The sequence below is a fragment of the Vitis riparia genome, chromosome 12 (assembly GCF_004353265.1).
Source record: "Vitis riparia cultivar Riparia Gloire de Montpellier isolate 1030 chromosome 12, EGFV_Vit.rip_1.0, whole genome shotgun sequence".
Taxonomy (NCBI): domain Eukaryota; kingdom Viridiplantae; phylum Streptophyta; class Magnoliopsida; order Vitales; family Vitaceae; genus Vitis; species Vitis riparia.
In genome coordinates this window covers 4,896,433-4,968,521 of record NC_048442.1, presented here as the reverse complement: position 1 = coordinate 4,968,521, position 72,089 = coordinate 4,896,433, and the positions used below count along the sequence as shown (strand labels likewise).

Below are 72,089 nucleotides of genomic sequence, written 5' to 3'. Positions count from 1 at the left end.
ATATCTTCCTCGCCCCGATTCTACCACAATTCACTTCTAGCTCCTGTTCCAACTCATTCCTGTGTTTTCCCTCCCAAACAACTCCATCTCCATAGCAATAAATGGTGACAATGACTTCAGCACAATTGGGACCTTCTCATCCACACCCACATCCACTATTGTTTCTTCCCTACAAAGTACGCCCTCTATACTTGATTCTTCCCATTCACCCTCTCTCTTGCCTTCCAATCCACCCCAACCTTCACCTAGTCCTCTCTCCCTCTACTCTAATCCTATGCAAAGCCATGCACCTGTTCCATCACCTTTGGCACTTATAACCCACCCCATGAAAACAAGGTTTAAAAACAATATTTTCAAACCCAGTCCCAAATATGCTCTCCTCAATACACCTTCACCAAACCTACCCATTGAACCCACTAGTGTTACCCAAGCCCTAAAATCACCTAAATGGCACAAAGCAATGTCTGAAGAGTTCACTACTCTTATCAAGAATGGTACTTGGGAACTTGTTCCTCGACATACGTTACAAAACCTTAGTGGCTGCAAATGGATATTTTGAATCAAGTGCTACCTTGATGGCTCAATTGATCGCTACAAAGCTCGCTTTGTGGCAAAAGATTTTCATCTACAGGCGAGCATTGATTACCACAAGACTTTTAGCCTGGTGATTAAACCCACTACAGTAGTTTACTTCTTAGTTTTTCCGTTCAACATGGTTAGTCACTTCGCCAACTTGACGTCAACAACACCTTTGTTCATGGACACCTCAATGAGGATGTTTTTATGAGTCAACCGCCTGGGTTGATTGATCCCAACCAACCATCACATGTATGTCATCTTAAAAAGGCGTTTTACGAACTCAAACAAGCACCTTGTGCTTGGTACCATGAATTGGGACAATTCCTTCTCTTTAATGGATTTGTCAATTCTAGCTCCAACACTTCTTTATTTCTTTTACAACAAAAACATCCCATTATTTTTGTGTTGGTCTATGTAGACGATCTTATCATTATAGGTTGCAACCCTACCATTGTTCAACGAGTTGTTACTCAATTAAGGTCTAAGTTCTCCATTAAAGATCTTGGTACTCTTTCTTACTTTCTTGGCATTGAGGTTCTTCCAACACTTATAGGAGCCTTTTTCTCTCAACACAAGTATATCCAATATCTTCTTACTATAGCCAAAATAGACAATACCGATGATATGTCAACACCAATGTCTCCAAGTGCTTAACAACACTTCTCTAATTGATGCTACTAAGTATTGGTCCATTGTCGGTGCCTTTCAGTATCTCACTTTTACTCAACCAAATATCTCTTTCACTGTCAATAAGTTGTCTCAATTTATGTATTGTACAACAATTAGTCATTGGTTTGTGGTCAAATGACTTCTACGTTATTTTTGGGGCACAATCACTCATGATCTTCATCTTCACAAGAACTCTCCAATGTCGATTGGGTTGGTAACACAGATGACTGAACATCCACCAGTGCATATCTCATCTTCCTTGGGTCCAATGCTATTTCCTAGAGCTCCAAGAAGCAACTTCTGTTGCTAGGTCCTCATTAGAGGCTGAATATAGGGCGATTGCATCTACAACAATTGAACCTACCTAGATCTAATCACTTCTCATTGAACTTGGCATCACTATCAATGCTCCACCAACCATATATTGCGACAATGTTGGCACCACCTATCTTTGTGCAAATCTGGTCTTCATTCTCGCATGAAACATATTGAAATCAATTTCCACTTTTTTCACGATAAAGCTCAACAAGGTCAACTCCACATCTCCTATATCGACTCTAATGATCAACTAGTAGATGCTCTGACCAAACCTTTATCTTGACAACTATGGTAAGATTTACGCATCAAGATTGGTGTTATCTATGGAAACTCCATCTTGAGTGGAGAGAATGAGGAAAGTCAATTTCAATCAAATACAAAAATTATAGGATTATAATTAGTGTATATATCCTTTATTTTAGTTAGGCTCCTTTTCTTATTTTTGATAGTATATATATCATTTACTTTAACTAGTTTCTTTCTCTTAATGTTGGTATTATATATATCCTTTATTTTAGTTAGTTTCCCATTTTTATTTTAGGTAGTTTTAATTTGACCATATACTAGGACAGGTATATATTGTGCAGAAACTTCATCAACGAAAGTAAGGACTATTTCATAATTTCTTCCACTTCCTGTATTTGAAATATGAACAAATAATTAAACCACAAAGAATATAAATTCTCCTAGTCTAAATATCCTTAATTTTTTGAAAAACTATACACGATATTAATGCTTAAAGAAGGGGATGGGCTATCAAAGTTTTTCTTTTTTAATCTTTTAAGTAAATTTCAAAATGAGAAATTATATACACAATCCTTGGAAAAATAATTGCTCATATGATAAAATAAATAAATAATTTAATATATTTAATTATTAAAATCTAATTATTAATAAATAAATAATTTAATAATGGTTCCAAAGTACCCTTTCAAGCGATACCTTGCTCTTGAGCTGTCTAAGTGATTCCATACTAGTTAATCCTCATAAGATCTACAATTGAAAGAAGATTAATATTTGTGTACTATTTTGACTCGAATAAATACAAAAGAAACTAGGATTGAAGTGCATCATAATGAATAAGTAAGATTATGAATCAAGGTGCACTCCAAAACACTCGACGACTGATGGATGATAATCAATATTAGGTTCTTGGAGAGTCAACATTATGCTTTTATGAAGATATTAATATCTATATTTTTATAGTATGTATTAACATAGCATATTTTTTGTATAAAAAAACATATAGTTTATGATTTTATTATAATACTAGCATTCATATTTTACTAAAAAAATGATTTATTTTTTAATTTATTTGTGATTCTAAATTCTATTTATAAAAAATTCAAGTGTCAACAAATTTTTACTATTTCAAGTTTTTAAATGTTTAAAAGTGATATTTAGATACATAATATAAATCTATATTTTCCGTACAAGAGGTTCTAGCTTTTATATAGAATTTATTACTTATTTCTATTTTTAAAAGCAAAAAAAATTCTTAAAGAATATTTTTAACTTAAGCACTATTAATAAAAGTGGTACGAACCAAAATACTTTAATTTGAATTACTCTCAACTTCTTAATTTATGTAAATTATAAGGGAAAAAACCAAAGTACTAAATAGATACATACCATACTTCAAATCTAAGAAGTTAACAATATAATGTGTTGAAAAAGTACATGTGCGTGTTGGAGTGCTTATGCATAAAATTGTAATTCTCATGGTAAAAAAATGATTCAAACTTTATGCACTTTATATTGTGTGTCCATGGGGCCCAAGCCCCTATATCTAAATGAAAATTCGGGTTTTTTTTTAACTTCTAAAGCTACTTTGAGAAAAAAAAATTTTAAAGATGGTAGTTACAAAACTATTGACAAATCGTTGACACTTTTTGCCACATCGAAGGTGTCTTTTCAATAGACATTTTCTATAATTTTCATATGAATGACACACGATAAAAAAATTAAATTTACATTGAAAATGTCTCTTTAAGAGACACTTTCCATAATTTTATAAAATTAAATTTATATTTAAGAGACACCTTTTTACAATTTTTTTAATCAGTCATATATATTAAAAAAATTGAATATATATTAAAAGTGTAGTTTAAAGAGACATCTTTCATAATTTCATAAAATCGAATTCATACTAAAAATGTCTCTTCAAAAAACACTTTTTCACATTTTTTTTTTTTTTGTTTATCAATCATACATATTAAAAAAAAATTGAATTTTTACTCCCATAATTCCACAAAATCAAATTTATATTAAAGGTGTCTCTTCCAAAATTTCATATTAGTCACATAGTGAAGAAAATGAATTTATACTAAATGACTTTTTAGGTGACACATTCCACAATTCGACAAAACTGAATTTATAATTAAGATGTCTTTTGAAAAGACATCTTCCATGATTTTCACACCGGCCGGTCACACAATAAAGAAAATTGGATTTATACTAAAGGTGTTTCTTCAAGAGATTAAAATTTGAAATTTTTGGATCTGCGAAGAAAATTTTAGGAATAGGGATCCAAAGGGACCAAAGAAATGGAACTTGGTTTCTATGCCAACAAAGTTATAATCAAAAGGTTTTGGAGAGATTAATTGATGTCAAATAAGTTATACACCTTTGATATCACATTTTAAGCTCACAGTAGCTCAATCTCCATCTACATATATATATATATATATATATATATATATATATATATATATACACCACTGGGGAGCACTTTATATGAACAGTGGAAGGTAGCATTAAGGGGCATTGAAGAAGGTTTTGAAATTGATAAGCTTTGATCTAATTAAGGTGATCAAATTGTGAAGGCTAGCTCTCTGTCCCTGGAAGACAGCAGCAAAGACATATACTTCGGCTAATCTACTTCATGGAACATTTTAATTACTCCACTTCTTTTTCATGACCTTTCATTGACTTGGACTAGTTCATCTCTTGCAGCCAATGCCTATCTCCTTATATTTGTCAAAATCAGCTTCTCTCGTCTAGCCGGCATTGTTGAAGATAAGCAACTTGGACTAATTCATCTGTTGCAGCCAATGCCTATCTCCTTATATTTGTCAAAATCAGCTTCTCTCGTCTAGCCGACATTGTTGAAGATAAGCAACTTGGACTAATTCATCTCTTGCTGCCAATGCCTTTCTCCTTATATTTGTCAAAATCAGCTTCTCTCGTCTAGCCGACATTGTTGAAGATAAGCAACTTGGACTAATTCATCTCTTGCTGCCAATGCCTTTCTCCACTTGCATGCACATTAAATTAGACATGACTTAATTACCAGGTCTGTTGAAGATAAGCAACTTGCCTTCGCTTAACAATTATTATATGCCTTTGCTTTCATATTCTTACCCCATAAGATTAAGATTAAGAGCATGTGGGCTGGTAAACAATGGTGACGTACAGGGTCTACCATGAAAATTTGGAATTCAAAGTTCCTTTTTGCTGCATCCAGAAGGAAAGGGAGGGAGAATTATCCTTTAGGAGTCTATTTGTTGATAATGGGTTAAAAGTCCTTAACAACTTGTATAATTGATAAGAAGGATGTAAAATATGGAAAGACCAAAATACCCATTAAAGTAGTCATCTTGGTTAACATATAAAATGGAAAGTGATTGTTGGAAAAATTTGTGGTCTGCTGTACCAAAATTAGATTTTTGACCATTGCATTTACATATTTAATCATGACCATTGATTTGAATTGGAAAACACTTGCTACTGGTTTTTTATTAGAGGATCGAATTTTAGAGGATACAAATTTAGTAATAATTAAGTAATGGGATTTTATATTATTAAAATATATAATTTATAACAAATAAAAATAATGTATTATCTAATTTTATCTTCCTTTTTATTTTTATATCAATATTATTTAAAAATATATAATAATAAGGGAGAATTGTGTTTTGAGGTAAGTTGAGACTGATAATTGACCATGATCCTCATATCACCTGTATATGAACTCAAAACCTAATGATGGAATAGAAATTGAGGAGAAGGATGTTACTTTCCAAAAATCCTCAAAATACCCTTGATTGTCAAATTAAAAAATTAACGTACTACTCTCACCTCCCTCTCATTCTCTCTCACTTTCTTTCTCTCTCTTTATTTAGCTCCCCTATTTTAAAAAAAATTTAGAACTTTTTTATTTCATATTTAACCAATTTATAAAACAAAAGATTCTTGTTGTTAAATAATTTTATTGCAAAATTTATCTTTTAAACAAATATTTTAAATAAAAAAAATCTACTTCAATTTATTTATGAGAATTACATTAAATCAAAATGCATTTTTAATTCATGGATATTGAAATTGATTTTTCTTAAATTTTATTTATTTAATATAATAAATTTAGAATTCAAAATAAAACCAACTTCCTTAATTCATAAGAAATAATTTTTTATTAAATGGTTGATAAAAAATTAAAAACCATTATTATATATTTTTATAACCATTGGTTTCGATCATCCTTTGCCTTGGAAAATTAGTTATTTGTAAAAAAAAGATAAAATAATAACTTATTTTATTAGAAAGAAATTTTATAATTCATTTTTATAATGGTAAAAAAGATTTTCTTAATTATTTCTGAACCCAACCAACAACTCTGCTGAGATTCTCTAGATTTTAAGAATTTTGATACATTCAACTATTAGAAAAAGAATTTCAAAATTTTTATAAAAATATATTTTTTAAATTTAGGTAAATAAATTATAAATTAAGAAAGATATAATTAATAATTTAAATTCTTTAATGATTTAAAAAGATATTAATAATAGTTTTGAATTCAAAAAATGGATATAATTAATTTTTATTAAATCAAAATATTTTAGAATATTATATTAGTAATTCATTACTAAATGCATATAGCAAATGAAAGCCTTTACTTATTTACATGTTAAAAAAGTTGAACTTTATCCATTATTCATTCTAAATAAAATATTATTAAAAATTATTATTATTTATTTTTAAGCAAGACAATTAAGAAGATGTTAATATTCTTAAATTTCTAAAATAGACTAAAATAATAATTTTTTTTATAAAAAATATAATTTATGATTTTATTATAATTTATTTGTAATTATAAAACTATTTTCATTTTAAGATTTGAATTAAATTAAATTTAATCTATATTATATAAATTGAATTTGTAATGTTTTTACAAAACCAAAACAAAAAACATATTTTTAAAAATAACTTATTCAAACAAGTTTTTCATTTTTCATTTTTAAAAACTTGTCAAGCATAGTTGTTTTATAAAACATTAGGGGTTTGATTGACAACTATTTTTAAGAATAGTATTCTGTTTTCCAAAACAAAACAAAAAAATCAAAAAAATATATTTTGACTACCAAAAAACTATTTTTTGCTTTTAGAGAATGTCTTTTAGTTGTTTTCACTTGTTTTATAAAATATGTCGCATGATTAAAAATAAATCACTAAATATAAAAATGATTTTTAAAACACATTTAAAACATGTCAAGTTCCTAAAAAGACTTTTGTTCTACAAAACATTATAGAACAATTTGCAAAAACTGTTCTTAAAAATTATTTTTCAGAACTATTTTAAAAAATTACTAAATATGACTAAAAAACAATGTTTTTTTTCTTTATCTTCAAAATAATTTTTAGAAACCAATTTAAGACCAAACAAATATGGGTGAAGTAATGAAATGAGAAATTTGATCTTTCAGCATTTTTCTTTTTCCATAAGATCAAGTAGAAACTTTTATCAGAACTTGGATACACAAGTTGAAAATGACCTTGACTTTATAAAATTATTACTGAAATAATTAAAACCTTTATAAAAATTACAATATACATTTTTCTAGTTGTATGCCAAATAGATTTAACATTCTTAATTTTTTTTTTTTTGAAATATTTATGAATTTTCCTTTTGTTTTTTTTTTTCTTTGATAAAATTTAAACTATGTTTCTAGGAGAGAAAAAAAAATGTTAAAGTTACATAAAATATAAGTTGAGACACTTGTAAAACACTTTCATCGGATTAAAATATCATCTTCTTTGACCTCCAAAACGTACCTGTCTCAAGCCTTAATCCAATTCTTCATTTTTTTTCCTTTATTTTTAAAAATGGGACAAACCAATCAGGGTGAATGATAGGTTGCTCACCATTGCATCAGCAGGCGTCGTACCAGTCACCATTGCCAGCCTGGCCCTGACAATGGTGATAAGGGTTTGGAGAAGTGGATGGATGGGTAGAAAAGGAGGGTATTATGGGTATTAGACTTATAAATTTTATTTATTTATTTATTTAAAAAAAAATAGGTGGATGGTTACAGAATTTGTGTGGTCGCAATTAAAACTAGGACCCACCATCATTTCATTTTCTCCATACCTTGGAGAAGGGTGCTGCCCTTAATCTTGGAAAATAATTGCTCATATGATAAAATTTTTATTTTGACTAATTAATTTAATAATAAAAAAAATATTTCAAGTTTTATAAAATTATTTTTCCTACTAAACAAAGTTGATGAATGTATAGAAATGAGTATGATGTTTATAATCAATTTTCATAGATTATTCAGGGGGCCAATTGCCAACTAATTCTTCTAAATGTAAGTAAATTATATGTTTATTTTCTACCCTTTTTTTCTCCCTCTATTACTTTGTGGGTGGGTGGGTGGGTGGGTGGTCACTGGTTTGTAAACAAAGTCTGCACCTGGGGTCAACCATCTTCTCCAATAATTCATTCTAGCATTGGAATCCATACTTGCTTTTGGCCAAACCAGAACTGAGCCAGCTTCGCTACCAAGAAATTATTGCATTTTCTCAATACAAACCAATCTTTTCCACTTTGGTGGTTTGATTTTGGATCGCTTACCTTCATTTTTCCTTGATTCATCGCTCACTTTTCTCTACAAACCAACAGACATGGCTGGGGCTTTAGTTGGGGGAGCTTTCCTCTCGGCTTCTCTTCAAGTTCTATTTGACAGGTTGGCTTCTCGCGAGGTCGTGAGCTTCCTTCGGGGGCAGAAGCTCAGTGATGCGCTCCTGAAGAAGTTGGAAAGGAAGTTGCTGGTCGTCCATGCAGTGCTCAACGATGCTGAGGTCAAACAATTTACAGATCCATATGTGAAGAAGTGGCTGGTCTTGCTTAAAGAGGCTGTGTATGATGCGGAGGACATATTGGATGAGATCGCCACAGAGGCTTTGCGACACAAGATGGAAGCTGCGGAGTCCCAAACCAGCACAAGTCAGGTGGGTAACATCATGGACATGTCTACCTGGGTTCATGCCCCATTTGACAGTCAGAGCATAGAGTCGAGGGTGGAGGAGATCATTGATAGACTTGAAGATATGGCACGAGACAGAGCCGTCCTTGGGTTGAAAGAAGGTGTTGGCGAGAAACTGTCAAAAAGGTGGCCTTCTACTTCTGTGATGGATGAATCTCTTGTCTATGGCAGGGATGATGAAAAACAGAAGATGATTGAACAGGTGTTGTCTGATAATGCAAGGAGGGATGAGATAGGTGTGATTTCCATAGTGGGCATGGGCGGCCTTGGCAAGACCACACTTGCTCAGCTTCTATATAATGACCCAAGGGTGATGGAACACTTCGATTTGAAGGCATGGGTTTGTGTTTCCGAAGAATTTGATCCTATTAGAGTTACAAAAGCAATTTGGAGGAGATTACTTCATCCACTTTCGAGACAAATAACCTAAATCAGCTTCAAGTTAAACTGAAAGAGAGAATTAATAAGAAGAAATTTCTACTTGTCTTGGATGATGTTTGGAACGAGGACTCTAGTAACTGGGCTATGCTACAAACTCCACTCAAAGGCGGGGCAAAGGGAAGCAAGATTGTTGTAACGACCCGCAGCACCGATGTTGCAGCAGTTATGCGCGCTGTTTATTCTCATCGTCTTGGTGAACTATCCTCTGAAGATTCCTGGTCTGTGTTTAGAAAACACGCATTTGAAAATGGAGACTCGAGTGCATATCCACAACTAGAAGCAATTGGTAAGAAGATTGTGGACAAGTGCCAAGGTTTGCCACTAGCTGTAATAGCAGTGGGGGGCCTTTTACATTCTCAGGTTGAAGCGAGGAAATGGGATGATATACTAAACAGCCAAATATGGGATTTGTCCACTGATACAGTTCTTCCTGCATTGAGATTGAGTTACAATTATCTGCCTTCACATCTAAAGCAATGTTTTGCCTATTGCTCAATTTTTCCCAAGGACTACGTATTGGAGAAAGAGAAGCTAATTTTGTTATGGATGGCTGAGGGTCTTTTACAAGAATCAAAAGGCAAGAGAAGAATGGAAGAGGTAGGTGACTTGTACTTTCACGAGCTTTTATCGAAGTCATTTTTTCAAAATTCAGTTAGGAAAAAGGAGACACACTTTATAATGCATGACCTTATTCATGATTTGGCTCAACTGGTGTCTGGAGAATTTTCTGTCAGTTTGGAGGATGGTCGGGTATGCCAAATCTCAGAAAAGACTCGTCATTTATCATATTTTCCGATAGCATATAATACCTTTGATAGATATGGAACACTTTCTGAATTTAAGTGTTTGCGAACATTTTTACCATTGGAGGTTTACAGGTTTGGCTACTTAAGTAATAGAGTTCTACACAATCTATTGTCGGAAATTAGGTGCTTGCGGGTGTTGTGTTTGCGTAACTATATGATTGTTAATTTGCCCCATTCAATTGGCAAGTTACAACATTTGCGCTACTTGGATCTCTCTAATACTTCGATTGAAAAATTGCCTACATCAATATGTACTTTGTACAATTTACAAACATTGATATTGTCAAGGTGTCAGAGACTGAAGGAATTGCCTTCAAGAATCGAAAATTTGATTAATTTGCGTTATCTTGACATTGATGATACCCTACTATTAGAGATGCCAAGTCATATTGGCCATTTAAAATGTTTGCAAAACTTGAGTTATTTCATTGTGGGGCAAAAGAGCGGGTCGGGGATTGGAGAATTGAAGGAACTTTCAGATATAAAGGGAACACTTAAAATTTTCGAGTTGCCAAATGTGAAATGTGGCAGGGATGCAAGAGAAGCCAATTTGAAGGACAAGATGTACATGGAGGAGTTAGTGTTAAATTGGGATTGGGAAGGAGGTGATATCATACAAGATGGAGACATAATTGATAATCTTCGGCCACATACAAACCTGAAGAGACTCTCTATTAATTGTTTTGGTGGTTCGAGATTTCCGACATGGGTAGCAAATCCTTTATTCTCTAATCTCCAGACCCTAGTGCTTTCGCAATGTAAAAATTGCTTATCATTGCCACCACTTGGGCAGCTGCCCTCTCTTGAACACTTACGGATCTCAGAAATGAATGGAATAGAGAGGGTGGGCAGTGAGTTTTATCATTATGGGAATGCTTCTTCCTCCATTGCAGTTATGCCTTCCTTCCCATCCTTACAAACTCTAACATTTGAGGCATGCACAATTGGGAGAAATGGTTGTGTTGTGGATGCAGACGTGGAGAATTCCCTCGTCTCCAGGAGCTTCATATGCTGCACTGTTCCAAACTCACTGGGAAATTACCACTAAACAGCTTCGATCCTTGAAGAAACTTGAAATTGATGAATGTCCGCAGCTGCTTGTGGCTTCACTCAGAGTTCCTGCAATCAGTGAATTGTGATGGGCGATCGGGGAAATTGCAGTTGAAAAGGCCAGCTAGTGGCTTCACTGCTCTTCAACCTCACTGTTAAAATTTCAAACATCTCTCAGTGGAAGCAACTACCAGTGGGAGTGCATAGCTCTCAATTACAGAATGTGATTCTGTGGAGACTCTAATAGAAGAGGAACCGCTCCAGAGCAAAACTTGTGTTCTCAAAGATTTGAAATCAGATATTGTTGTTTTCTAGATCCTTGCGCGAGTTGGTTTACCCACTAATGCATTGGAATCACTAGAAATCTCTCACTGTTCCAAGCTAGAGTTTCTCCTACCTGTGTTGTTGAGATGCCACCACCCTTTCCTCGAAAATATATACATCAGAGATAACACCTGTGATTCTCTTTCATTATCCTTCTCCTTAAGCATCTTCCCAAGATTGCGTTGTTTTGAAATCAGTAAGCTTCAGGGGCTTGAATTCCTCTATATCTCCATTTCAGAGGGGGATCCCACATCTCTTAATTATTTGAACATCTATGAGTGCCCTGATCTTGTATATATTGAATTGCCGGCTCTCGACTCAGCAAGGTATGAGATCTCCAGATGCTTGAAGCTCAAGTTATTGAAGCACACCCTCTCAACTTTGGAGAGTTTGAATTTAAGAGGTTGCCCAGAATTGTTGTTCCAGAGAGATGGTTTGCCCTCCAACCTACGTGAACTTTCATTTCATCCTGCACCTACTCACATCTCAGGTGGACTGGGGTTTGCAAAGACTGGCCTCTCTTACAGATTCAAATCATGGTGGATGCCAGACATGGTCATTCCCCTGGAGTGCTTATTGCCCTCCACAATTACCACTCTCAGAATTGAACGACTTCCAAACCTCAAGTCTCTGGACAGTAAGGGGCTTCAACAACTTACCTCTCTCTCAAACTTAGACATTGGCGACTGCCCTGAGTTCCAATCCTTTGGAGAAGAGGGGCTTCAACATCTCACCTCCCTCACAACATTATCCATTAGAAATTGTTCTGAGTTCCAATCCTTTGGAGAAGAGGGCTTCAACATCTCACCTCCCTCGTAACATTATCCATTAGCAATTGTTCTGAGTTCCAATCCTTTGGAGAAGAGGGGCTTCAACATCTCACCTCACTCAAAACATTATCCATTAGCTGCTGCCCTGGCTCAAATCTTTAACAGAAGCAGGTCTTCAACACCTTAGCTCACTTGAAAAATTGCAGATCTCCGACTGCCCGAAGCTCCAATACCTGACGAAAGAGAGACTGCCAAACTCCCTCTCTCTTCTGGCTGTTGACAAATGCTCTTTGCTGGAAGGTCGCTGCCAATTTGGGAAAGGCCAAGATTGGCAGTATGTAGCTCACATTCCACACATAATCATCAACCATGTGTTATACTGAAGATGGAAATATATCAATGTCAATCAGGTACTTGTTCCATACTCAAAATAACTTCCTTCAGAATAAAAAACGTTGTGGCAATTATTAAGTTTATGCTTCAAAATTTCTTATCATCTCTATTGTGCTTCCTTGCTCTCTATAAGGTTTGGTTGATTTGGCTATGGTCATAAAGGCATGGTGCCAAGCAGCTCTCAGGGTGTTCTAAGTGACTTGGTCTTCTTGAGCCTCAATCATGATTTATGGTTAGTGAAATATTTTAATTGCTTTGATCCTTTGTCATGATCTATTATGGATTTGTACTTGTAGAGACTTCATTTTCTACTTCCCGATGGTCCAACAGTGGAGACCTCACAAGTTTTTCTTAATCTTGACTGCATCATTTTGTAGGTTCTCGTTTGGCTAATACTTTCCAATAGTTAAAGCATTTGTGCAGTGATGTATAGTATGCTCTATGTCAATTTACAATAAAATTGTTATAAGGGATCTTCCAGATGGAAGGTGGGGTGAGGATGCCATTGTTTTAGTGCCTCGTTCATTGTTCTTATTGAATGCAGATTACCTTAATGGTACTGCCTGCTCAAATTTTACTGAGATTGCTCTGTTTTGGTTGGGCAGTCTGCACTTACTGGAGACAGTATTCACTATGGTTCTACTTGCAAGCAGGGAGAGATCACCTGAATGATAGTTGATACCACACCACCAATTGGCCACTGTCAAAAGGCAAGGATATGGGAATGCATCTTCTTTATTATGGCCACTGTCACAGTTCTTGTTTGGTGTTTCTTAGGTCTTGGCTATGATCAGAAATTTCCATGTACACTATGTACCACACCCCACTTTTCAGGACCAGGAGGTCCATTCAGGCTCTCATTGTTCATCTCAGCAGAGTCAGATGTTTGTTTGAAAAGAAAAATACCAAAGTTCAGGTGAAGGTCTATACATTTGAGATTCCCATGAAGAATGTTGTAATTCGATTTATTCGATTTTGAGAGCTTTTGTAGTTCTGTTTGCCATTTTGATGCTGGTACTATTTGAAGAGGGTGGTAGAATATAACTCCCTCATTCAACCTTCCAAATTTTGTACAGGAAAGATGATGTTGTATTGACCTTATTCACTTCTTCATGCAATGAAAATTCTCCTCTCTTCTATACTCCCAAGTCTGCTCAAGTTTTTACCTTTTCACATTAATGATATTCATACCTGCTTTAGAGTGCGTTTGACAATGATTTTAGAAAGTATTTATATCATTTCTAATACTTGAAAAGTTTTATTTTTCAAGTATTAGAAATATTATAAACACTTCCTAGAATCATTGTCAAACGCATTCTTAATTACTATCCGCTGACAATCAAGCTTCATTTATGGGAAGACAAAAAATGAAGGAAACTGAATCATAGTAGAAAAGAAACATTCAGTTCCAACATCAATACTATTAATTTACATCATCCCTCTATCCTATCTATGAAAGAATTCTTCATATGAATACATCCTTCCATCTAAGGACCCATGATTGTAGTTACAACACACTCATACGACACCCACTACTATGTAGAGGAGTACATTAGTGATACTACTTTGAGATTTGATATTTTAAAACTTTAAGATTGTAATAAATAACAATAAAAGAAATAATTTGTTAAAGTAAATAGGAAAGCTAGAGATAAAGAGAATTCAAACTCAAGATCTTTATAGTACATAACCTTACGTATATCCCTTCTGCTCAAGTTCCAATTGGGATGAAGGTTCCACTAATCCAAAACTTTTTAAAGCTCAAGCCTTCAAACTTTATATATTTGGATTATGGTTCTAAGGAACTCTCTATAGCAAAATTTTTAAAACAAAGTCTCCAAACTTTTCCTTCTAAATTATGGTTCCAAAGTACCCTCTCAAGAGATATCCCACTCTTAAGTAATCAAGCGATCCCACACTTGTTAATCTTCGTAGGACCTATAATTGAAAGAAGATTAATCTTTGTACTATACAATTTTGATTCAAATAAATACAAAGGAAGCTATGATATCAAAGTGCATCAAATGGATAAGTAAGATTATGAATCAAGATGCACTAAAAACCATTATCCCAATGGATAATAATCAATATTAGGTTCTTAGAGAATCAATAATGAGAGTTAAAAGGTCTTTATACATGTACTGTGAGTAAACTAGACGTTAGAGATAATTAAAGAAATCTTAAAGTTTCGAGCAATCACCAACTTTTTGTGTTTTTTGTTCCCCTCACGTGTATGTCCTCAAATCTACGTATACCATTCTATTATTCAAAACAAATTTCATATTTCATTTTTTTCTTAGAAGAAAAATACTTAGTTTCTACTTGTCTAATATAAGGACATTTTGATATTTTTCATTTTTCAATTTATTCTCGTCTTTATATTTCTTTTTTGAGCTTGAGGTCAACATGAATGTCTTAATTAATTTTGACTTTTAACTTATTTTAAACTATTCTTTAATAATTTTTTGTCCATAGTTTTTTACTGTACATTAAAATACCGAAAAAGTTTGTATTCCAATTTTATAGTATGTAGCAAATGTGCAAAAACATTAAATTTACTAGCATAGTGAAAGTGTTGAAGTATTTTCACATGGACAAATCAATTTTATGAATAAACTTAATTTACAAGTAGTTATTCAATCGCTTGAAATAATAAAGAACCTAGGTTAAGAAGCTCCATATTTTACTATAATTAATAAACTTATGGATCATATAACTAGTATATAACTAAAAACCATAGGGATAATCCTTCGAGTATTGACGAAAAACAATAGAGGCAAAATTCTCTGATAAAAAAGTTTTTTTTTTTTTTTTGTCTTAACTATTTGCTATTTTCTTTTAACATCATAGAGGAATTTATTATTTGATAGAAAGTTCTCTTCCCATGGGAGAATTTATTGAAATTTGAATAATTTTAAAATTATAGCATTTTTTAATTTCAAGTAGAAATCGTTATTTGGAAAGACGAACTCAATGTAAAAATGAACTCGCCTATTAAAAAGATGAGCTCATATTTTTTACATTTTCAATATAAAAAGTTTTAAAATAAAAAATATATACAAAAAGTGAATTCATCTTTTAAAAAGACAAGTTCAATATAAAAGAAGAATTCATCTTTTAAAAAATGAGTTTAGTGTAAAAATAAAAAATGAAAGTAATAAAAATTGTTGTATTTTTGTATTTATTTATTTATTTTAAAAAATCACTGAAATTTGTTACCCGAAGTGCCACGTGACAAATCGGATGAAAAAGAGCCACGTCACCGCTATTAGTTGCTCACGTGCCACTCCATATCGGACACTTCCTCACGTGCGAATCCTCTCAGAAATTCAGAATCCATTACTCTTCCCTGATCTATCATTTTCTCTCTAAAACTCTCTCTTCTCCACCGATTTCAGTCGATTATCGCTGTTGAATTACCAAACTGGTGAGTTATTGAATTAATTTAGGCTTTAGTATATGAATTATTGCTTCGAGGGCATCCTCAATTATTCCAATTTTGGTTAATTTTCTCAATATTGGAGGCTCTTTCGTTTGTCGCTTCTATTTGAGATTTTGAATCACTTGCGTGTGTTTGGTTGCGGAGAAAGTGTAGGAAAAAATATCAAGTCAAAATAATATAGAGTATCCTGCCTTTTATTAGGTACTGGTCCTCATGGAATAGCTAGGTGAGGGTTTGATCAATATATTTTGCACAGCGTATCTCATTATGGATGAAATTTCTTAAGCAGTGTGGGTTTGGGGTTGAAATACTAGGTATTTATCTCCAATTAATACAAATTTATTACTTATTCGATTTCAAGTTCAAATGCTGTTGGTCACTTTCTTGAACAATAAATTGGAACAATGCAGAAAAACTGCTTTTCTCAGATCTGTGAGTAATAATTAGAGCAAGAGAAACAGCTTCTCTCTCGCCCCTGCTGCCATTGCCCCTAATTATATTTCTCTTTCTTTTTCTTTTCTTTTTATTTGTGTTTGGATTTGGATTTTATAGCCTGAAACTGTCTCATTTGTGGGTACGCCAATTTCTGTCTTATCTTCTTCATTGTTTTCTCTTAAATTTATGTTCTTTTGATCAATTAGTTTGTTCTTTTGACTTGAATTTGATTGATTTTATTTGGGTTTCTTTTGAACGGGAGCTTTGACTATTCTGAATTTTGTTTCTTAATGTGAGTTTTGTCTGAGTGTTGGACTGTGCAAGTTGTTTGATGATACATTCAAATTGTACCGAATCAGTTTGATGAAAAACCCACAAATTGTTGATGGAAAACTGTGTTATGGAGTCTTGTATCCTCTGGTTCATTTTTTCACCCAAACAGGTGAATTTCTCATCCTTGGATTCTAAATCCAAATCCGTGTTTGTGGACAATGACCTTACAATCAGAAATAAGCAAATGTGCATGTAAACTTGCCCCTTCATTCATCTGCCTATTTGTCAGGTTGTGAAACCTGAGTAGGAGATCATTTCTGGAACTCATCAATGAGTTGGGAAGTGGGTTGAGTTGTAGTTCCCTGTTTGTGGGTTCGACCTTTCTGTCTATTTCTGTTCCTGCATTGCTCTAGTTTAACACTAACCTTAAAGATATCATGGAGACAATGACCGACAAATAATTTTCAATAGTGTTTTGTCTCTCTAAAATTTCAAAAGATTTGACATTCCATTTGACCAGGTACTGAATTTATTACATGCTCATACATCAAGCTTAGACAATGATTGTAGAGGATCTTGGAATTGAAGCCAAGGAAGCAGCGGTTCGTGAGGTTGCCAAACTTTTGCCACTACCTGAACTTTTGCAGTCAATTTCATCAATTAAGGCTGATTACATTACGCGCCAACAGGTGATGCTTCTTTGTCCAATTTAATAGTCAAAATTTCTATTTCAATTTGGGTTAGTTTCAATCACATATGTAGGTGAGTATGTGTGTGTGTGTGTGCGCGCACCTATCCACACACACATGCAAAATTTTGAAGTTATTCAGGTGTTGCGTTAAGATTATACTGATTGAACAAGAGAAATTTTTGGTTTTGGGTGACTGGAATGAGCAATCATCTTGGTAATCTCTAGATACATGGAAATTGAAGTGTGAGATCAGGTTGAATGAGTTGCTAGCTTGTTTTATTTATGAAAGTTGAGTTCATGTGCTAGGAATCAGATCTCTCAGGTTTTGCTGTCTTGGGGCTACTTCACTCTGTTTCTGAAGTGAAGGATTTTAACATGCTCCCCAACAAGGAGGAGTCCAATTAGGCTTGTAAGAGGATTTAAAACTAGTATGGAACTCAACTATTCTTAGCATCCGATCAATAGAGTGTTCCATCAATTGACGTGTAGAATCTTTATTGACAATTGATTGAGAAAGAAAAGCCTTAGAGCTAAATTTATGAAGGGGCTCAATCTATCAATTCTCAAATATACTCCTAGCATGTGTGGAGATCCAATTCCCCATGCAATGAGTTAGGGCATTTAAAAGATTGGTGGGGAACTAAAATCCATCCAAGTCCTATGTTCTCTAGGTCACTTGGCATAGCCAAAAAAGTGTGTTGACTGATCCTGATGGTCTTCAATGATGCGTTCAAGGATTGAGTTCAGAGCATGCTGGATCACATTGGACAGCTGAGGGAACTCTGACTAACCTAACTAGATCTTTTAATGGATCATAAAAATGCTAAATTCCTAATATTTCTTATATTAAATTTATGTAAAGCCTTCAAGTTGCCTTCTAAATGTTGCTATATTTTTTTAATGTCAGGCAAATGATGCACAACTTAGTACGATGGTTGCAGAGCAGGTATACAGAAACTTCTATTCTAAGCTTCAGGGAAATTATTATGTTGTTATTAATGTTATGTGGATACTATTATATCTCTTATGTTCTTCACTTTTTTATGAGTCTATGGTGCTGAAGAATCCCAGGCACTTTAATTTTACTACCATATTGATGTGTTCTATTGAAACAACACTCTTAAATTCAGGTTGAACAGGCACAGGCTGGGTTGGAATCAATTTCCTCATCTCAAAAGACAATAAACCAGCTTCGTGAGAACTTTCTCTCTATTGAGAGGTATGTTCTGCTTATGATTTTCCTAGAGAATTCTTGTTGTTTTCTATATGTGCAGTTATTAGGCTTCAACTCAGTATTAAAGGATTCAACTTTAAGGACTAATGTGTTTACTTGCTTTTGCCTCAGGCTATGTCAAGAGTGCCAAAACTTAATTGAAAATCATGACCAAATAAAGCTCCTTAGTAATGTGAGAAATAACTTAAATACCACACTGAAGGTGAATGCAATGTCTGACCTTTGTTTTCATCAACTTTTTCTTTATCATGATATGTTTCTCGCTTACACACACACAAACATACATAAGTTCTTGTCTCTCTATATATATGCACATGTTATTGTTCAGCTGCAGCTTGCAGTCTACTAAATAATATGTTATCTTTTTTCTTTCTTTTTGTCTGTGTGTCGTTGTTTCCCCCCTTTTCTTTTCCACCTATCCAAGGCAACAGAACAAATGTGGCATCCTAAAATGCTGCCAGAAGCTATGAGCCCAATGACCATTAATGTGGGGCAGAAGAGCTTGGTTGGACTCGATTCAGCCTATTCCCGTAAAGGAATGGGAGTGCTGTTTTCTGTTGTTTAACTTTGATGGTTATTTAAGTTAAACAGGCTTCTATCACCACTATTTATAGCCTTGAAACTTATCACTTTTTTTATCCTATCAAAAAGAAAAACTTAGCACTTTTTTGACCTTGTTATCTTCTATTAATGTTGTATGGTGACCATCTAGTTATGTTCTTAATCTTTTAAAGGATGTGGAAGGGATGATGTCAATTTCTGTTGAAGCATCCGAGGCTCGGGATTCTTTGAGTGATGATAAAGAACTCATCAACACGTACGAGGTATACATAATTTTAGTCATCTTAGTCAGTTTTTAGTTGAATGAATAACAGTGCATCATAGTTTGATCTTTCTTGTTTCATGCTTAATTGTCATAGAGGTTGACGGCTCTGGATGGAAAACGGAGGTTTGCTTTAGCTGCTGCAGCATCTCACAAGGAAGAGGTTGGCAGACTGAGGTCTGTATCCTCTACTTAGGTTCATCATGTCGCTGGTCATTCTAAGAGTAAATTTAGTGTAGCCAGAAATCCTCCTGTTGTTTTTTTATTTGATCTAATAAATCAATAGGATCAGGAATAAACTTGTATTTTCAGTCCATATATCTGTGTAATAACAATAGCCAACTTGCAGCACCTGGATTCTGGGTCCACATGGCTCGTCCTTGCTTTGGTGTTGGCCAAGTTACTTACCATAATGAAGTTTTTAACTGTTAGAACCCCTAATTCTCATTTGAACAAGTATTAAGGGTTATTTGATTAAAAGGGTCATTGAAAACCCAATTTTTGAAATTTAACCCTCCATAATTTTTTGGCCTCATTTTGACAAAAATGCCCTCATTCTTTTCTTGTAAACATAACCATTTCTTTTAAAACCTACATGTAAATATTTGAAATGGTAAAGGACATTTATGTCAAAAATGGTTACTCTTCAAGCAAAAACATGGGAAGAGTTAAATTCACAAATATGAGGATTATTTCATCCCTTTTAACCAATTAATTCAAGTATTAATTACTTATTCAGTTGATACATAATTTTGATTTTGTTTCTGTGGTAGTGGAACTCAGTGGTGAGAATATTTATTTTGGCAAATTACTGTCTATCAGTCCTTGATAGTGTTGAAAAATGGTAAACAGGTTTGGATGTAATGATGAATACACGACACAAAGGATAGTTGACATCTGTGCGTTTTGTTCTTATGATTTGAGATTGAAATGTTGAATATTCATAGGGAATATTTTGAAGATGTAGATCGAACCTGGGAGACATTTGAGAAGACATTATGGGGCCATGTTTCAAACTTCTATAAACTTTCTAAAGAAAGGTATGCTTATTTTTATTTCTGGGAGTGTAGGGGTTTCCCCATCGAAGACCTATATAGAAACTTTTTTTTGGATTACCTGAGACTAAATCCAGTAATTCTTTTTTGTTAGCTTAAGATGGTCTGAGATTTTGGCTTATACCCCTTGTTTAGTTATTAGTTTCATAGTTTCTCTTCCCATCATTTGATTTTTTTTCTTTTCTGAATACAAGAAGGTATTTAGACTTGGTTTGAATAGGAAATATTATTCTGGGAAAGCAGTAATAGTTGATTTCTTTTGAATGATATCTCTCGAGCAATATTTATTAAATAGAATACTTGAAATTTTGGATTACTTGGGACTAAATTGAGTACAACTATGATGATTCTTCAATTTAAACAACTTACCTTTGTTGACACGACATGACATGAGTGTAGGTATGTGATCCTTGTCAGACACTCCTATTATACTTTGGTTGTGGCTGTTTGATTTTTTCATTGACATCCTTTTATTTTTTCAACTTTTTTAATAATACTTGCATTAGAGAAAAAGGAGAGTTAGCTGAAAAGTGAATTTTTATAAGAATATTTAGGAATAAGAGGAAAAAAATGATTAGAGGGAAAATATGAGAGCTTTTAAAATGGAATATCTTCACCTCCAATTTATTTTTAATTGACTTTTCTTTTATTATGCCATATTCCAATAGTTGTGCCCCTTTTTGGATCCTTTTTAACCAAGTCCTCGTATCCTAAAATTTGATTTGTGACGGATTAGACACTTAGACATATACTCACATCCGACACTCATACCCAAACCCATGCAACATAGGAGTATCATAAAACTTAGATAAATAAATGTTCGATAAATTAATAACCTTGCTTAAATAATAAAATCTTTTGATCTTAACTTGGGCTAATATACTAAATTAATAACCTCATTAAATGCATAAGATAAATTTTTTTTTTTCAAATCCTTAAAGCCTCAAGGAAATATAAATTAATAATTGTTGCATTATATAAAAAAATAGCAAGTAAAAACTCACAATATAGTATTTATTAACTCTTTACAACTTCTATTTTTCTCAATTCATCTCTTTCTTGGAACAATTGGATAATTGAAACCTCTTTATCTTCTAGGGCATTAAATTTTTTCTATCATCTACAATTAGTAAGCATCTCTCTCTCTCTCTCACTCTCTCTCTCTCTCTCTCTCTCTTTTTAAAAAAAAGTCTCTTAGGCTTCCATTTATTATCTTTTAATTGCATTCATTATTTTTGGATTTATAAGCCATGTACTAACATGGTACTCTCTAAATTAATAAATTATTCACTTATTGATAAATCAACCCTGCTAAGGCAACAACTTCTTTTGGTCATGAGTATTATTTTATAGGGGTTTTACTATAATTCTTGTTTGTTAGTTTGAGATGGTGTGAGCTTTTGGCCTAGCCCTTTTGTTGAAGCACTTTTATTAGTAATCAGTTTCATCATATTATTATTATTATTTTTAAAATTTCCGAGTATAACACGTTTTTTTTTTTTTTTTTTTTTTGCAGTCCACAAACTCTGGTTCGTGCTTTGAGGTATGTTGCTGACACGCATTGTTGCCTATTTTTACTAATTGATAGCAATGAATTTGTTGCTTTTGATTTAAGGGGGAAAAAACAATTGTAGCCTCTTGCCACCCATATCTCGAAAGGGGGTATAGTTGATTTAGATACTTATTCCCAGAGTTTTTATTAAATAAGTTTTTTAGTCATGCATGTTTGAGGTATAGTTCTTGTTTGGTTTGTTCAATCAAACTAAGATACTGGTGATGGATATTTAGTGATGCGCTATTTCCCTTGGAAGGTTCTTCTTGTTTCATTTAGTTTTCTTGTTTTACTAATTTTTTTCATTTATTGATGGTACAAAAATGGATTTTTGGAAGATATTTGGTGGGGTTGATCAATCTCTATGTGTTCAATTTCCCAATCTTTTCAGGTTCAAGAACTAGAGACTTTCATGTTTCTTCAATTTTAGAGCCCTTCTCTTACACAGGAACTAGAACTTATTATCTCCTCTTTGACCCATTTGGCCATGCATACTTATCAGCTTCATCCTCAAATGTGAAGGGTGGGTCTTTCTCCTCCTTTGGCTTGCTTTCTGTTAGTTCCTTCTTCCTAGCTCTCTCTAAAATTGCACCACCTGAATCTTTTCTTTCCATGTAGTTTCATTTGGAACTCTAATGCCCCATCTTGAGTGATGGCCTTTGCATGGCAAGTGGCAAATAAGAAGGTCAAAACCAATTAATTATAGGTGAGAAGGCCTTATAAAGCTCATAGCCTAGATCATCGTGTTATGTAGTTGAACAGTGGTGAGTCAATTGATGAGCTCTTCCTTCATTGCCTTATTGAGTTGTCCAAATTTACTGGGATAGTCTATATTCACCCTAAAAGTGTTGACAGATATGATGATTGTCTCATTTAGAAGCAATGGGGGTTTTCCTACTTGGTTGATTTTTGTGGTGGGTTGTTTGTTGCGCCTTGACATGGACAATTTGGAGGGAGATGAATGCTAGAATATTTTTTTTTTTTTTTTTTTGATAGGAAACGACAAAGGAATATATTGATAAAAAGAAGGTACAAATAGAAGGATGAGGAATCCTCCCAACAAAGAGAAATAAGACTACAAGTAATCAAATATAAGAAAGTACAAAAAGAGAAAAGTAGACACTCTAGTTACACGCCGCTAACCAATCAAGTTGTAATATGTTAAGAGGAATCCCCTTAAAAACCTTAGAACAAAAAGCCCAAAAAGAAGTAAGAAAACAAATAGAATCCCAAAGATACTCGGCATTCCTTGCTTTGTCCTAAAAAATCCTTGCATTTCTTTCCCGCCACACCACCCACATTAACGCGATGCACGCGTTTTGCCATAAGACAATCCCTCTTTTGGAAGATCCAAAACCATTAAAATTACTAAATAACATGTCAGAGATGCTCCTTAGGGAAACCCAATCCATCTTTGCTGATTGGAATAATCTGTGCCACAACCCCATCGTCAAAGAGCAATGAAGGAAAAGGTGATCTACTGTTTCTCCATTCTTCATACACAACTTACATATGTTAGGGCTAAGTGCTTTGTAGGGTCTTCTCAATTGTAGCAAGTCATTAGTATTAACCTTCTTGTGAGCCACCAACTAGACAAAGGACTTGACTTTGAAAGGGACTTGAGCATTCCAAACAATCTTGGTAGGGAAAACTGGAGGCAACTCAGAATATTGGGATAAGGCCAGAAAGAAAGATTTGACTGTGAAGAGACCTGAAGGAGATAAGGACCAGGATCTCTTATCTGGAACGGAAGGTGATATGCGAAGACGATCAAAAGACCGCATAAGGCCCTCTAAATCATCTATCTATCTCAGAATCAGAAAGATTTCGGCGAAAATTGAAATTCCAAGAGAATGGGCGGGTATATCCAAGAATTGATGAAATAAGAGCACTTTTATCCGTGACTACGCTAAGTAATCTTGGATATTGGACTCCCAAAGGTTGTTCCCCCCACCACAAGTCATCCCAAAACCGAATTCTATCCCCATTACCTACCACAAACCGAGTAAACTTGGAAAACTCTTGGTAGACTAGTGCAATAACCTTCCAAGGACAACGATGAGACCATCTAACTATGTTGTTAACATCCCAGCCATTGGAGTGTGATCCATAAATGCTTAAAATAACCTGATGCCACAGAGCCGAATCCTCCCTAGGATATCTCGACAACCACTTCCCTAAAAGAACGACATTCCTTATAGATATCTTTCCAAAACCCAATCCCCCTCTCGATTTCGGCTTACACACTACGTCCCAATTAACCAAATGGTCTCTTTTGCCTTCCCCTACGCCTGACCATAAAAAATCTCTTTGCATTCTCTCAATTTTTGCTGCCACAGAGGCGGGAATCTTAAACAGGGAAAGAAAGTAACATGGCATATGGGTGAGACAAGATTGAATGAGGGTTATTCTGCCTCCAAAAGATAAATATGCCTTCTGCCACCCATCTAATCTCCTTGATATCCTCTCAATCACAGGATCCCAAAAGCCACACGCCTTAGGATTCCCTCCCAGAGGAAGACCCAGGTAAAGTATAGGCCACCCAGAAGCCTTGCAGTTAAGCATCTCGGCCAACCTAGAAAGGTGATTCTGCTCAAGATTAATACCATAGATATTGCTTTTGTTAAGATTAACTTTCAAACCGGAAATATGCCCAAACACTAGCAGGACATTCTTAAGGGTCATCATATCCTCCTCCCGAGAGTTGGAAAAGAAAATGGTATCATCTGCAAATTGTAAGTGGGAAACCCTTGTTCTGTTCCTACCCACCCTGAAACCCTCGAAGACGTTTCTCTCCTCAGCTTTCAATAACATCCTACTCAATACATCTGCCACTATGGTGAACAAGAACGGTGATAAAGGGTCTCCTTGTCTTAAACCTCTAGATGCCTTAACCCACCCTTTCGCATTACCATTCACCAAGACTGCAAAAGAAACCGAGGACAAGCAACCTCTCATCCATTTCCTCCATCTAAGACCAAACCCTTTCATCTCCAACACATGATCCAAAAAATCCCAACTCACATGATCATAGGCCTTTTCAAAGTCAATTTTGAATACAACTCCTTCCTCCCCTGATCTTCTTTTCTCATCCACTATCTCATTGGCTATGAGAACTGCATCCAAAATTTGTCTCCCTTGAACAAAGGCTCCTTGAGTAGAATGGATGGTCTCGTGAAGTATCTCTCTTATGCGCCCTGCTAACACCTTGACTATTATCTTGTATAGACTAGTGATCAAGCTAATAGGTCTAAAGTCTGAGATTTTCCTTGACATGCTTTTTTTAGGTAACAGAACTATAAAGGAAGCATTGGTGCTTTGATTAATAATTCCGCTCCTATGAAATTCTGCAAACACTTTCACTAGATCCTCCTTTATCACTTCCCAACAATCTTGAAACACTGCAATTGTAAATCCATCCGGCCCCGGAGCCTTAACCCTGTCCATCTGAAAAATAGCCTTAAAAATCTCTTCTTCTATAAAGGGGGATTCCAACCTAAGCGCGCTCTCTCCCAGATATAGGGGACCAATCTAAGCCTTCCACTCTCCAAGGCTCTCCAGGAGGACTCGCATAGAGCTTTTCAAAATACCTTAAAATCTCCTCTTTTATGCTCTCTGAATCATTCATCATTAGGCCATTTTCATTCTCCAACTCCTTAATAAATTTCCTATTTCGCCTGCCATTGGCCACCTTATGAAAAAATTTTGAGTTGCAATCTCCTTCTTTTACCCATTTCACCCTAGCTTTTTGTCTCCAATGTATTTCTTCCCTCAAAATCAACTCCTCTAGCTCCCCTTTTCTTAAAACTCTTTGGGCTAAAAGTTCATGGGATAGGCCCCCTTCTTGCTCCAAGGAATCAAAGTTAACTAAATCAGATAAGATATCTTTTTTCCTTTTACTTAGCTCTCCAAAAGAAGCCTTATTCCACTCTTTCAATTTGGCTTTAACAAACTGTAATTTCCTCATGAACTTGTGCCCTTCCCACCCATTTCCTTGAAACTCCCTCCACCATCTTCCAAAACTCTCCTTAAAACTAGGATGTTGCAACCACATATTCTCAAACCTGAACGACGTTGGACCCCACTTGAACGGATTAGTTTCCAAGACAATCGGCCAATGATCCGATGTCCATCTTGGCAATACTCCTTGAATACTTTGAGGAAATACTTGTTCCCACTCATTTTAAGGAAATATAAAGATCCAAAGAGGCTCTTTGGGAGTTGGTTTATTTGTTTCTCTATAGGTTTGCCTCTGAAGTGCTTTGGAACTCCATTGAGGGGTAAAAAACTCAGCAGTTGCTTCATCTCCAGTAGGATTACTGAAGCTAACTTTGATGAGTGTCCTTTGGGAAATACAAGTTGACCCGGATTTAGAGGTATATCAGGAGATTATAGCAATTGAATATTGAGAGTTCCTTTCAGACCTGCAAGAGAGGATATGACCGTCAAGCTAAAGATTCTAGCTTTGTTGGAAGGTTTACATTGACTGGTGTATTGAGAGCTTTGGACCTTACTCTATTTGATGTGCAGTAGTGCTTCTTAATTTGATCAATGAAGCTATTGCTAGTTAGCATGGGAAGTTTATGGAAAAGGTAAGGGGACAAGTATGGAGAGTGATTCCCTTATGTCTGTTTTCATGCTTTTGGAAGGAGCAGAGCAGAAGGATCATCAAGGAAAAGAAAGAATATTATTTCAAATCTGAAAGATAATCTATCTATATTCTATATCCTTATTTATTCAAACCTCGTTGTTGGGAGATGGGAATTTTTTCTTTCTGGATTTTATTTGATAGACTTTTTTGTTCTAGGGTGGTCTGATCTCACTTTCTGTAGTTTTGTTTCTGCTTCATAACAGGTATTTCACTTTTTCCGTTTTTATTAGATCGTTTTCCTTTTGCAGGCCTACCTTCAAGCTCTTGCATACTCCCCATGCACTGCAGCTCACCCCCTGGATTCCTCTCTTATATACCCCTCATGTACTAGTGTTTGCCCATTGGTCACTTCCATTTTTATGAATATGACATGCAGTCTCTCTAACAAACTAGTAAATGAGAAACAAAAGATCGCATGACAAAAAAGCTTTTAGGAAAATGTCCATGAGTACAAGTAAATGTGAAACAAAAGTCTGTATAACAGAAAAGCTTTTAGGAAAATATCCATGAGTAAAAGTAAAAGAGAAACAAAAGTCTGCATAATTGAAAAGTGTTGAAAAGTGTTTAGCTTCCCATTATAAGGAAAAAAAAATCACCAACGCTTAAGGGGGTATGAAGCTCCTGAAGTCAACAAGAGAAGAGGTGCCTCTTCTGGCCAGCCTCTTCTCCGTTGCTTTGAACCAAGTGGCCTTTTGGGATATAAAGGAGAGGTGAAATGCCCTATCTCTAGAGGAGTTGGAAGCAAGAAAGGATGCAAGGGAGGACTTCAAAAAATGGGTCCTTTTAGAAGAAATTTCTTGGAGGCATAAATCTAGGGAAGCATGGTTGAAGGAGGGGGATAGAAATACTAGATTCTTCCACAAGATGGCTGACACTCATGGAAGGAGGAATTTGATGGCTAGAATTAAGATTAATGGAACTTGGTTCATAGAGGAGAATGAAATCAAGGAAGCTATGGTTAGTGCCTTCCAAAGCCTTCTCACGGATTTAGGGGAGTGGAGGCCCAATTTAAACGGGTTGTCGTTTGAGTTAGAGGCTTAGGAGGCTGCATGGTTGGAGGAGCCTTTATCAAAGGAGGAAGTTTTCGATGCCCTTTCGTGTTTTAGCAGGGATAAAGCATTAGGCCTAGATGGATTCTCTATGGCCTTTTGGCAATTTTCTTAGGAGTTTGTGAAGGATGAGGTGATGGGTTTCTTTAAGGAGTTTTATAACCAAGGTCGTTTTGTTAAGAGCTTGAATGTAACTTTTCTAGTTTTAATTCCAAAGAAAGGGAGTGTTGAAGATTTGCGGGATTTTAGGCTAATTAGCTTGGTAAGAGGGTTGTACAAGTGATTGGCTTAGGTGCTAGCCAATAGGTTAAAGGTGGCGGTAGCAAAGGTGATTTCCAAGGCCCAAAATGCCTTTGTCAAGGGAAGACAAATTTTGGATGCAGTTCTTATTACCAATGAAGCCATTGATTCGATTTCGAAAAGCAATGATTATGCGATTCTTTGCAAACGTGATATGGGGAAGGCTATGGTCATGTTGGTCCTTCTTGCTTCCGGTTATGGAAAATATGGGTTTTAGAGAGAAATAGATTGGATGGATGAAATGGTGCATATCCAATGCTAGGTTCTCGGTTTTGGTCAATGACACCCCTTTAGGTTTCTTTTAAAGCTCTAGAGGACTAAGGCAGGGAGATCCCTTTTTGCCCTGTTTATTTGTGATTGCAATGAAGGCACTTAGTTGTCTCTTTAAGAGAGTAGTGGTTGGAGGTTTTTTGTCAGGTTGTCATGTGAGGGGTAGGGGTGATGAAGGGATTTTGGTATCCCATTTGTTATTCGCTTATGATATGCTTGTTTTTTGTGAGGCCTCCTAGTATCACATGACCTATTTATGTTGGTTGCTTTTGTGGTTTGAGGTCATTTTAGGTTGAGAATTAATTTGGATAAAAATGAGTTAATTCCAATGGGTAGAGTGGATAATGTAGAAGAACTAGTTTTTGAGTTTGGTTGCAAGATGGGAAGTCTCCCTTCCTCTTACTTGGGACTACTGTTGGGTGCTCCGTTTAAGTCCATGTCAACTTGGGATGGTGTGGAAGAGATGTTTTGCAAGAGGTTGGCCATGTGGCAGAGGCAATACATTTCCAAAGGAGGGAGAATCACCCTGAGTCGTAGCACTTTGTCTAGCCTGGCCATTTCCTTCATGTCGTTGCTTTGCATGCCAAGGATGGTTAGATTGAGGTTAGAGCAGATCTAGAGGGACTTTTTGTGGGGAGATGGGGCTCTTGAGTGGGAATCTCATCTAGTAAGGTGGGCGGTTGTTTGCTTAGACAAGAGGAAAGGGGCATTAGAATTAAGTATCTTTCTACCCTTAATAAGGCTCTCTTTGGCAAGTGGTGTAGGCGTTTTGCAAATGAGAGGAGGGCCTTTTGGAATCAAGTAATCAATAGGAAGCATGGAGAAGAAAGAGGGAGATGGTGTTCTCGGGAATTGATATGGAATAAAGATGGAAGAGATATGGAATATGTGTTGATCTCTTCACCACTGATCTTCCCATAAGAGAAAAAAGGATCTATCACCAAATACAAGGCAAATCTGACAAATGTAGTTGTGTGTCTACTTTTGATGGACCTTGTTGAGAGAGGAACCACACCTTGAAAAGTACCTTGCCAAGGAAACACATTTGTCTATCCCATCTATTCTTAAAAAAGGCATTATTTCTCTTGATTGTTGAATCCTGTTAGGACCATTTTTCCTTGGAAATCTTTTACTGATGCCTAGCTCATTGGATTTGAGCCTTCAAATAAAATATTTTTTTTGATACGTAAGCACAAATATATTAGCAAAGGCAAACGCCGCAAGGTACACAGGGAGTATACGAGGCGACGACGGCCTCACAACAAAGGACCAAAAAACAAACAAAAAAAAAAACCCACCAGCCCTCAACTGGAGGCTAGCCACTCCAGGAAACCTATAAGGGAGCGGGACTCCGCACCATTATACAACTTAGCCCACCCCCACAAATTACAAACAAAAGAATATTTAATTTTCTGTATAGCAAGCTCCCCCCCCCTAAATGCTAGTCTATTCCTTTCTTTCCACACCGTCCAAAAAATAAATAACGGTATGGATCTCCAAATTCTCTTCCTCTTTTTGCCCACAAAAGAGCCCTTCCAGCTGATAATCACCTCCTTTACAGTTTCTGGAAAAACCCACTGGACTCCAAACAGGCTAAGAACCATCCCCCACAACACTCCAGCCACTGTACACTGAATAAGAAGATGATTTACATTTTCCTCCTCACTACCACAAAGGTAACACCTGTTAGGCATCTGCCATCCTCTCTTTTGAAGCCTATCAATAGTAAGAACCCTTCCCCAAGTCGCTTCCCAAGCGAAAAATGCTAACTTGGAAGGAACATTCTCCACCCAAACTTCTTTTTTGGGAAACATAGGGATGCTATGGCTGGTCACCAGCCCATACGCATCCTTGACTTCATACTTCCCATTTTTCCCCCCCTTCCATACAGCCAAGTCTTCCTCCAAGGATATTCTTTGACTCCTTAAGATTTGTAGCAATTCGTCAACCCGGGTCAGCTCCCAATCATTGAACCTTCTAATAAACCTAAGGTTCCAGCCTCCTTGGCCAGCAGACTGGTCCCATAACTCCCCCACAGTGGCACTTTTTTGTGCAGCCACATTAAAGAGATTAGGGAATCTCCTGGCCAGCCCCACATCCCCACACCAAGTGTCCTTCCAAAAACTGATTTTGGTGCCTTTTCCAACCTTAAAAGCCATATTGTTCCAACACCAATCTGCTTCTTTCATAATATCCTTCCAAAGCCCAACACCAAAAGCCCCATTTGCTTTTTTAGTTCTCCACCCAAATTCCTCTTGTCCATACTTAGCCACAAGAACACGTTTCCACATCTCCTCCTTAGCATGAGCAAACCTCCAAACCCATTTTCCAAGGAGGGCTTTGTTCAAGAAGACTAGTTTCCTCAAGCCAAGCCCCCCCTTCTCCTTGCTCACACACACCCTCTCCCAACTGACAAGGTGAGCTTTCCTCTCCAAACTTCCCCCTCCCCACAAGAAGTCTCTTTGCAAATTTTCTAGTCTTCTCGCCACTGTCTTAGGCATCCGGAATAGGGACAGCTGGTAAAGTGGCATGCTAGCCAATGTACTCTTTATAAGGGTGATTCTACCACCCTTAGAGAGATATTGCCGCTTCCACAAGCTAATTGAAGCTTCTTCATGCATTCCTCCTCCTTGGAACAATGGAAGCCCCCCTGCAGTTTGTTAGCCTATTAGCAACCTTAATTGGGATTTTAAAGAGAGAGAGAGAGAGATGACAGTTGAGACATTGACAAGATGGTTGAACCAAGGTAACTCTCAATTCCAGAAATATATATTTTGTTCCGCCATCAAGGCACTTAGGTACATCTTCGAGTACTGGATCCTGAAACTAAACTGCTCTAGGATTGTGTCCTGAAGACCATGACACTTGAGCAGCCTGTTTCCGTTAAGATGAAAGAGTTTTATTTAGTTGACTACCCAATCTCATATTAGAACCTAAACAAAATCTCTTGGACATGCAGATCTTTTAAATCTGGGAGCCTGTAAAGTAACCTTGATGGTGATCCTATGATTCTCCATCTTTTCCTTATAATTCTTATCTTTGTTCAAGAAATATGTCCTTTCACCATCTTTAATAATTTGATATGTTGTGCAATAGATCACTGCATGTTATTATGTTTGACCACATGGTTCAGTTTGCTCAAGTTTAGTTTGAACATGGTTTTTTTTTCTTTGTTTTCTCTTTGTAGGGTTGTTGAAATGCAAGAAATCCTTGATCAACAACTTGCTGAGGAAGCAGCCGAGGCTGAGGGAGGAGGGACCATGGCATCAATTGCAAATCCTCGTAGAACTGCAAAGTAGCTACCTTGAACTGGTTTCCAAGATTGATTAGTATCTCTCTACTTGATGTTTATTATCTCTCCCCATTCTGATCTGGACATTGGGATTCCATACATCTGTCCTGACATATTGTATTCTTCACTGTCCTTGGAGGGATGTAATGCATTATATGATGATGATTGAATCCTTATTCTCTGCAGAAAATCTACAACGGCAACAGCTTCTTCGAGGCACTTAACACAACAGAAGTTGAAGATCCAAGGGAAAGGGTATAAGGATAAGTGCTATGAGCAAATAAGGAAGACAGTTGAACAAAGGTTTAATAAGCTTTTGACGGAGGTGAACATTTCATATTACCTACTATATCACAATGGAATTGAAACAGTTTGACTTTTTGTCTTATATATTTTATTCTAACATTAATTCATGCATCAGCTTGTTTTTGAGGATCTAAAAGCTGCTTTGGAGGAAGCTAGAACGGTATGAAGAACTAATCTCCATAATCCCCTAATATATCTTTGTTTGATTTCTTTCTGTTAGACTTCAAGGATTTGCATATCTAGGAACCTTATGTGAAGAGAGAGAGAGAAAAGGGAGAATCCCTAATTATTGTTATTGAAAAACTGTAAAGAATACACATTGGACTTGGGTATATATATACATGTTAGTGGGACCCACAATACAATAAGGAAAGAAAAGGAAAAGGAAAAGTAAATAACCTAAATAACTATACACTATCTAACACTCTCCCTCAAGCTGGAGCATATATGTTATATGCACCAAGCTTGTTACAAATGTATTTAATTCTAGGACCTTTGAGAGATTTAGTAAAAATATCTGCTAGTTGATCATTTGAATTGACAAAACTAGTCGCCACACATCCTGATGCGATCTTCTCTCTAATGAAGTGACAGTCAACTTCAATGTGTTTGGTCCTTTCATGGAAGACTGGATTGGATGCAATATACAAAGCGGCTTGGTGGTCACAGATGAGCTTCATCTGTTCATCCTTTCCAAATCTCAACTCTCGAAGATGTTTCAGCCATATGAGTTCACATGTTGCTAGAGCCATAGCTCGATACTCGGCTTCAGCACTAGATCTGGCCACTACATCTTGTTTCTTACTCTTCCAAGATATTAGGTTACCTCCAATAAAAACACAATACCCGGAAGTGGAACGTCTATCTGTGGGTGAGTCAGCCCAATCTGCATCTGTGTAACCAACAACTTGGGTATGACCTTTGTTTTCATACAACACACCTTGGCTTGGTGTGCTTTTGATATATCAAAGAATGCGGATTACAGCATCCCAATGGCTATCACATGGTGACTGTAGGAATTGACTAACCACACTTACAGGAAAAGAAATGTCTGGACGAGTAATGGTGAGGTAGTTCAGTTTACCTACAAGTCGCCGATATCTCCTATGATCTCCTAAAGGCTCCCCCTGTCCTGGTATAAGTTTGACATTTGGATCCATAGGAGTGTCTACCGGTTTACAGTCTAACATACCGGTTTCTTCCAAGATGTCTAAAGCATACTTCCTTTGGGAAAGAACCACACCGGAACTGGATTGAGCTATCTCAATCCCTAAGAAATACTTGAGTTTCCCCTAGTCTTTAGTTTGAAAGTGGGTGAAAAGGTGTTGCTTTAGTTTCTGAATACCATTCTGATCACTGCCTGTAATGACGATGTCGTCCACATAAACTACCAGATAAATACACTACCCCGAAGAGTTATGATGATAGAAAACGGAATGGTCTGCTATAATACGGAACATGCCAAACTCCTGAACAACATAACTAAAACGGCTAAACCATGCTCGAGGAGATTGTTTCAAGCCATAGAGAAAACGACATAACCTGCACACTAAACCAGACTCCCCCTGAGCAACAAAACCAGGTGGTTGCTCCATATAAACTTCCTTAGCAAGATCCCCATGAAGGAAAGCATTTTTAATATCTAACTGATAAAGAGGCCAAGAATGCATAGCAACCATGGAGAGCAATAGACGAACAGAAGCTATCTTGGTAACAGGAGAGAAAGTGTCACTATAATCAGAACCATAAACCTGAGTATAGCCTTTAGCAACCAAGTGGGCCTTAAGGCGATCAACCTGACCATCAGGGCCAACCTTAACTGTGTAGACCCAACGACAACCAACTATAGATTTACCAAAGGGTAAAACAACAAGAACCCAAGTGCCATTGGAGTGTAAAGCAGCCATTTCATCTACCATTGCCTGTCGCCAGCCTGGATGGGAAAGAGCCTCAGGGGTGCTCTTGGGATGAGAAACAGAAGATATAGCAGAAACAAATGCAGAATAGGGTGAAGATAATCGATGGTAACTCAAAAAATTGTAAATGGGATGAGAATTACGAGTAGATTGATTACCTTTTCGAAGAGCAATGGGTAAGTCAGCAGAAGGAGGCAGAGCCGGGGCAGGAGAAGCCGAAGGGATAGGAAGTGAGTCAGCAGGTACCTCGGCCAAAGAAGGAGGAACAACGACACGATGACGGCGATGATAAACCTGAAGTGGGCGAGAAGGCACTGCATCAGGCGAGGAGATAAAGGGAAGGGGTAAGACTTCAGAAACAGGAAGAGACTCTGAGGTGGAGAAGAACGGTGAGTCCTCAAAGAAAGTGACATCAGCGGAGAGAAAGTAGCAATGAGTCTCAGAGGAATAACAACGATAACCCTTTTGAAGTCTGGAATATCCCAAGAAGATGCATTTTGTGGCTCTGGCAGAAAGTTTGTCCTGTCCAGGAGTGAGAATATGAACAAAGCAAGTACAACAAAAAACACGAGGAGGAAGGAAATAAAGTGGTTGGTCAAGGAAAAGAAGGAAATGAGGAATCTGATCGTGTAATACAGATGATGACATACGATTAATCAAATAACATGCTTTAAGAACAGCGTCCCCCCCAAAAATGAAAAGGAACATGACTATGGAGAAGGAGAGTACGAGCTGTCTCAACAAGATGTCGATTCTTACGTTCAGCTACCCCATTTTGTTGAGGAGTATGAGCACAAGAAGACTGATGAATGATCCCATGTTGGGACATAAATGAAGTAAATGGTGTAGAAAAATATTCCCTGACATTGTCATTATGCAACACACGAATAGAAATATTGAACTGAGTTTGGATTTCAGCATAAAATTTCTGAAAAATAGAGAATAACTCAGCTCAATTTTTCATTAAAAATAACCAAGTACATCGAGAATAGTCATCAATGAAAGTGACAAAATACTGAAATCCTAAAGTAGACGCGGTCCGACAAGGACCCCAAACATCAGTGTGGACAAGTTCAAAAAGAGACTTTGCCCGATTATTCAAACGCTTTGGGAACGAGACACGAGTATGTTTCCCAAACTGATAGGACTCACACGCAAGCGACGACAAAGATGAAAAACTAGGGACCATTTTCTGGAACTTGGATAGACTAGGGTGGCCCAGGCGACTGTGGATGAGAAGGGGAGCATCAGTGGAAATGCAAACTACAGGAGTTGAAGGCGCGGTGAGGTGATAGAGGCCTTGAGACTCACGTCCTATGCCAATCGTCTTCCCCGTAATCCGGTTCTGCAAGGTCACAAATTTATCAGAGAAAGTGATAGAACAGTTAAGAGTGCGAGTTATTTTGCTGATGAAAATAAGATTAAAAGGACACTCAAGGGCATAAAGGACAGAATGGAGAGGTAAGGAAGGGAGAGGATGAGTGAAACCAAAACCAAAACCTTTAGCCATAGTTTGGGAACCATTAGCTAAAGTAACAGTAGGTAAGGTAGAGGTAGTAGTAATAGAAGAGAAAAGATCCTTATTACCAGATATGTGATCAGAAGCGCCAGAATCTAGAATCCAAGGTCCAAGAGAAGATGTGTGGGTAAGACAAGCAGAAGCATTACCAGTCTGGGCAACAGAAGCAACAAAAGCTGACTTGGTGGCCCGATAGCGGAGATAGTCATCATACTCACTGTCAGTGAGGGAAATACCCTGAGATGTGGAGGAACTAGGAGGTTGAGGTGACTGAGGATCAGATGACTGGGCCACGTGGGCAGTGCGGGGAGGCCGCCCATGTAACTGATAACACTGATCACGAGTGTGGCCAAGCTTATTGCAATAGGTGCAATGAAGACGTTGGCCTCTACCTCGGTTACCACTGCGTCCTCCTCGAGAGCTAGTTTGAGAAACTAACACAGAAGAATCTGAAGTGTTATCAGATGACAAAGTCTGAGTGGAGGAGATACGGAGGAGGCGAGCAAACACATCATCCAAGGATGGAATGGAGGAACTGCTAAGAATCTGATCGCGGACGGTCTCGAGATCTGGACGGAGGCCAATAAGCGTAAGAACCATGAAGAACTTGTCAATCTGTATTTGTTGATCCCCAACATCAGTAGTAAGAAGCATCACGGTCAAGAATTCCTCCTTAAGAGAGGCAATCTGGCCAATATAAGTAGATAAATCCATGTCTTGTTGTCTGACATTGACAATAGAAGAAGCCACCTTATAAAGACGTTGGATATCATTCGTGTATAGCCCTTTCGCCTGATTCCAAAATTTAAAGCATGTTTTGTAGGCCCGAAGATGAAGTAGAATCTTAGGATCAACTGATTGTCATAACACACTACATAACTATGCATCTATCTTCCTCCATTGTACTCTGTCAACTTCAGGGATATCCGCCTCCTGTGTAACAAGGTGATCCTCATAACCTTGACCCATAAACCAAAGCTCCATAGAGGCTGACCAGGACAAATAATTTTCACTTCCAATCAATTTCTCCGAAGTAATCATAGGAGATCCAGATATGACAGAGGAAAAAGTGAAACTTTTAGTAGCCATATCTACTTATCTGGTGAAGGAAATACGTTTGGATCGAAGAGAGCCCTAATACGGCTTATCGCAGACTTCCTAAGACACGTGCAGGGCTCGGGGTGGAGAGGAAGTCACCGGAGGTCGCCGAAAAGGCGGTTTAGAGGGCCGGCGGAGACAAAAAACCCAAAAAAATGCACTTTTAGGGCTCAGATGACACAAGCGCAGATGGAGGGTGGCTAGACAGCGTCAGGCGAGGCTAGAGGTGGAAGCGCGTGGCCGAAAAGTGCCTCACGCGCCCTCACGTGCTGGCGCGTGAGATTCAGGCCGCTGGAGAAGAGACGCGCGTGGCTGGGATTCTTCCTCCGGTGCTTTGAGAAAAGTTGAAGATCTCCTCCTTGTGCACCTGATGGTATGGTCGGTGTCGGAAAAGGACTTCGCCGGAAAAGGTCGCCGGAAAATTCGTCGGCGGTGAGGGTTTTCTGACGGCATACAGTTGATCGGAAGCTTTAGGAGATGAGAAGGGTGACCGGAATGAAACACGGTCACTGAAAGATTTCCCAGAATGGATTCACGGATAAACCGGAAATAATTAGGGTTTTTTTCTCCCTAGGCTCTGATACCATGTGAAGAGAGAGAGAGAAAAGGGAGAATCCCTAATTATTGTTATTGAAAAACTGTAAATAATACACATTGGACTTGGGTATATATATACATGTTAGTGGGATCCACAATACAATAAGGAAAGAAAAGGAAATGGAAAAGTAAATAACCTAAATAACTATACACTATCTAATACCTTATATGACTTGGCTTCGGCTTGATGGAGTTTGGTGTTTTCCTTGGGAATTACTAAGTCATTTATAGAATAGACAAAGAGTAGAAAGCTTCAAAAAGTGATATGTTTTGACTCAAATGGTTTGATTTTGATGCTGAGAATTATTAATGAGGTTTAAAGCTAGTCTTCCTCGTATTATATTCACTGTTTGGCTATGATCCAAAATTAGATCCTATAAGCACCCTTACTGGGATAATCAGCTGCTCTGCCACTCTTTCTCTTGTTTTTTTTGCTATTTTGCAGAGCAACTTCTTGATCTCATAGTTTTACTTCTCCCACAATTATCCTATGTGCACCTTGTCTTTGTAGAAATCTCAATGAACGGGTGACTGTGGATTTATTACAGCCGTCTCCCTCCTTTGAAAGCATGGTCTCTTCTGCCCCAGACTAAGGGTCAGGTCTTGCATGGGTCAAAATCTTTTTCTTCAAATCCTTCTTCTCTCCAAGAAGGATAACCTGTCCTCTTTGTTGTTGGTCAAACTGTTCTGAAAAACCCAAGCCCCTAAAGTCAGCTTCCTCATGGTTGGTCTTACAAGAAAGTGAATACCAATAATATGCTTCCGAACTGGAAGCCTTTCAGAAGCATCAGCAATAGCAGATGTGTTATATGCAGGAAAAGTTGGTGGATTTTTTGTCCCCCTTAAGTGGTAATAAGTGGTAATTATTGTTTGTTCCACATTTTTATTTTTGTAATCTTCCTTATGTTTGTATTGCTTCTATTTCAGGAATTTTTTTCTCTCTTGTTTTGATATGATTTATATGTTATGGGATGATATATTCTTCTTGATCTTTTTAATTAATGGAACGATCTGGCAAGCTTCTGACAAAAATGAAACCTTAATACAAGAAATCTCCTTTTCAGGAGAATAACTAGTTAGCTGATTTGAATGTGTTAAACTCTTAAGGTGGAAGGCTGAGTTCAGAATAATATATTTGATAATATTATCTAACGTTTCAGCTGTCAATGCAAGCATTTTGATTGAACTGTACACCCAAGTATGAGCCCTAGGAAGTGTGAGTCCTCGTGGCATCAGGTGATTAAAAGCATCTACAATTTGCATGTTAATTGGTGGCGTGCCAACTTTGTTGTCAAGATGTTGCATTGATGTACTTGTGAAGCTATATCCCAAGGATATCAAGAGTTTATTTGCTATCTTTGTTTTACAGTTAGCAATGGACCATTGATATGTTGCTGGGATGATCTTTGGTTCACTGTACCAACCCCTACACTGTCTTCACATTGCTTCTATGATAAGGGGTTCCCTTATCACTAGCTTCTTATTGTTACACATGTTTCCCTGTGTTGGAACTTTGATTTCCATAGAAATTCAATGGACAACAAAATCAATGGTAATTCATGCCAATTTGAATAATGAAAATCTAAAATGCTTGGGCATCCTGACTAAACTTGATTGATCTTATTCGAGATTTCAAAGTTACTTCCTCCACTAACATTCTAGATCAGGATTTATAATTATTAACTTTACCATCCTTTTGTAAATGCTAAATTTTACTGTATTCCTTTGTCCAAATTGTCATAGTTTGTGATAATTGTATAGGCAACTTACTCCCCTTAGTTTTTCTAGTTTTACTCCTTGATTTTAGCTGTTAATGTATTTTTTCAATCGATGAAGAAGGGGTTCCTCCTTATTTTCAGATTATCACAACCATCTAAAGAAAACTAGTATGCTACTTATTTCTCAAGAAAGTGCGATGGCACTTCAATAGTTGCTAATATATTTAGTAGTTTTACTAAGAGCTGATTTAACATCTGGATGTGTTTGCGAAACAGGGAATCTTAAGTATGTCTTAATGTGAAGTAGATTAAGTTGGCAATTAATTCATGTAGTAATACTAATAGTAGCATTATTGGTGGCCTTGGCCCTTCAGGTACTGCTGGGAAAACTTTAGTTCTAGGATTTTGATCCCTTGAATGTATGTCTTCTTCTGAGTGAAAAAAGAGGATGAGAATGGTTGAGAGGAAGTCGGTGAAGGTCTTGATTGAGAGGAAGACCTTCTTGATTAGGTTGGAAGGTGAGCAAGGAGGTGAATGGTGTTCGATGACAGAGATAAGTAGAGGCTCTGTTTTTGCATTAAGTTTTGAAAAGGAGGCAGTTGGGTGGTTGGTTGAATGCTTGATGAAAGCCTTAGCATTGAAGAATCATATAGGTTTCAACAAAAAATTCAGGGGAAAATGCAGGGCTCATCTGTTGGAAGTGGGCTTCAACAACCATGGAAGGTTCATAAGGATCTCGGAGTTCGCTACCAACAGAAAACCTCCCGTTCTGATCATTCCTGAGGGTGACAAGGGCAGGGGTTGGAGAGTATCAAAAAGCGTTAGCTACAATGTTGGTGGTCCCATATCCGAGTGCAGCAGAGAAAGGAAGGAATATAAGAGGGGAAAGCTGGCCTCACAACAAAGTGGGTTTGATGTACAGATCCTATGCCAAGACAGTTAGTGACGAAGGGCCAAGAGGAGGAGGTCTAGTTCCAGTGGGGAGGTGGGCGCGAGCTGTGGTTTGTGAAAGCAAGTCTGACAGGGAGAATTGGGCTGAGGTTGGAAGATTGGTGGCGAGAAGCTTAGGGAAGAATGGCGTGGTAACGATTATACCCATTTCAGCTGGAAAGGGTGTATTTTTCGTTGAAACAACCGAGGAAGCCATATTTCTCCATGATTTGAGGAAGTTAAGGGCTGGGGAAAGGAACTTCATTCAGTTGCGAAGATGGTCGCCGAAGGAAAATGCGGAAGTAGACGGGAAATTTAGAGAAGGATGGATCGAATTAAGGGGTTGCCATTTCACTATGGTCGGAGGTTCACCTGAAGAAGATTGTGGAGCAATGGGGGTCTGTAAATGAAATCGATTGGCGTACGCTGAAGTTATTTGATCTTAGCAGGGCGAGGTTAAAGATCGTAATGAAGGATAGGGCAATACTTCCAGCTATGTTGGAGGTGACTGATGGAGATTGGGTGTTTACAGTCGTCGTCGTTGTGGTCGGAGACGAAGAAAGACGGAGAGGTAGCGGAAACAGTGAGTCGACTCGGGTGGCTGTCGCTTCTCACACGGGGACAGGTGGAGGAAGACGAGGGGAGTGCGGCAGATCAACGGCGGAGGGAAGGTACCGTGTCGGGGAAGATAACAGACATTGGAAGGAGGGAGAAAGGGGTAAGGGCTGCCAACTCCCGTCGCAGTCTCGTCTGAAGTCAATAGATGGGATGGACAGGATTGGTGAAGGAGGAGGAGATTGGGCCGGAGAAGATGAGGCCATCGCTGATGTGGGTTGTCGGGCCTATGAGAGGAAGGTCCAGTCGCTGACAAATCCAAGTGTAGTTACATTGGGCTGCAAGCTTAAAGGCCCGTTGGGCTTGGGCCTAAGCCCAGAAGAGGCTACCCTAGTTGAGACTGTGGCGCCGTTACGTAAGGAAGAAGAAGGCTCTTCTTCTGCAATCGAAAAGGGAAAATCAGCTCCTGGACTCCTTGAGTTTCAGTCGAGCAGGCCAGCGGAGAAGAAGGTGTTGTACGGTTCAAGGAAGCTGTGGTTAACCTTCTTTCCCCCAAGCTCAGAGCATCGACAAGGTATCCGATGCAGCAGCGAGCCCATTTTGCGTGGAAAATTCAAGGTGGACAGCGAAGAAGATCCAAAGATAGACGATTTAGGTGCCGAATCTCAGGCGAACAGAAGATCAAATGCAAGCCCTCTTTTTTCTCCGTGTTTTCCAAGGCTTCGCAAGGAGAAATTAGGGGAAAGGGATGCGTCGCCGAGAAAGGAAGCAGATCTGCACATTTTTTCATCCGACGAAGATATGGAAGGTTTTTTGGGCCGAGTGGGGTCCGATTCTCGTGGCTCAGCAGTCATGGTTAAGCCATCTTCGCCAGAAACCAGAGGTAAAGGGCCTAGCTTGAGGGGGAACTGTGATTCGAGGGTTGCGGAAATTCTGGAGGTAACGCCTTCACTTTTTAATTCCACCCATCCATATATACCCCCTTCTAGTGGCTCCACAAAATCCCTCTTGAATCCTTCCGTCCACATTCTGAGCCCCCCTACCCCCTTGCATCCCGATTCAGCTTCTCAATCTCTGGTACTTATGAAAAACCGAGTAAACTCTGAATTTTTTTTCAAAAAAATCAACGATGATGGTCAAACGTCTGTTGATATCCCTAATTTAGAGATGGAAATGGAGGTGATCCAGCCTGCTTGTCCTTACCAGATGCCTGAGGGTGTTAATTCTCTCTCAGTTAATTTAAGATCACCTGTCAAGGAGTCCAGCAAGGATACAGGTAACTTGGGAGGTATTGCGGGCTCTCCTTCGGGTGAGTTCCAAATAGAAGGACTGTCCCCTAGGAAAATGGCAAAAGTACGTGAGGTTTTAAAGACTCTGGATATCAAAGTATATTCCAGGAGGAAGAGCAGATGCTCCACAGGATTGTGAGACTAATTGGTTTTGGTTCGGAGATTAGGGCCAGAGAGTTTCACATGAAGATAATCAGTTGGAATACCAAGGGTTTGTGTTCAAAGAAAAAGAGAAGGGTGGTTAAGGATTTTTGAGATCAGAAAAGCCGGATGTAGTGATGATTCAGGAAACAAAAAGGAGGAGTGTGATAGAAGATTCGTGGTAGTGTTTGGACAGTCAGAAATAAGGATTGGGCAGCCCTTCCGGCATGTGGGGCTTCGGGTGGGATTTTGATCATATGGGACGCCAAAAAATTGTGTAGGGAGGAGGTAGTGTTAGGTTCTTTTTCGGTCTCAATCAAATTCGCATTGGACGATTGCGAATCTGTATGGCTATCTGCAGTTTATGGTCCAAACAACTCAGCTCTCAGGAAGGATTTTTGGATGGAGCTTTCAAACATTGGTGGGCTTGCTTATCCGCGTTGGTGTGTGGGCGGGGACTTTAATGTCATAAGGAGAAGTTCAGAAAAATTGGGCGGTTCTAGATTAACCCCAAGCATGAAGGATTTTGATGATTTCATAAGAGATTGTGAATTGATTGATTTACCTTTAAGGAGTGCATCATTTACATGGTCAAACATGCAAGAAAATCCAGTTTGCAAGAGATTAGATCGTTTCCTGTACTCAAATGAGTGGGAACAAGTATTTCCTCAAAGCATTCAAGGAGTACTGCCAAGATGGACATCGGATCATTGGCCGATTGTCTTGGAAACTAATCCGTTCAAGTGGGGTCCAACGCCGTTCAGGTTTGAGAATATGTGGTTGCAACATCCTAGTTTTAAGGAGAGTTTTGGAAGATGGTGGAGGGAGTTTCAAGGAAATGGGTGGGAAGGGCACAAGTTCATGAGGAAATTACAGTTTATTAAAGCCAAATTGAAAGAGTGGAATAAGGCTACTTTTGGAGAGCTAAGTAAAAGGAAAAAGGATATATTATCTGATTTAGTTAACTTTGATTCGTTAGAGCAAGAAGGGGGCCTATCCCATGAACTTTTAGCCCAAAGAGTTGTAAGAAAAGGGGAACTAGAGGAGTTGATTTTGAGGGAAGAAATACATTGGAGACAAAAAGCTAGGGTGAAATGGGTAAAAGAAGGGGATTGCAACTCAAAATTTTTTCATAAGGTGGCCAATGGCAGGAGAAATAGGAAATTTATTAAAGAGTTGGAGAATGAAAATGGCCTAATGATGAATGATTCAGAGAGCATAAAAGATGAGATTTTAAGGTATTTTGAAAAGCTCTATGCGAGTCCTCCTGGAGAGCCTTGGAGAGTGGAAGGCTTAGATTGGTCCCCTATATCTGGAGAGAGTGCGCTTAGGTTGGAATCCCCCTTTACTGAAGAAGAGATTTTTAAGGCTATTTTTTAGATGGACAGGGATAAGGCTCCGGGGCCGGATGGATTTACCATTGCAGTGTTTCAAGATTGTTGGGAAGTGATAAAGGAGGATCTAGTGAAAGTGTTTGCAGAATTTCATAGGAGCGGAATTATTAATCAAAGTACCAATGCTTCCTTTATAGCTCTGATACCTAAAAAAAGCATGTCAAGGAGAATCTCAGACTTTAGACCTATTAGCTTGATCACTAGTCTATACAAGATAATAGCCAAGGTGTTAGCAGGGCGCATAAGAGGGGTACTTCATGAGACCATCCATTCTACTCAAGGAGCCTTTGTTCAAGGGAGACAAATTTTGGATGCAGTTCTCATAGCCAATGAGATAGTGGATGAGAAAAGAAGATCAGGGGAGGAAGGAGTTGTATTCAAAATTGACTTTGAAAAGGCCTATGATCATGTAAGTTGGGATTTTTTGGATCATGTGTTGGAGACGAAAGGGTTTGGTCTTAGATGGAGGAAATGGATGAGAGGTTGCTTGTCCTCGGTTTCTTTTGCAGTCTTGGTGAATGGTAATGCGAAAGGGTGGGTAAAGGCATCTAGAGGTTTAAGACAAGGAGACCCTTTATCACCGTTCTTGTTCACCATAGTGGCAGATGTATTGAGTAGGATGTTATTGAAAGCTGAGGAGAGAAACGTCTTGGAGGGTTTCAGGGTGGGAAGGAACAGAACAAGGGTTTCCCACTTGCAATTTGCAGATGATACCATTTTCTTTTCCAGCTCTCGGGAGGAGGATATGATGACCCTTAAGAATGTCCTGCTAGTGTTTGGGCATATTTCCGGTTTGAAAGTTAATCTTGACAAAAGCAATATCTATGGTATTAACCTTGAGCAGAATCACCTTTCTAGGTTGGCCGAGATGCTTAACTGCAAGGCTTCCGGGTGGCCTATACTTTACTTGGGCCTCCCTCTGGGAGGAATCCTAAGGCGTGTGGCTTTTGGGATCCTGTGATTGAGAGGATATCAAGGAGATTAGATGGGTGGCAGAAGGCATATTTATCTTTTAGAGGCAGAATAACCCTCATTCAATCTTGCCTCACCCATATGCCATGTTACTTTCTTTCCTTGTTTAAGATTCCCGCCTCTGTGGCAGCAAAAATTGAGAGAATGCAAAAAGATTTTTTATGGTCAGGCGTAGGGGAAGGCAAAAGGGACCATTTGGTTAATTGGGACGTAGTGTGTAAGCCGAAATCGAGAGGGGGATTGGGTTTTGGAAAGATATCTATAAGGAATGTCGCTCTTTTAGGGAAGTGGTTGTGGAGATATCCTAGGGAGGATTCAGCTCTGTGGCATCAGGTTATTTTAAGCATTTATGGATCACACTCCAATGGCTGGGATGTTAACAACATAGTTAGATGGTCTCATCGTTGTCCTTGGAAGGCCATAGCACTAGTCTACCAAGAGTTTTCCAAGTTTACTCAGTTTGTGGTAGGTAATGGGGATAGAATTCGGTTTTGGGATGACTTGTGGTGGGGGGAACAACCTTTGGGAGTCCAATATCCAAGATTACTTAGCGTAGTCACGGATAAAAATGCTCTTATTTCATCAATTCTTGGATATACCCGCCCATTTTCTTGGAACTTCAATTTTCGCCGAAATCTTTCTGATTATGAGATAGATGATTTAGAGGGCCTTATGCGATCTTTTGATCATCTTCACATATCACCTTCCGTTCCAGATAAGAGATCCTGGTCCTTATCTCCTTCAGGTCTCTTCACAGTCAATCTTTCTTTCTGGCCTTATCCCAATATTCTGAGTCGCCTCCAGTTTTCCCTACCAAGATTGTCTGGAATGCTCAAGTCCCTTTTAAAGTCAAGTCCTTTGTCTGGTTGGTGGCTCACAAGAAGGTTAACACTAATGACTTGCTACAATTGAGAAGACCCTACAAAGCACTTAGCCCTGACATATGTAAGTTGTGTATGAAGAATGGAGAAACAGTAGATCACCTTTTCCTTCATTGCTCTTTGACGAAGGGGTTGTGGCACAGATTATTCCAATCAGCAAAGATGGATTGGGTTTCCCCAAGGAGCATCTCTGACATGTTATCTAGTAATTTTAATGGTTTTGGATCTTCCAAGAGAGGGATTGTCTTATGGCAAAACGCGTGCATCGCGTTAATGTGGGTGGTGTGGCGGGAAAGAAATGCAAGGATTTTTAGGACAAAGCAAGGAATGCCGAGTATCTTTGGGATTCTATTTGTTTTCTTACTTCTTTTTGGGCTTTTTGTTCTAAGGTTTTTAAGGGGATTCCTCTTAACATACTACAACTTGATTGGTTAGCGGCGTGTAACTAGAGTGTCTTCTTTTCCCTTTTTGTACTTTCTTATATTTGTTTACTTGTAGTCTTGTTTTTCTTTGTTGGGAGGATTCCTCATCCTTCTATTTGTACCTTCTTTTTATCAATATATTCCTTTGTCGTTTCCTATCAAAAAATTTGGAGACCTTTTTCTTCCGTGAATCTATAGAGCTTTTGTAGTGTGTGGAGATTGCTTTTTCTGCCTACAGTCTGTGTAGATAGTTTTAGTTTTTGTGGTGCAATATACATTTCTACTCTTTGATCAGCAATTGTAGATCTTGGAAGGATTGCTCATCCTTCTTTGTATCTACCATTCTGTGAAATGAATGGAAAATACATTTATCTATCTATTGTGTTATTTTGCTCCTCATCTCAAAACTCAAATGCAAGGGGTGTTTTCTTTTTCTAAAATTTTCTTAATGCTGCTAGTTTTAAACTTTAATAGTCCTTTCTATTCATAAGCCACTTTTTCCTGCAAATGATGCCTCTGGTTTGGTTTTTTTGACTTTTAGATTGGAGAAGAGCTTGGAGATATTTATGACTATGTGGCTCCTTGTTTTCCCCCAAGGTTTGGTCCTTACTGAAATATGCTTTTGTTCTGACTTCTTCTGGTTTTATGCCTATCTTTAGCCATGTATCCCATTTTCTTTATGATTTGTGTTCTGAGGTTAGAAGAATCTTTTGCTTGTTAATTTCATTTTTATCCTTCTTCTATCTTTTCTATGTTTTATTCTTTTGCATTGGTGATGAGACAAACTCATGCTTCTATTGTGTAGCGCATAATCCTCTAAGTTGCTTGGGAAATTCTTTCTCCTACAGTGTTCTTGGAGGGTCTGAGTTTAGCTTCTGATATTTTTTTATCAGAGATTTAAATTCTTTTTCACTGGTTGAGGAGGATTTAGTCTTTTGCAAGGGAAATCATCCTTTTTGCTTCTTGGAGGCCTAGATTTTCCAATCATGTGTCCAGCTCAGAACTGGACACCACAACATTTCTTTTATATTGGTGCTGCTCATTTGTTTCGTACATTTGTGTGCGTCTGTGTCTTGTGAAGACTTTCATCCGTGAAAATGTTTTGTTTGTTCTAATTCAATCTTTCTTGATTGCAGATATGAAATATTCCAACTCATGGTAAATCTTTATACTGAGAGGTTCATTCAGATGCTCAGGCTGCTCAGTGACCGAGCAAATCAACTGACAAATATAGAGATTTTGAAGGTATTTTTTCTATTTATCTTTTTGCTCTAGTTTGTTTTGATGTATGTAAATATATATATATATATATTTTATAGGGATATTGTTAATATTATGGCATTTGATCACATCTGCTTATGTTCATATGGGCATTTTTTAGAAGATAGGTAGGCATGTATATTAATTCCATATAGCAGCAATAGCATGAATATTTGCAATATGTGGTCATGCAACAATGGTAATATTGTAGTTTGGGTTTCAGATATGGCTTGTGGACTGAAATAATTTTAGTATTTCAACCTGAGCCTCGTCTTTTTGAGCCTAAGATTACTCTATGACCTATGAGAGAGGTGTTTCCATTTGAGCTTTCTGTCTTCATGAGTTGGGGTTTACCTTATCATAGAACTTTTATCACTGTTTGTTCTTGTTTTTTTAGTTTTTTTCCCTTTTATCATCATAATTTTTTGTTTATAATTTTTGTTTCTTGCAACTAGGTAACTGGTTGGGTTGTTGAATACCAAGACAATCTAATTGGGCTTGGTGTTGATGATTCTTTAGCTCAAGTGTGTTCTGAGAGTGGTGCTATGGATCCTCTCATGAATTCATATGTTGAAAGGATGCAAGCCACAACAAAGGTAACAAATACTATCATAGATGCTCCTGTACTACTATTCTATAAGCTTATCATATTGCTAAGAACACTACCTGATTCTGCTCTCTAGAAATGGTATTTAAATATCCTGGAGGCTGATAAAGTACAACCACCAAAGAAAACAGAAGATGGAAAGCTATATACACCAGCTGCTGTTGACTTATTTAGGATCCTAGGAGAGCAGGTGCAAATTGTTCGGGAGAATAGCACCGATGTCATGCTATACAGAATTGCTTTGGCTGTCATTCAGGTGGATTCAGCTTCACAGTTGTTTGGTTATACTAAAAATCAGATGTATTATGCTAAGTGCCTTTTACAACTGAAACTTAAGATATGTTGTTTCTGCTGGTAGGGTGCTTTCTTGCTTTTCCAAATATTCACATTTACAATGGGTGCCCTTTTGTTACAGTTTCTTTACTTTTATATATATATATATATATATATATATATATATTAAAAGGAGGCACCAAAAGAGTGACCCAAAAGTATGCAGGAAGCATACACGAACTGCCAAAAGGCACAACCAGGAAAAAGAAGGGCTAAAAGAACATGAACCCCCTCAACGAGTGCCCAACCAATCAAAGAAGCTAACTAGAGACAAAGGGTCATCTTCTATAAAAATCTTAGTCCACGACCATAAAATACAAACAAAGGAGTTTTTTACCCTCTGGATAAAAAACTCCTCATTTTCAAAAGTAATTATATTCTTTTCCTTCCAAACTGTCTAAAAGAAGCATAAGGGGACTGTCCTCCAAGCCTTCTTACGCTTTTTGCCCATGAAAGAACCGTTCCACTCTAGAAGGGTCTTTCTAACCAAAGAGGAGAGCACCCCAAACACCCCAAAAAGAGCAAAAAACAACTTCCATAAAACCCTTGTCTTTACACAGTGAACAAGGATGTGGTCTAAGGATTCTTCATTGTTTTGGCAAAGGAAACATCTGTTAGCTAAAGACCAACCCCTTCTCTGACCTTGATCCAAGGTTGAGGCCTTTTCCCCACATGGGCTCCCATGCAAAGAAGCCCACCTTAGGTGACACCCTTAGATGCCCCAATGCACCCAATGAATTGGATACAAGTTGACATCTTGCAAAGTTACCTTATAGCATTTACAAGTTAAAACTTCAAAAAAAAAATTTCCCTAATTTTTCAAGTTTTGCAGAATTTTTTGCTTCAACTGGGCAATTTTTTTCCTTAAAATTATATATAAGGTTTATTGATGGCTCTTGAGCACCAAGTTTTGTTTATGAAAATGCTTTCCTTTTATAATTGATGATAAAAGCTACTTTCAGAAACTGATGGCTTTACTCTGACCATGTAATACTTTTGTTTAGGGTCTTCTTCATTATTATTGATGATAAAGGTTACAAGGAAGGATGTGCTCTTCTTCGTGTCAAACCAAGAAAAAATCACAGACAGGATATTAAAAAGGGACTTGCAACATCCTAATATATAATAGAATCACTTAATGGGATTGAAGTACCCTATAAAGACCCCTAGCAGTGGCTTCTTGCTTACCAACCAATTTACAACTGGGATGGCAGTTCAAGTCTTCTAGTGGAATAGTAGCACATGTCCTTCTGAGATTTAAGATTCTGCCAATCCATGTGTACTGTCTACAAACACAGTCTTCCCATCCTCTTGGAGGCATCCCAGGCTTTGTTTCATACAAAAGCCGTAATCACACTGCCACTGTGATGTCTAATGGAAACCCAGAACTCCATTTAACTCGAAGCCTTAGGAAGCATCAGTTAACAGAATCCTAAGCAAGAGGGGCTCCCAAGCCATTAACAACCCAACCTGAGTCTCACTGCCTCTGCAGATCTCTCTCCAACCTAGCAGAATTCTTCCCAGAGGAATAAAGCTAAGATTAGAAACTGCCCCTAAAATAGCAGTAAGGTAGTGATCAGCTACCTATCAAGACATTTGGGGTTCTCCACTTGGACATGCAGCCAAAATAATACTAAATACATAAACCCCTTTTTTACTTCTCATTGTGGTTGTCTGTCATGGTTTGTCAATGTCCTATTTAAAATCATAATTGATGTTCAGATTCACTTCATGTTTTTTAGGTAATGATTGATTTTCAAGCAGCTGAAAAGCGAAGACTTGAAGAACCTGCTTCTGAAATTGGTCTGGAATCTTTATGTTCAATGGTTTGTCTCTCTTAAACAAGTTCCATGTGACTCTTATCTCTTGGTTTTCTACTAAATTAAGTCACCAATTCTTTACTGCTATTGACATTGTATCCAGATTAACAACAATCTACGCTGCTATGATCTAGCATTGGAGCTGAGTAGCAGCACCTTGGAAGCTCTTCCACAGAATTATGCTGAGCAGGTTATGCCGTTATTTTCTTTTTCCCCTGCATTTTTTTCACTCTTTTGAGGAAGAGGCCAGTTAGCTTTCAATTAAAGAGTTCATGGTCTGACCTGCCCATGTTTTTTTTTTTTTTGATAGGAAACGACAATGAATTATATTGAAATAGAAATTAAGAAGTACAAAAAAAGGATGAGGAATCCTCCCATAAACGAAAGCTAAATATAATGAATACCAAAAGCAAAAAGTTATTTAGTAATTACAAAAAGCAACCTCTCCTCACTAATTTATTAACTTATTATTCCCATTCTAGGTTGTCAGTGCATGTCTCTTAATGTCATGATTAGGTTTGGATGAGGACCCTCCTCCTCCCCCTCTAGGATTTTATGTTTTTGTGGGTGATTTTTTTTTTGATAAGAAAAGTATTGTATTACTAAGAGGTGCTAAAATAGCAACTCAAAGTATACAGAACAAAAAAGGAAATACTCACCCCCCTATATGTGAAACAAAAAACTGTCCACAAAGATATACAAAAAATAACCCCTCCCTTAATGGGAACCCACCTAATCAATGAACTCAAAAAAGGTCGATGGACCATCTTTTATAAACAAATTAGTCTCCGACCAAAGTGAGTTAAGAAAAGAAGTTTTCAGTCTTTGGATGGACAACACCTCATCTTCAAAGGCGATTCTATTCCCAGTTTTCCAAACTGTCCAAAAAATGCAAAGAGGACCCGCTCTTGAAACTGTTTTGCACTTTTTTCCCACAAAGAAGCAATTCCAACCCAATAAGGTTTCCCTAATCAAAGACAGGAACACCCAAGACACTACAAAAAGAGTGAAAAACATCTCCCACAATGCCCTTGTCTTTTCACAATGAAGAAGGAGGTGGTCAATGGATTCTTCTTCCGCTTAACAAAAATAACATCTATTTACTAAGGCCCATCCCCTCTTTTTAACTTGGTCTAAAGTTAAAACTTTACTCCAAGTTGCCTCCCAAGTGAAGAAGCTTACTTTTGGCTGCACACATGATTTCCTTATGTTCTTCATTGGAAACAAAACTGAGGAGTCTGGCTCTAGGGCTTTGTAAAGCGACTTTGTCGAGAAAGTTCCATCCTTTGTTTCCATCCACTGCACCCTATCCTCCTCCTCCAAGATCAGTTTCTGGCCACACAGGTGTAACGGAAGGCCCTCCATCTCTTCCATCTCCCAATCGTTAAAGGATAGTAAAGCAAGGACTCCAACTCCCTCTTCCTGTTATCCCAAACCAAACATCCTTCACCCAAGCTTCCCCTTATTTCCTTTATTTGTTTTTAACTCAGAGGGAAGTTTTTGTTTTGTTCTGCTGAAATTTCTGATGAAATGCTTCCCAGTCTCTTATAAAGTGACTGATTCTGGTTCTTGGCACAATGGATACTCTGGCTTCTAGGCATGGAAGGCAGTCTTTGTAAGAGTAAAAGTGCTACATTGTTTTACTTTTCCATCCTCTGAGATAGGGTTTGCTAGTAAAAAATAGAGCTTCGTTTGCCTTGAGAGAATGTCAGAATAGAGGCTTCTTCCATTACATAGTGTTAGGAGATTCTTTTGTTGTCATCTCCAAGGTGAGACTAGGCACCTTGGGTCCTTGGCACTATGGAAACTTTACAAGGGTGATATTAATCTGTACATAAGACTTACAGCTTGTTTGGGAGTTGCTCTAGGAGGGTTGGAAGTGCTTTCTAAATTTAGAAGCATTTTCCTCACAAAAACCAGGTATTTGACAAAGTTTTAAAAACATTTTTAAAAATCTAGGGAATCACATAAAGTGATTTGTGGACTAGCACTTAGTAAATGTTTCCTCAAAAAATTATCTTTTTCTTTCCCCTTACGTAACATCGGGCTCATATCGGGCCGGTGACCCACCTTTCTTCTGGATCATTGGGTGCTGGGCTGTCCTCGTCTGGCCCGACTGAGGGTCTCGTGGGTTCGAAGTGGGCCGATGGGCCCCTTGCGCAAGGCCCTTTAGAGGGTGCTCTTTTAAAGGGGGTTGCGACTGTTGGTGTTGGGCTAGCGTTATGGCCGTCTGAGGGGCCGGCCGCCGATGGGTTGAAGGTTTCGCCTTGTGGGCCTTCAGTCCTGCTTGGGGGCAGTCCTGGGCCTTCTCAGGCCCAGCCCTACGATAGTGGGCTCTCTTTGAAGTTCTGTTCCACAGCCCGCCTGGCTTGCTTTGGGTGCAACCTGGAGATGGAATTTCTAAAGTGCCAAGAGAAGAAAGATAGGAGGAAGCAGCAGCAGGAATCCCAAAGTTCAATGACAAACTGTGCGTTAGTGGAAGAAGCCTCAAGGTATGGGTTTGATTTAAACTCGTGGGGATTAAGGGTTTCGGGGCCTTCTCATTCTTCTCCTTTTTCTTTTGGTCGGACACCGGAGGGGGAGTATTACGACCATTCTGGGGCGATGAGGAAGAATCTTCAGGAAGGAAATATGCTGAGTTTGGCAGTTGCAGAAGGGTCCACAGAGAGTGGTAAGGGTTGCTAGGATTTGGTTGAGGTTAATTGTGCCGCAAACGAGGCACACAACTCGGAGTGGAATTCGGCTTGGGCTGAGCCCCAAGAAGTCAGGGGCGAGAAGGAGATTAATTGGGAGGAAAGCAGTCTGGCCAAATTTAGTCACTTTTTGGGATTTCCAACAGAAGGCCTGGAAAAGGAAATCTTGGGTTTGTTGATCAAGATAAAAAAAAGGCGGGAAAGGATACACAACAAAGGTATTTTGGAGAAATCGAAATTCGAAAGGGAGCTCAAGAGGCTGGAGTGTTCAACCAATTATGAGGGGGAAAGTAAGAACTGTCCTCTTCAGGGCAGAGGGGGTCAACTAACGATCGGATAATGAATCTCAAATTATTGAGCTGGAATGTGAGGGAAGCGAATGACAGCTCTAAAAGGAAAATAATCAAGTCTTTTGTTAGAAAACAGAAGGTGGACTTGCTTTGTATCCAGGAGACAAAAATCCATTTAATGTCTGAAGGGGTGGTGAGAAGTTTAGGGGCGGGGAGATTCTTAGACTGGAGAGCTTTAGATGCTTCTGGATTAGCAGGAGGTGTTTTGATTTGCTGGGACAAGAGATCTCTGGAAATTTTGGATTGGGAGGAGGGCCAGTTCTCAATCTCCTGTAAATTCAGGAATGTTGAAAATGGGGTAGTCTGGGTGTTTACAGGAGTCTATGGTCCTTTCACCAAAAAGGAAAGGAAGAGCCTGTGGGATGAATTTGGGGCAATTAGAGGAATTTGGGGAGAACCCTGGTGTGTAGGGGGTGATTTTAACATTATTCTATCCCAAGGGGAAAGAAGTAGACAAGGAGGATTACCTCAGCTATGAGGAGGTTTGCTCAGGTTATAGATGATCTCGAGCTTGTTGACCTCCCCTTGCAAGGAGGATCATTTACTTGGAGTGGAGGTCTTTATAATCAATCCTGGGCCTGGTTGGACAGATTCCTTGTGTCTCCCAACTGGCTTGATCAGTTCAGCAATGTGATCCAGAAAAGATTGCCTCAGCCCATCTCGGATCACTTTCCTATCCTAATTGAGGGGGGTGGCATAAGAAGAGGTCCTTCACCATTCAGGTTCGAAAATATGTGGCTTAAAGTGGAAGGGTTTAAAGACCTCATACGGAGCTGGTGGCAGGGAATGTCGGTTAGAGGAAGGGCTAGCTATAAGTTAGCTACAAAACTGAAGGTGATTAAACAGAATTTAAAAATCTGGAATAGGGATGTGTTTGGGAGACTGGAATGTAATAAATCTGTAGCTCTCCAGCAAGTGGAATACTGGGATCAGGTGGAAAGTGAGAGGAGTTTGATAGATGAGGAAATTTCTAGAAAAAAAAAAGCCAAAGAGGGTTATACTAAGTAGGTAAACCTGAAGGAAATACACTGGAGACAGTTATCAAGGGAGTTATGGCTAAGGAAAGGGGATAGAAACATGGGTTATTTTCATCGTATGGCAACTGCACACCAAAGAAGGAACTCCCTGGATAGAATAAAAATCAATGGGGTGTGGTTGTCAGAGGAGCAAGAAGTAAGGACAGGGATTGCAGACGCCTTTCAACAGTTGCTCACGAAAGACTCGGAGTGGAAGGTGAATATAGGGGGTCTAAACTTGAATCAGATCAGTCAGCAAGAAGCGGAAATCCTGGAGTTTCCTTTCTTTGAGGATGAAGTTCATTCGGCTCTAATGGACATGAATGGGGACAAGGCTCCAGGACCAGATGGCTTCACTGTGGCCTTTTGGCAATGTTGCTGGGAGTTCGTGAAAGAGGAGATTTTAGAGATGTTTAAGGAGTTTCATGAGCAAAATTCTTTCCTCAAAAGCCTCAACAACATGTTTCTGGTCCTTTTACCAAAAAAAGGAGGGGCGGAGGACCTGGGGGACTTCAGTATCAGTCTTTTGGGGGGGCTGTACAAATTATTGGCTAAGGTGTTGGCCAATAGGATTAAAAAAGTGATTGGAAAAGTGGTTTCCCCGGATCAGAATGCGTTCGTCATGGGTAGGCAGATTCTGGACGCCTCCTTAATTGCAAATGAGGTGATTGATTCTTGGAAAAAAAAGGAGAGGGAAAGACCTAATTTGCAAATTGGATATTGAGAAGGCGTATGACGGCGTTAATTGACATTTCTTGATGAGGGTCTTGCAAAAAATGGGGTTCGGGTCTAAGTGGAGGGGCTGGATGTGGAGTTGTATCTCAACTGCCAAGTTTTCAGCTCTGGTGAATAGAGTGCCTGCTGGGTTTTTCTCTAGCTCTAAGGGGCTACGTCAAGGTAACCCTCTTTCCCCATACTTGTTCATCATGGGAATGGAAGTGTTGAGTGTTCTTATTAGGAGGGCTGTGGAAGGGGGTTTTATTTTTGGGTGCAACATCAGGCGGGGCAGTGGGCCAGTTGCCAATATTTCTCACCTTCTCTTTACTGATGACACAATAGTGTTTAGTGAGGCAAAGAAAGAACACTTGACTCATTTGAGCTGGATTTTATCGTGGTTTGAAGCTGCTTAAGGGTTAAGGATTAATCTGGCTAAAAGTGAAATTATTCTAGTAAGGGAGGTGGAAGAGATTGTTGAGATGGCTGTGGAGCTTGGATGCAAGGTAGGTCAGTTACCCTCAGCCTACTTGGGGCTGCCCTTGGGGGCACCCAATAAGGCCTCTTCCGAGTGGGATGGGGTGGAAGAGAGGGTGAGGTGGAAACTTGCCCTTTGGAAACGGCAGTATATCTCCAAAGGTGGCAGAATCACCCTCATAAAGAGTACGTTGGCTAGTATGCCTTTGTATCAATTGTCCCTGTTCCGTATGCCTAAGATAGTGGCAAGAAGGCTAGAAAAGTTGCAAAGAGACTTTTTGTGGGGAGGGGGAAATATGGAAAGAAAAGCCCACTTAGTCAATTGGAAGATGGTGTGTGCAGGTAAGGAGAAGGGGGGGCTTGGCTTGAGGAAGCTAGTCCTCTTGAACAAAGCCTTGCTTGGTAAATGGGTTTGGAGATTCGCTCGGGCCAAGGACGATCTGTGGAAGCAAGTGCTTATGGCGAAATATGGGCAAGAGGACCTTGGTTAGAGGACTAAGAAGGCAAATGGGGCGTTTGGTGTCGGGGTTTGGAAGGAAATTCTGAAGGAATTTGATTGGTGCTGGGATAATATGGCTTTCAATATGGGAAAAGGCATCAGAATCAGATTCTGGACTGATCCTTGGTGTGGGGGTGTTGAGCTGTCCCTAAGATTCCCTCATCTCTATGCCGTGGCTGCCCATAGGAATGCCACAGTGGGAGAAATGTGGGACTAGAATTCTGGTCAAGGAGGCTGGAATTTAAGTTTTTTCAGAGACTTCAACGATTGGGAGTTGGACTTGGTAGGTGATTTACTTCAAGCCTTAAGGGGTCAAAGGGTTACTTTGGAGGAAGACTCGGTTTTTTGGAAGGGAGGAAAAAACGGACAGTTTGGTGTTAAGAATGCGTACAGCTTGTTGATCAGCCCCATTGTCTTTGTTTTCCCCAAAAATGGCATTTGGGTGGATAGGATCCCAACTAAATTAGCGTTCTTTGCGTGGGAAGCCGCTTGGGGGAAGGTTTTTACCCTTGATAGACTCCAAAAGAGAGGGTGGTAGCTTCCTAATCGATGTTTTTTATGCAGTAGCAAAGAGGAAAATGTAAATCATTTGCTCATTCATTGTATAGTGGCCAGAGTGCTGTGAGAGATTGTCCTTGGTTTGTTCGGTGCCCAGTGGGTTTTTCCAGAATTTGTAAAGGAGGTTCTACTTAGCTGGAATGGATCTTTTGTGGGTAAAAAAAGGAAAAAAATCTGGAGATCCATTCTGTTATTTATTTTTTGGACGGTTTGGAAGGAGTGAAATAGACTAGCTTTTAGGGGGGGGGGGGAGTTAGCTATTTAGAAACTTAAAAATTCTTTTGTTTGTAATGTGTGGGGCTAGGCAAAATTGTATAGTGGAGTGGAGCCGCGTTCCCTTATAGGCTTTTTGGAGTGGTTAGCCTCCATTTAAGGGTTGGTGTGTTTTTTGTCTCTTTTTGGTTGTGAGGCCTTTGCCGCTTTGTATACTCCTTGTATGCTATATGGCTTTTTTGCCTTGTGTTAATCTATTCCGTGTTTACTTATCAAAAAAAAAATGTTATCCAATTTTCTAAAAAGGCATTTTGATAGAAACACTACCGACAATAGCAAAAAGCTAAAAGCGCTCTTTCCAAGATCACTCCCAAACAAGCCCTTAGAGTCAAGCTTAGGTGGATTGGCAAGGATGCTAAACAGAAAAACAATTCCTCAACCAAGAGGATTGTTATGACTCTAAATTCTTTTTGTGATTTGTTGATGTTGCCATGACTTTTTTGCTAGATGTTTTGCCTTTCATTTTCTTTTGTTCTTTCCGGCTCATCCTTCTTCCTACATGTTAATTCCCTTAATGTTTGTAAAGCTTTCTGGTTTCTCATTGAAAAAACAAGAATGAAATAATGTTCAGGTATGAGGTCAAAGCAACATAATCACGGATCTTCCACAAGGATGATCAACCAAGCAATATGTATGCGTATATAAAATTTCCTACTAAACATATATATATATATATATATATATATATATATATATATATATATATATATATGCCTCAGGATTGTACAGTTTAATGCAGATCATGAAGATTGATGTTCTCCTTTATGTGATTGATGTTATAGTACACTTGTTAATTGCACTCCTTTTTGAATGGATTTTGATGAACCTCATTTTTTATATCTTGGCCTCACAAAACTAACAAGAGTAAATATGGTTGCATAAGACACCAAGAAATATAAATAAAAAATAAAAAATCCAATATTTTTGTTTCAGGCATAAATTGCATATATTGCAGAATACTTGTTTGAACCTTTTGATTTTGTTTTCAAATTGAGTTTCCCTTTTTTTTTTTTTTCCATAATTTACAGGTTAATTTCGAAGACACTTGCAAAGGTTTCTTGGAGGTTGCAAAGGTCTGTTGAAGGTTACTTCATATTTATTTATTTTGTCTTTTACTTTTAACATTTGCTTACATATTATATAGCATGCCATATTTTTGTGTGCGCCTCCAGTGTTTCTTGTTGCAACATTTACATCTCTTGGTCTTCTATTCCAATATCAATGTGCATACACCTCTATGACTTGTTGAAGCTTTTAATGATTTAGTGGATAAATGTGTGTATATATCCTTCTCCTTGTGCTTGGTTTTACCATTGGTTTCTTTGAGTATCGAATTGCTTTAAATTGTTTAGGAATATCTTTTATTAGAGGCATTTATATGCCAATAAGAAAGATATACATGGCTTATTAATTGGCTATTTCATGATGACATGATAATGAATATGGAACATAAGGCGATGAAGAAAAATGACATAACATAAACATACGAGTCTGTAGACATGAAGGGCTCTTGAAGTAGAGTCCACCTGACACCATGCCTGATATGAAGTGGGTCCCACTGGACATTGTGTATAAAATGCAGCTAACAGCATTTTTATCTTTATCCATCTTGATGCTTAATGCTTGGCTAGATCCATGGCAATATCTGAGGAATTCTAATGTATTTTGGGACTAGTTGCCAGTTTTCTTAGTTTAGGTACCTTACTGAAGGTGGAATAACTTCAGAGTTTTGGCTTGGTGGTTGGGATGAATCTAGTTGTCTCTAGTGTTCTATAATCAGGGTTGGCCACCTTCTTGCCATCGTCCTTTGAGGGGAATTGAGGAGTGAATCACAACAAATGTCTATGTTTTTCATATTATACTTGTTTCATGTGGCATTAATTGATTTGGCAAGAATATCCTGGAGGATATGCTTACAAAAGATAAATATTGAGGCTTCAATGATAGGTATTTGTCTTCCTATCAATAGGCTCTGAGCATTTTGAAATTTTCAGGGAAAACCGTGTCAAGTATTTGAGAAAAAGCTTTACAATTGTTGTAGCGCAAATCCCAACCCAAGGACATCTTATATCAAAATTACTTAAAATCAAAGAAGTTAGAGACTTGAAATGCAGTCCATGGAGCTCTTTGTGAACTTTTGAATAAAATATTAGACAGCAGAAAGACAGGCTGGAAAGATCCTTGTGACCCTCTCACTACTGCCATCCTCAATACATTTTTGTCTCACTTTACTCCCATTGATTTTGTCACCTCATTACTGAAGGGCTACTTTACCACTGCAAAGTCAAGTCATCACCTTCACCATTGCACCTTAACATTGTCTGTATCTTAGTTTAGCTCCCCAATAAGAGAGTCCTAAGATAGAGGGATTCATTTCAACTTAACATTAGAAATCAACAATTATTCTTTACATGATTTTGTGTAAAGATGCCTCTTTGTTGATAGGAGAATGCTATAATGCGTTTGGTGGTTTGAAAACTGAACTCGATGAAATAAAACTGGTTTTTCCTTTGAATTCATTCCACTGGGCTTTAATCTTAAAAAAAAAGGGTTTTGTTATCATATCCCAATGCAAAATTTGTCTTTTGTTACATTTGTATGTTAATAATCTTCTGAGTTTCTACAAACAGCTATTTTTACACATCTTGAAGTGAATGTTTTCAAACTCCATTAATATTTTATCAAAATATTCATCAAGCATTGAAATGTGCTTCTACAAAATTTTTCTGCAATATCCACATTCAAAAGAATGAAATTTCCAGCAGGACATTTAGAAACTTATGTGCGCTTTGCCTCAAACCACAACCAGGATGTGCTTGTAAATCCATCCTGAGATTAGTGTGGTAGTGACATGTCATTCTATTAGTTAATACTTGATAGAGTTTCTTTTGTTGTCTAGGTTTCATCTCTAGGAGAATTACTCATGAATGCTTACTTTCAACATCAAGTAGCTACTTCCTATGAAGTTTTCGAATAGCTTCATGAGTTATTGATTTTTCTTCTTCTCATGTTACCATGGTTTGCTTTATGATTACAACAATTTGTGCCATGGTTCAAAGTTGTGGTATCGGTCATTGACTCGGAGGGTCTTGAGGCATATCGGTCTCGGTGTCTCAATTCGATATCGTACGATACACAAAATAAGATAATTAGAAATTTTAAAAAATTATAAAAATATTATGTAAATTATAAAAAAAGTATATATAATTAAAAAAGCTTAAAAAATTAGTAAAAACAATTTTTTTTCACATTCAAGTCAAAGTTATTTAGGATAATATTAAGAATTGGGGATTTAATTCTCACTTTGCCATATAAATATATTTAATTTATCATTAAATCCCATCCATACCTTCCATATCATTTTACTTTACCAATTTGAGCTACCAATCTCCCACCCCCGCACACCACCATTGCTGTCAAGACCCACAACAGACGACACCACCTGCAATTGCAAATTTACAACTATGCAAGACCCAACATTGGAGGGGGAGCAATCTGACTGTGAGGGGGTTGCCTTGCCGATGTCGCCGGTGAAAGATTTAGTCCACTTGACGAGTCACCATTGCCGACACCAAAGCTCCATCCTCTAGTAATGCTTGATTTTTAGGAAAATCAGGTAAGTAAAGCCTAAATCATGCCCTCATGCTTTGGTGGTTTCTCCTCTTATCTCTAAACGGGTCATGGGTTGGGTTTTTTCTTCTTCATCTTCTTTGATCCTCTCATTGATGGTTTAAAAGTTCTAATATCATAATGGGTATTTGCTTTTGAAAGGGGAATCTCCGATTTTTTTTTTTTGTGAAAATGTTCTGATATTTTGTTGCAATTGGAAAGAAAAATTGAAAAATTCTTTGTAACCTAACCGAGTTGACCGAGTTAACTCAGAAACTCAAACGAGTCAACCGAGTCTTACCAATTCCCTGCCGAGTTTGTGCATTATATCGTATCTAGTAGCGGTCTCATCGTCGCAGGTGTCGAGGTGGATACAACTCAGCCGAGTTGTACCGGACTTGGCCGATACTTTGAACCCTGATCTGTGTGCTTAACTGCAGCAATAAAATAGATACAGAATAGATTTCCATGTTAAAAAGCTGATATTAATTTATTCATTTGTTCAAATGTGGAAAATTTGGTCTATTTCTTCATGTACCACTTGGAATGTTATAGCTATTATTCATATTGGATTTAGCATCATATATCTTGGAGAACATTTTTTATTAAATTGCTTATTGATGGTAGGAAGCTGTGCATCAAACTGTGAGTGTTATATTTGAAGACCCAGGAGTGCAAGAGTTACTTGTCAAGCTTTATCAGAAAGGTGAAGATTTTACTATTATAAACCTTCTGTTTGAGGTTTTCATGGTGCTTGTGGTAAAGATGTGCTCATTCATCTTGTAAATATTTCATGTCTGCAATTAAAGCTAATCGTCTTTATCCTTTCCTTTTGAATGAGAAGATAATACCTGATGTTCCTGAAGCCTAGTTATTGTGGTTAACCTTGGCTTTCAATATGTGCAATTATGTAACTCATCACCATGCGGTCATTCAATGATGTCATCAAAGTGATAATTGTAATTGAGAGTGTGCTGATTTTTTGGAAAACAAACTGTAGGTGGCTTAGCATTCCTTTAGACAACATGCAATACTAAGTATTTAGGCCAAAATACTGGGACTGTCTTGATAAAATTTCTTATTCATTCAACAGCCTGCTAGAATTCATCTGTCCATTAATACTATATTCCAACAGTCTGATAGGTTTTGAACCTAATTTTGGCATCAATGGAAGATTTGATGAAACTTCTAGGTTCTCATGTTACATCAAATATAACTGGCCTGAAAAGTAGATCCATTGTGTTGCTTCATTCTTATGTAATGTGGTAAGAATGTTAATGGTAAATTTCTTTTAGTTTTTTTTTTTTTTTTTTCAAAATAAATAAAATAAAAGGGAAAAAAGATCCACTTGAATTCCTTTACTATCTCTTGAAACATTTTTTGAATTCTAACCAGGTTCCCTGTTTGTCTATATTCAGAGTGGTGCGAAGGACAGGTTACAGAGTACTTGGTTGCAACATTTGGTGATTATTTTACAGATGTGAAGATGTAAGTTCTCTCTCAGATCTGGATAACTCTATTCTTTGGCTTTAACCTATGTTACATGAACTAAAGCATGATTTTTTGGTATGGGGATCTGTCATTCTTTAAGTCCCCGACAAGGCTACATAATCTAAGAGTTGGCTTTTATTATTTAAAATAAATTGTATATTGCAGTTCTAATACAGGTAATCACACGAAGGTATAGGATAAGTGAAACAAAAATGTAATTATCAAAGTGTCTGAAGGAACCCATTATGCTACGGATTAGGCTCTCATCCTTGTTGAACAGGCCTGCTCACTCGTCAGGTGCTTTAGATAGATTTTAGTATCCATGTAATGTAGGTTTTAGCTTAGCATGTTCTGCCATGCTTTCATCCCGTTTTTTGGACAAGTCAAAATGAAAAATAGACTAAAATATTGTCAGTATTATCTTTTATAGTTATGAAAATGAAGTTTTTTGATTAATTATGTGGAAGTTATGGAGCACAAAGGGGTAAGTCTTGAGCATTATAATGTCTATCCTTATTAAGCTGTGAACACAACAGGATAGCATTGCACTTGCATGATATGGTTACTAGATTGCGATAAAAATGATAACTTTTTTAGCAACATGGTGAGAAAAATATTGAGCTAGCTGGGCCACAATATTTGATGGTTGCATGATTGAGGCTGTAAAATTTACCTAATTATATCTTCTAGCTGTTTGTCCATACTTCATTTTTCCAGCCAAAAGAGAGAAATGTAGAAGTGGAAACCTATTTCTGGTAAATAACAAAATGAACTATGTATGTTAGAGGGGAAAAAATTAGGATATTATGGGATTGATCAGGGGAGGGGGGTCATTGGAATCTCTGTTTTTCTAGAAATCTTAATGATTGGGAGCTTAATAATATTGAACAATTTTTTGCTAGATTGCAAGGAACGATAGTTAACGGAGAGGAGGATAGGGTAATGTGGATGGATTTGAGGAATGAAACCTTCTCAGTGAAGTCTCTTTATGCTACCCTAGAGTTGGGGAGTGCAACTTCTTTTCCAGCAGTAGTCGTTTGGAATCCATAGGTTTCATCTAAATCAATTCTTTGTGTGGGAAGCTTGTTAGGAAAAGGTTAATAGATGCTTCAAGAAAGAGGGTGAATGCTGGACTCAATTGATTACCTTATCCTTCATTGTCCAAGGCAAGGGTTCTTTGGCAATTGTTTTCTTTGTTTGGTGTTCCTTAGGTTCTATCAGCCATAGTGAGAGACTCTGTTAAGGTGACATGGATCCTTTGTCTGGGAAAAGTACAAGAAGATTTGAAGAGTTGCTCCTTTATGCATCTTTTAGATTATTTGGAAAGAGAGAAATCAAAAGTCATATGAGAGTGAGGAGCAGTCTATCAAGATTATGAAGAGCATTTTCCTCAGTAATCTTTCTTCTGTGGGTAAAGTTGTACATGGGTGATGAATGTCTCTAATTGAATTTGTTGATTAGTTAGTTCAGTGTTGTCAAAGGTAAAAGACGTTGTCAAGGCTATAAAATTTGTTTTAGCCTAAGGCCAAAGGCAAAAAAACAAGGCAATAGCCTGACTATGGTAAGACTATAAAAAATATACATATATTTACATATTCAATGTTTATCCAATATAAGTGTTGTCTTCACCAATCAACATTATTAATTTTTCATCCCTCATTGTGTCTTATAAAATTAAAAAAATAGTAATAATTATTCAAAGTGTTAAATATTATACTTTGCATCATAAAAAACATCATGTCGTGTAGTGAAATCTATCCTATCCAAATGCATATTTTAATTTTCTAGGCATCTAAAAGTCAGAATAAAAAACAAAATAAGAAAATGAACATCTTAGAGAAGCTTTGGGCGTCATCATCATAGTCATCACTAAAATTAAAATTGTCATCCCTTCCATCGAGACTAGGTTGATAGCCCTCCATCTCATTATCATTATGATCGATAATATAATATTTCATCTTATACTTTGTTTAATCTAATATTAGATTGAATTAAATTTACAATCTAAATATGTCTAATCTTAACCCATCTATGCCTTACATCTTATCCCAAGACAACCGCCTAGGCATCGGCTCTTTGAAGCCACCTTGCCCGAGTCTTCAAGAGGCAACTTTTGTCTGCCCTTGGCCTAGTGGCCTAGGCAACCCAGGCGAATCACCTTTGATAACATTGAGTTGGGTTTTTGGTAAGGGAGAGACTTTTTTTTTTATAATCCCACCTTAGTTGTTCCTCAACTCTTTTTGTGTTGTTCTCTTTGGCACCCTTTGTATATTTTCTATGTACCTTAATGCACTATTTCTTTGGCATTTGTTTATAATATTACATCATTATCTATCAAGAAAAAAAATATATATTAGAAAAAGTGTACACGTTAGGTTATTGTGTACATCGGGTGCAACAACACCCCCCACCAATCCCACCACCCTCACCAAACTCCCTCTTTTTTTTCTTTTTGATTGGATCTTTTTAATATATCTTTTTGTTTGCCTATAAAATAATAAGTTTATTAGGTTAATAACCTAACGATGGTTAAGTTTTAGATTGTTTAGGAGATGCAAAATCTCCTTGACATAAGTTATCCCCTTTTGAAGTGTTCTTGACACCCAAACGAATCAAGCTAGTGGAGAGAAGGTTTGTATGGTGCAAAGGAAGATGTTCAATTTGCAAAAGGATGGCCAAGGAGAAATTTGGTTTTCCATTATTAGAGAGAAGTTTATGGTTTGAGTAAGACAAAGTCAATGAAATGGCCAACTGAATCTGATTTCTGCACTGGACAAAGATATGGATTTTGAAAAAATCAGTCAGGGATGATTCCACAACTCAATTGATTGAGATAAATGGAAATCAGAATGGAGATTGATTAGGATCATAGAATTTATGGGGAGTAGAGAGACAATGCACCTGCGAATTTGGAAGCTGAGGAATTGCAGCAGATGGTTGATGTTTGTTTCTTGATTACATTGACCCCTCCTCTCAAGGAATTGTGAAGAATTTTGTGATGGGTGTGAGCACTGTTACTGAAAGTGCTCCTAGAAACAGCTAGGGCAGGTGGGACACCTGACACTTGACAGGATGCCGCAACTTTCACCAGGCAACAGGCACCAGGAGCGTGCCTCTCAGGCACATGAAAGGACACCTGAATTTTTGTGCAGCTTTTTTATTGGGCATGTTATTTGTATAGGTTGTTCTGCATAAGACCTTAGTTATTTTTCTAATGAAAAACAAATGCCAGCTATTGCACTGGTGCACTCCAGAGTAATTTCTCAAATAAATGACCTAAACCCAGGTCTCTCATCCCTTTCTTCTCTCTTCCCTTTCTTTCAAGAAATGCTAACCTCCTCTTGATCTCCTGCTCCCCTTACCTCCCAGCTCACACTCTCATGGAAAAGAGGATGCATGTTGCTATGTGAAGATGTCTTATATCTTCTTCAAGGGAATGTGGTATTTTCATTTGTAGATAGATATATACATAGAGAGAGAGAGAGAGAGAGAGAGAGAGAATAACCATGATGCCTGATCTATTTAAATAATTTTTTAACAATTTTTTTAAGGTGGGAAGGTGGTGTTAGATGCAGATTTATAAGGGTGAGCAGGATGTTATACAAATACATTGTAGGGAGCACCATCACTTTCTAGAAGCATAATTACAAGTTTACGAGAAGTTCATGCTCCATAATAAGTTTGCTGAATCCAGCCTGTTGATCTACTTTTCTGTGTCTCATTTCCATATTTAAGTTTAAAACATCTCTTATTTGCTCTAAATCTTTTGTGACTAAGGTACATTGAAGAAAGATCATTTAGGAGATTTGTTGAAGCTTGTTTGGAAGAAACTGTGGTTGTTTATGTTGATCACCTCCTGACACAGGTTTTTGTTGAAAAGAATTTATAGTTTCCCATTTGTTGGATATATTTTGGTATGTATTCTCCTGTAATATATTTTGTTTCCTTGCGTGAATGGCTTAATGATGCTTGTGATTGTAGAGAAACTATATAAAGGAAGAAACCATTGAACGGATGAGGTTAGACGAAGAGGTTATCTTGGATTTCTTTAGGGAGTACATAAATGTCTCCGTAAGTGCCACCACCTTGACTTAAGTTTACTCGAAATACAGTTACCTCAGCATTTTTTCTAGTATAATTTTCTTGATGTATTCATCTGCTATGCTTCTTACTTCCTCCACATTTCCTTGACTTATGTGTTACAGAAAGTTGAAAACAGAGTCAGGATACTGAGTGACTTGAGAGAGCTTGCTTCTGCAGAGAGCCTGGATACATTCACACTCATATACACAAACATTCTTGAACATCAACCTGATTGTCCAGTAAGTGCTATTAAAAATAGTGTTCATGTTAGTGACCGTTTTTTTTTTTGTAGTTCTGAGTATCAAACTCCAAATAACCATCATAGCCTCTAGCTATTTTAGTATCGAAGAAATAAAATTTAATATTGTCACTTAGTCACCATCCCAGTAATTTGTATTCTGTTTATTTTATTTTGTTTCCAATTAACTGTCAATGTATTAGAATTTTCTTGGAATTCCTGAATTCCTGTGATAAGAATGTTTCTGTTAAGAATCTCAAGCATCTTTACTTTCTTTGGTGTGCAGCCTGAGGTGGTTGAGAAACTAGTTGGACTGCGAGAAGGCATACCACGGAAGGATGCAAAGGAGGTAAATTCAACCTTATAATTAGTTTCTCTTACATCAAACCCAAAATTTACTTTGGAACCTTAAGAGGATGTAAATCCCATGAAATAACATTCTGTTGGAAGTGTAATATTCAGGGATGAGGCACTGAAATCATAAGATATGCCAATTTCACTAGTGTTAAGAAGTACAAATAGGCTCGCTATCATTTGTAAGAAGTACCCTGAAATTTAGTGATTGGGTTTGCAACCATAAAGCTTAATTGGGAAACTTAATCACTTCTAAAATACAAGTTTCAAAGTATGAAGTATCATCGGTTTCAGTTTCAACACATGAATATGATAGTGATTTGGAGGAAAGGGGCTCATCTGCTTCAGATTTGATATCAATACTTGTCTTTTTCACACAGGTTGTCCAAGAGTGCAAAGAAATTTACGAAAATTCCCTTGTCAGCGGTAACCCCCTAAAGGCAGGTTTTATTTTCCCAAAGGTGAAGTGCCTAACAGCTTCCAAAGGATCGTTATGGCGGAAGCTGACTTGAGAGCTCCCTCCCTAGGATCAATGCTATCATTTTGATCATAGACAACTAAGCAGTGCGTTACACAAGCCTGTAGCCTCCCCTGATGGACAAGTTGCAGTTGCATTTCTTTTTGTAAACCAAGAGTATATTTTTCTTCAGTGCTTTACAACTCTCTACACTGTTAATTTTGCATTCCATTCATTGTAGATATTAAATTTCAGTGTTGTTCAAACTGGGTTTGTTCTATTTTGTGTCTCTTGTATTTGAACTGCTGATTTCTTGGAAGCCATGTTGGAATTGAGTGTTACTTTCTTGCAAAATCTAATGGATGTATTAGTCCTCTTATGGATTACACATTTGAAGCTTGTGTTGTTTCACATATCTCAAATCCAGGCTTCTGTGAATGCCATTGGTTTATTTCCTTTTCAGTAAATCCTGTTTGTAGAAGCTGTCATTTGGAAAAAACTTCTGATATGGACTAGTAAAGCTCTTTCATCCTAACACTAAATTTATCATTTACTGGGAGAAGCAAAAAAAAGAGTAGATTGTATGGGTTACATGCAGATGAGAAAAGTGGTTTTCAGAGAAGGAGTAAAGAAACAAAAGAGGGATGAAGTTGCATAGATTTGAATGTGTATGCTTCCTAGCAACCAAGCATTTCAGTTCAAATCCTCATCCAGTTGTGCCCCCTAACATGGATGATATGCCTTCTCATGACATCCTTACTCTTGTGGGACTTGCTTCTTCAAATCTGGCTTTGTAGGACCATTCTTCTTGGTTTTTTTTTTTTTTTTCTTTGTCTATAATGGACCAGCTCCTAACATTTGGCTCCCCTTTCTTGTCTTGCGGGTGACTCTTGTTCCATTCTCCAGTCATTGATAATCATCTATACTTTAAAATTTTCCTTATCCTTCCAAGTTCATCACTCACATAAAAATTCTCCAACCTCATTTTTAGACATCTCTTGTGGTTCTTGAACTAGGGATGATCATGGAACAAATATTTTCCAAGATCTATCTCACTTCCTAATATAACAGTTTGAGAGAAATATAAACGGATTATAAATGGATTTGGATTATTTTTCTTTCTATTTAACACGGTTAGTATTTAATTTATTTTTATTAAAAAGTATAATATTTATTTGTTTATATATTAAAATTTTTTAAAAGTTTTAAAAGCTAATTAAAAAAAATTTAATAAGTAAGAACAGGAAATTTCTTACTTGCCCCAACTCATCTTATTTTGGAACAAGGTAGGAATAAATTTAAATAATCGAAATATAGTACAAATTAGATGTAGTTGTCACATCAAAATTCAAGTAGATTAAAGTTTAAGTTATCCCAAATAAAATCTAATTATCTAACATTTAATGCATCATATAATCCATTGGTAATCAAATAAACATTTAATGCATCATGATTACCAAAAATTAAGTAATGTTTGAGTCAATATGATTAATATCCTAGCATAATACTTTTATAATTCAATTAACTTATTTATTCAAAATAAAATTTTAAATAAGTAAAATGTGGGTTAAATGAATCATGATTATAATAAGTTCAATTAACATAATTATTAAATAAGTCAATTCAGATTCAATTATTGTTATATTGGCTGACCCAAAAAATTGTTTATTAAATAAGTAATGTCAAGTGATGTTAATTTGATTCAAATATCATTATACTCGATTTAAACCCACAAAAAAAAACATTTTAAATTTGAGTCTAGATGATGAATCATATTAAATTTTACCGTCCTGAACCCAAACAAAGATTTATCGCTATCTTAGTATTAATCATGCATGATTAACATTTTATGACTCATTTTGAACTCATTATAATTACTTTCCAAAAATTATTAATCTCGTAAATATTAGGAGTCCTTCTACCATTTTTCATTTTTTTGTAGTACCATTAAGTCATGATCTCTTACCCATCTTTCAACATCAGATTTTTCTTGATTAATACTAGGAATTAATGGTGTGGTTGGACAAAGTTTAGTTAGAATTCAATAATTTGGTTCCCCGTGAAACTTCTTCCCATCAAATCAATGATTTCATGTGCGATAGATGGGTCCCCATGGAGATTAGATGCAAGGGACTAAGTCCTTAATCACTAAAATGACAGGGAACCAATTCCATATTTTCATGTCTGTCTGTACATTAGTAAGGCAATTTTCATTTTCTTTGAAAAAAAAAAAGGCCCATTAGCTGTTTGGTTACCGAGAAATTAACCCATTTGCATTCACTTTCTTGGAACACTGGCCAATGGCTGGTCTTGGGTCCATAATCCATCCAACCCACTATTGACTATCTTAAAGAAAAGTAAAAACCAAAAACCCATGATTGATATAATCTTGAATGAGAGTGCACATGTGTGTGGGAATTATATTATTCCATTTTTATGAGTAAAATATTGCAAATCCAATGCCCTAAAGTAGAATGTTGGGGTCCTTAAAAGAGAAAGATGACCACCAAATGGAGTAAAATACATTACATGGGGTTGGAATACTAAACCAAAAGGAAGGGAAAGAGGGGGCACTCAATTCTAAAGGGGGAACAAAATCAAAATGGAAGAATGAGCAGAGAAGAGAAATGAGAGGAGGAATCTCAGTCAAAGTGGTCAAACTTTTACACCCCAAGAAAGAAACATAATCTAGCATATCATGGAATAAAGAGCTGCCAACATTGTTTATTTTTTCCTTCAAAAAAAAAAGAAAAAAAAAAAGACCCTTTTCAAATATCATATATGCCTCTCCTTTGGAAGAGTACTACTCAAAAAAAATGTAAGAAAAAAAAAGGGGAAAATATGTGGAAAGTGAAAAAGAAAGGAAGGAAAATCGAAATGAGAGAAGCCATCCCATGAAATCTTCTTGTATTCATATGTTTTGAGGTAATCTCTTTTGGGGACTTCAATTGATTGCTATCACTTTCTCTATTTTGTTCTCTTTTTTTTTCTTCTTTCTCTTCATGTCTGCCCATTAAACTATGAAAATGGCAGATTCCCAATCATCTTCTCCACTCTGTAGGGAACACCCATAATTGCACCCAACTATTCTTTTTCACTATACAAATCTCAGCTCTTGAGCTCTCTTCACTTCCCCTTCTCCTCTTCCTCCTCCCCTCTTCCCCACATATATATTTTACTTGTTCCAATTTCCATCACTCTCCATCACCTTCTTCCAATATGATGGGCAACCCTTCTTCCACCACCACTTCAGTCAATGGCTTCTACACCATCCTAACTCGAGGCCTCGATGATCTCGACCGCTCCTTCGCCTCCCACAACTTCATGTCCATTCAGTTCCTCCAACGCGTCCTCTCCTCCCTCAGATCCTTCCACTCCCACCTCAACATTTTGGTGCAGAAGCTCCACCTCCCTGTGGGGGAGAAGTGGTTGGATGAGTACATGGATGAAAGCTCCAGGCTATGGGAGGCCTGCCATGTCCTTAAATCTGGTATTTCTGCTATGGAAAATTATTATTCTGCTGGTACCAATATCGTTTCCTCTCTGGATGGATACTACAGTCTGAATCCTCAGATTTCTCGCCAGGTAGTTGTTGGACTCACAGAACTTTTGATACTTCATAAAAATCTTTTACTTAACAAGTTTGATCTGATTTATAATACAGGTTATTAGGGCCATCATCGGTTGCAGAAGGGAGATTGTAGGGTTGGAAGAAGAGAACAAGAACTTGATGGAGACAAGAATCCAAGCATTATCGCTGCGGTTCGATGAGAACATATCAGTTGAATCAAAATTTATTAATGGGTTCAATGGCTTTCGAGGAGTTCTTCATGCAATGAGGAATGTAAGCTCATTGCTTCTCATGATCCTGCTAGGTGGCCTCGTCTACTGCTGGCCTAAATCAAGCTTTTGCCAAGGCGGACATGATGGGCAGGCGGTATTCGGATCAAGTTTCATGGTCTCCACCTCCAGATTGCAGCAAAGGGTGGCAGCTGAGCTAAACCGCATTGATGGGCAGCCTGGAATTCTGCTGTATGAGTTCAGGAAAGCCAAGGCTGCCACAGAGGAACTGAAGGTGAAGTTGGAGAGAGCATTGGAGTATGAAGGAGGAGGAGGTGAGATCCAAGACAAGGTTGAGAGCTTGAAGAGTTGGTTTGGGGTGTTGAGATGTGGGACTGAGAGTATAGTTGGGCAGCTTGATGATTTCTTTGATGAAATAGTTGAAGGGAGAAAGAAGCTTTTGGACATGTGCACTCATAGGTAAAGAGAGAGGATGAAAAGCTTTGAGTATGTGCAGCAATAGGTAGAGGAAAAAAAAAAAACAAAACAAACAAAGAAATGGTAAAGACAAGTAGAGGAATCAGCTGCTGTTGGCTGATTGTTGGTTCAGATTCTTCGATTTGCTTCTCAAACAGAAATATTTGCATTTATGTAACCCGATACAAAATTAAGAGAGTTTGATAATTCTCTCGAAAAAAAATTCAAAAAATATTAGCTAGTAATGGATGTTGCACATTTTTATTTGTTTTAATTTCATATTATTTTCATTTTTTTTTCCTTGTTCTATTCATGACTTTGTTTTGCAGCTGTATGAGGAAGCTTTGAAAGGAGGTTTTATTTGAAGGGAGAGAGAATGTGATTCTTGCTTTGAAGAAAAGCAAAACTTGCTATGTAAAGAGAAGAAACCAGAAGAATAGCATTGATACAAGTAGCTTCATTGGAAAGCAAGATTTTCCCATCCAAAAAGGACAGATTCTTTCTCCTCTGAAAAAGGAAAAGTTGTATTTGAGAAAGAGGGAATGATGCTTCTTGTTTTTTACCTCATAAAATCCACAAATTACATATCCATTGTGAACATATATGGTATTGATGTGAAGTTTATTAATGTAACAATGGGAGAGCTAAGCCTCTTTGAATAGGAAACAATTTTCAAATTCCTAGTTTGACTGACTTTTAATTTTTGAAGGATGAAATAAGGTTGTTTTTTAAAACAATTTTTAAATATTTTTAATTGTTTTTTTAAAGTATTCTAAGTAACAATTTAAAATATAAAAATATATATAATTCGAAAAACTTTTGCATCATACCTAAATGCGTAGTAGTTTTACACCTGTACCTCTCAATATGACTATATTGCTAAGACTTCACTTCAATCACTAGATCTGTACACCCCCTTCTTGTTTTAAGAATTATTCATAAGTCGTTTTTGAAATTTTTTTTAATCATATTTTAAATTTTTTGTAAATATATTATAATTTTAGTCAATATCTTAAAATAAATAAATAAATAATCCTTGTCATGATGGAATTGGATGGCCCATCCACTAAGTTTCTTTCCTATTTGGATCAAGGTTTGTTTGGCCATGAATTCAATGAATTTGGATCAAATAATCCAAATTTGGCCCTATTTGTATTAGGTCCATAAACACAAAAAAAAAGTATTAAAAAGTAAAAATAGTCTCCTCAAATTATTTTGTGACACTCAAGATACTATGAAGTTGTTGAATAAAGAGTGGAACAAAAACAGTATCTCCTACTACCGACATGGCAACATCATATGAATAGTAATCATACTTTACAAGATATTTTCATAAAAAAAAGAATCAAACTCACTATTAATTTAGCTGTTACCATACCAATTCAAAATGCCATAATCAAGATTGTGAGTGAGACAATATACCAATCATAAAGGGTAACAAGAAAAAAGTTACATTTCCACAAATCAAAACAAAAAAGAACCCAACGGTTAACGATACTTCTTACTTTTTAACAAAAAGAAATTTCATAAAATATATTTTGAATTAAGTTTGTGTTTGTATTTTTTAACTTTTTGTTATT

General features: G+C 37.4%; 2 protein-coding genes and 1 pseudogene across 6 annotated transcripts; all 3 read left to right on the top strand.

Moving 5' to 3' along the window:
• The first annotated feature begins 8,264 nt into the window (after positions 1-8,264).
• Positions 8,265-13,485, top strand: LOC117926678 (annotated as a pseudogene).
• A 2,454-nt stretch (positions 13,486-15,939) lies between these two features.
• Positions 15,940-66,648, top strand: LOC117926675 (exocyst complex component SEC6-like). Of its 3 annotated transcripts, none has more exons than XM_034845884.1 (26): positions 15,941-16,042; positions 17,286-17,454; positions 18,364-18,402; positions 18,587-18,675; positions 18,802-18,892; positions 19,425-19,514; positions 19,611-19,690; positions 20,461-20,553; positions 22,085-22,111; positions 31,578-31,685; positions 31,869-32,007; positions 32,104-32,148; positions 45,962-46,017; positions 46,557-46,665; positions 47,136-47,276; positions 47,364-47,543; positions 49,363-49,446; positions 49,544-49,630; positions 57,049-57,093; positions 60,257-60,335; positions 61,048-61,117; positions 64,898-64,985; positions 65,102-65,191; positions 65,326-65,442; positions 65,728-65,790; positions 66,176-66,648. In XM_034845884.1, the coding sequence occupies exons 2-26, from the start codon at positions 17,326-17,328 to the stop codon at positions 66,305-66,307; spliced, it is 2,271 nt and encodes a 756-aa protein (XP_034701775.1). In that variant the 5' UTR covers positions 15,941-16,042; positions 17,286-17,325; the 3' UTR covers positions 66,308-66,648. The 3 variants fall into 3 exon arrangements, with proteins under 3 accessions (XP_034701777.1, XP_034701775.1, XP_034701776.1); XM_034845885.1 differs by lacking the exon at positions 15,941-16,042 and adding an exon at positions 16,280-16,371; XM_034845886.1 differs by lacking the exons at positions 65,102-65,191; positions 65,326-65,442; positions 65,728-65,790; positions 66,176-66,648 and having other exon boundaries at positions 15,940-16,042; positions 60,257-60,388.
• A 2,474-nt stretch (positions 66,649-69,122) lies between these two features.
• LOC117926409 lies at positions 69,123-71,107 on the top strand. 3 transcript variants are annotated; one of them, XM_034845498.1, is made up of 3 exons: positions 69,123-69,837; positions 69,917-70,512; positions 70,839-71,107. In XM_034845498.1, exons 1-3 carry the CDS (start codon positions 69,472-69,474, stop codon positions 70,855-70,857), a joined length of 981 nt encoding a protein of 326 aa, XP_034701389.1. In that variant the 5' UTR covers positions 69,123-69,471; the 3' UTR covers positions 70,858-71,107. The 3 variants fall into 3 exon arrangements, with proteins under 3 accessions (XP_034701389.1, XP_034701388.1, XP_034701390.1); XM_034845497.1 differs by having other exon boundaries at positions 70,824-71,107; XM_034845499.1 differs by lacking the exon at positions 70,839-71,107 and having other exon boundaries at positions 69,132-69,837; positions 69,917-70,783.
• Positions 71,108-72,089: the final 982 nt, after the last annotated feature.

Coding starts and splice junctions, on each gene's coding strand:
- LOC117926675 (XM_034845884.1), top strand. CDS start 17,326: ATGATTGTAGAGGATCTTGGAATTGAAGCCAAGGAAGCAGCGGTTCGT. Junction 18,676..18,801: donor AACTTTCTCTCTATTGAGAG/GTATGTTCTGCT, acceptor CTTTTGCCTCAG/GCTATGTCAAGAGTGCCAAA. Junction 49,447..49,543: donor TGGAATCTTTATGTTCAATG/GTTTGTCTCTCT, acceptor CATTGTATCCAG/ATTAACAACAATCTACGCTG.
- LOC117926409 (XM_034845497.1), top strand. CDS start 69,472: ATGATGGGCAACCCTTCTTCCACCACCACTTCAGTCAATGGCTTCTAC. Junction 69,838..69,916: donor ATCCTCAGATTTCTCGCCAG/GTAGTTGTTGGA, acceptor TTTATAATACAG/GTTATTAGGGCCATCATCGG. Junction 70,513..70,823: donor TTGGACATGTGCACTCATAG/GTAAAGAGAGAG, acceptor TGTTCTATTCAT/GACTTTGTTTTGCAGCTGTA.